General features: G+C 44.3%; 1 protein-coding gene across 2 annotated transcripts; it reads left to right on the top strand.

Annotated features, from left to right (window-relative positions):
• The first annotated feature begins 10,124 nt into the window (after positions 1 to 10,124).
• On the top strand, positions 10,125 to 66,953 carry RNF34 (ring finger protein 34). Of its 2 annotated transcripts, none has more exons than XM_068271619.1 (7): positions 10,125 to 10,294; positions 33,832 to 34,041; positions 37,843 to 38,232; positions 42,179 to 42,232; positions 45,819 to 46,020; positions 63,247 to 63,276; positions 66,413 to 66,952. In XM_068271619.1, the coding sequence occupies exons 1-7, from the start codon at positions 10,289 to 10,291 to the stop codon at positions 66,598 to 66,600; spliced, it is 1,080 nt and encodes a 359-aa protein (XP_068127720.1). In that variant the 5' UTR covers positions 10,125 to 10,288; the 3' UTR covers positions 66,601 to 66,952. The 2 variants fall into 2 exon arrangements, with proteins under 2 accessions (XP_068127720.1, XP_068127719.1); XM_068271618.1 differs by lacking the exon at positions 10,125 to 10,294 and adding an exon at positions 22,154 to 22,305 and having other exon boundaries at positions 66,413 to 66,953.
• The last annotated feature ends 1,311 nt before the right edge of the window (positions 66,954 to 68,264 follow it).

The following is a 68,264-nucleotide window of genomic DNA, read 5'->3' as shown; positions in this document are numbered from 1 at the left end:
GTACCTCATTCTGTGCAGTATATTGGGGTGATGGGGTGTCCAGCACATGGAGGGGATGAAGTGCTGTTTGCTCACGGCACTGTCTGGAATGCAACATGAGATCTGATATAAGGGCCCAATATTTGGTCAATATCATAGCTCCCAACTGTCCCTTTTTCGGAGAGACAGTCCCTTTTTGGGAGCCCTGTCCCTCTGTCCCTGTATCACCCTCATTTGTCCCTCTTTCAGGACTTTGTCCCTCTTTCTATATAAATATATACATTTCTATACTAAAAATGTGTTTAATTGACTCTAAACTTTATTCCCATCCTTTAAAGAGAATCTGTATTGTTAAAATCGCACAAAAGTAAACATACCAGTGTGTTAGGGGACATCTCCTATTACCCTCTGTCACAATTTCGCCGCTCCCCGCCGCATTAAAAGTAGTCAAAAACAGTTTTAAAAAGTTTGTTTATAAACAAACAAAATGGCCACCAAAACAGGAAGTAGATTGATGTACAATATGTCCACACATAGAAAATACATCCATACACAAGCAGGCTGTATACAGCTTTCCTTTTGAATCTCAAAAGATCATTTGTGTGTTTACCTTCTGTCCCCTTCTTCTCTCATGCACTGAACATTACAGGCTTCCTGCAGACAGCTCTGCCTGTGCCTGTGTTTGTAATTCCTCAGTATGTGTCAGCCAGCTACTTTCACAGCCTTATGCTGGGAATACACGGTTCGTTTTTGCCTTCGTTTAAACCTTCGTTTTGATTGTGCCTTTTGTCCTTTTCGATCCCGAAATAATCGGTCATACGGTTAATATCACCACCCACGGTTTCGGTTTTTTTTTCGATTCTGATGGTGTCGTTTTTCCAATGATCGAAGGCTGCAAAGAAACAAAACGAAAATCCCTTTTTACAGGGACGGACTAGCATAAACGAATATATAATCGATCTGAACAGCCATCAAGCCTACCAATGGCTCGATTAGATGGATAAAGAGAGATAATATCAAACATGTTCGATCACTAGTCGTTCGTTTTTGGGGTCTATTAATCGAAACTATAATGAGATTATGACTATTTTCACATACGTTTTCAACACTCGATTCGTTTACCGAACGAATCGAAGGTTTAAACGAAGGCAAAAACGAACCGTGTATTCCCAGCATAACAGAGGAGGATTTTTATCCAGCTCTCTTCTATCACTGATAAGATAGCAGAGAAGCTGCTGGCTTATGTAAATAAAACACACACTGGAGTGTGCATAGAGGAACAGACCAGCACGGAAGAGTTGGCAGCCTTCCAGACACAGGCCGACAAGTCTGACAGGGGAAAGATACATTGATTTATTACAGAGACCGTGATAGTACAAAGTGCTGCAGTGAGCCAGAACAGATTAGAATAGGTTTAGGAACTTGTAGGATGGTAGCAAAAACGTTGTAATTTTTGTTACAGAGTCACTTTAAATTGATATATTACTAATTTTAAAATGTTACTATGAAGGAAAATGAACCAGGATAGAAAGGACCAGTGTGGTTTGAATTATAAAACAACATATTTTCTTATGAAATTTTTATGGTATGCGTGACTGGAGGCGTGGTGGGGGTGTGGCAGGGGCGTGGCTTAAGTGTCCCTTTTTCTCATCTCAAAAAGTTGGGAGGTATGGTCAATATTGGTGTATATTTAAGTATATAGGAGCTATCCTAGTTGAGGTGACCCAGCAGGAATCCAAATACACCAGTGGCTAGTGTTGTCCGGATCATGAACGATTCGGATCTTTGATCCGAATCTATTTTGTGAGTCGAATCATCAAAATGAGTGATTCGGATCGAAAAGGGGGCGGGGCCAGGAGAGACACGCCCCCTCTCAGCGGGCAGCGGGGTCCTGGAAGCAGAGCAGAGATGGATCGCTCTGTTGAAGGGGTTGCAGCTTTGCACAGCCACAGGTAGATGAGAGAGGGGACATCGGTGCCGCTGCCAGATATGCGTAGAGCACACATACTGGCTGAAATTTGCTGCTCATTATATAGGCTGTCTGTTCCATAGTTGTGCACAGTGAACACATTGGAAACTTTTGGCACAGCTCAGTAACGTTACAGGCACTGTGATTGCTGTGCAATATGATCCTCATGCACTGCTCTAAACAGCTGCACTTCACTTCTGGGAATGCTTTGGGGAATGGGAGTTGGGAGTATACAGATGAACATATAGGTGAAATATATGTAAAGCATAATGATTGCAGCATGTGGTTATTGCGTGCAAACAAACATTTCTGCTCTCTGCTCGTCCCTTCTCTGTCCACTCCCTGCCCTCTGTCCATCTTCTCCCCTTCTCTGTGTGTCCACCCCCCTCCCCTTCTCCTGTCCTGCTAGTCATTTCACCCCTGAATGCTTCCCTTGTAAAATGATCCGAGATTCGGATCAAAGATCCGAATCTTTTCAATGATCCGATTCGAATCAACTGGATCATTGAAAAGATCCGAACTTCGCATCTCTACCAGTGGCTGCGCCCTGCAATTTAGTTGCCATAACTAATTTGTAAGAAATAGGGGACCTAGGGGGAAACACTACCCATGCCGGTGTGATGAAAGAAATAGCAACCCATTACTTTTTGTAACTTACTGTACAGACTGTGCATAACTGAGCATGCATGGCTTCTCTCAGGCATCTCGCCTGTAATTATTTGCAACCGCCCGTGTCCTGAGATTAAATCGTTATTTCTACCCTCCGGGGGGGTTATTAGTTGCCACCAAAGGGGAGGTTATTAGTTCCATCCAGAGAGGTTATTAGTTCCCCATCAAGGGGGGGGGGTTAGAGTTAGTTACCTCCGGCGGGGTTATTAGTTGCCCGCCAGAGGAGGGTTCTGCGTGAGACTAGGGTTAGGTAGGGTTGCATTTTCTGATAATAATAGCTTATATCAATGTTTAGGTTGCACTTTCTGATAGCTATACCTATAAATGAATGCAACCGGTTGCAAAAATTTTCACCACTCAACCAACTGAATAAGTTTAGTAAAGCTGCATGAGCGGAGGCGGCAGCTGAAGGGAGTACCATGCCTGAAGCCCAGCAGCCAATTTTAACATTTATTTAATAGATAGTGTTTCCCCTGGGTTCCCTTGTTCCAACATCCTAGCATACTTATCAAGGGGGGGGGGGGGGGGGGGGTTAGTTCCTTCCAGGTAAGGTTATTTGTTGCCTACCAAGGGAGGGGGGTTATTAGTTCCCTCTGCAGGGCAGTAACTAGAAATCACTGGGCCTTGCATGCCCTTCAGCCAGTGGCATACTTCCTGCTGGACAGGATGTACAATTGTACATCACTGGTAATCCCGGCTTTTCTGCCATATTTGGGTTGTTCTGTACATATACACTGCACTGCCAACAGATTGAAAATTTGTGTTGCACAATCACTTCCATGGATTCCGCCGCTGCTGTGTTGCTGTAGAAGTCGCACGTTAACCAACTGTTGACTTTGTAGCGACAAATTGGAAGCTTCAGGCACAACGCGGTTAGTGTACTAGGCCACATACATTTTCTTTGCTGTTGCCAGGGGTGTTGCTCGCCCCAAAGATCAGTGGCACGTGCCCCGGATCTATTCTGGGTTGCCCCTGATGTCCCCCAGGCAGAGTCAGACAGCAGGCAGTAGTACTCATCTCTGGCTGCTTGGTGTCCAGATTCTGCAGACATCTCTCTGGGCTTCTCTCCTTAGTGTGGAATCAGAAGCTAGAGCTCCTAGCATCTGATTCTTGGATGCTAGGGGGAGAATTGCCAGCTAGAGTGGATCTCTCCAGACTTGGAGAGAGGGAATGAGTAGTTCCTCCTGCTGTGCTACTCTGCTGGGGAGGGGGTAGTAGGGAGGACCAGTGAGGACACACACAAGGATGCATGCTCCCTATGGAGGCTTCACAGCTTTCAGCATATCACCACTACACCCAGCATGCCCCATAGAGGCACCACAGCACCTAGTATGCCCCATGGAGCCACACAATTACATTAATAGAGAGGGGAGCTTCATCCAACATTTTACTGGGCAGGCCTACTTAGACTGCTGTTAACTTCAAGTAAATTTGTCTCCACCAATGACCACACCCACATTCTGGTGTGTGGCCACACCCATTTTTGGCTGGAGTGCCCAAAAGTGCCCCGGATCTCTTAGGATCCTAGCAACACCCCTGGCTGTTGCATTACCCTGTTTGCAGAAAGGGTAAGGCAAGTATAAAAGCGGCCTAAGGCTACTTTTACATATAGTAGTGCAGTGCAATTGTCTACTTTTACATATGGTGCAGTGCAATTGTCCTGTGGCATGAGAGCCCAAGGACAATTGCACTGCACCATTTCCCTTCACATAATACCCTGCGACAGAGTAATATGCATATCATGCATAACCATCTAGCATGTGTACAAGGCGAGACATAATGTACAGACATCAAGCTGTTGGTGGCTGAAATGATTGTGATCATTTTGGCAATCAGTATGATGTCTGTATAGGCCACCCCTAGCCTCTGTGCCCAACTTTTGTGAGCAATCAGTTGGGATGGATATTTTAGCCCAATACATTGGAAGGGGTTTTCTCATAACATAGGACTGGAGATGTATGTGTGCTTGTGGTGTTTTCTTTTGTGCATGTATGTTTTTTGTGTTCACTTTTTCCTATTCATAGCTGTGAAAGTAGAGGGAGGGGTCGTGCTACATTACAATGTATCTTATAAAGTAAACTGAGCACCTAAAAATATAAAAACTATACCTAATAAACTTTCACCTAAGGGCGGTTGACACTTAAGGCACTTTTTGATCTACTTACAGGGGAACCCTATTAGGGTGGGAACTACTGCTGCCTTGCAATTTTTATAAACTTGCTATCACTCTGCATTTTTGTAACAATTTCACTTTGAAGAAATTATGCAAAATCACATTTCTTCAAAATAATTAGAAAAATTGCTAAAAGTGATTTTCAGTGTGAACCAGGCCTTGGGGTTCTTTTCCATTAAACGCGATCAAGCTGAAAATCGGATTGTACCTATTTTGACGTTCTCAATTAACATGTAAATCACGGTGCTGTTTTTCCACTACGCAAGTCCTTTCCCCCTGAATTGGCAGTCGCCAGCTTCCACAATTCATGGTGTGTTTGCATTTGCACCTGATTGATATGATTGCATGCATTTTGGTGCGCTTGCGCAGCAATCCCATTTATTATAAATAAATGTGATCGCAAGCACAGAACCACTATGCAGCGCAGAGCTGTGTGTCCAGTGGCATAGCTTAGGAGCTCTGGGCCCTGGTGCAAGTTTTACATGGGCCCCCGCCAAGCACTCTATACATAACAATTCATACGGCGCACCAAAACTTGCCAATGGCAACCACAGTGTCAGAGGTGCAAGACGGGGATGGGGAACAGCTTGTTAATGATCATTCAAAGCATCTATAGAAGTGGTTATTATCAGCACAGGACCAATAGAGAGCTATTAGGAAGGTTTGTAAGTGGCATGGGGTGGGAAGAGAAGGGCGGTAAGCATTTATACCTAGTCTCTGTGTATGCAGATGCGTGTATACAGCGTGGAATATATCGCTGTGGGTACTCCAATCTGCGGCAAGGACAGACAAGATGGAGGCTCACACAGGGGCGTAACTACAGGGGAGCAGCCCCTCCAACCGCAGGGGGACCCAGAGCTGTAAGATGGCCCCAAATACTACTTAACTCCCTCCAATAAAGAGGTCCATCCTTCAGAACAGGTGTCTTTGTGAACATATTTATATAGGTATGAAGACTATGATGTCTACACATTTTATGACCATCACAGGATGGGCCCACAGGCTGTGAGGGTCACAAGGCGTAGTCAAGGGAAACGGGAACATTGTGGGGGTCCCATCAAAGTTTTAGGGGGGGGGGCATGATTTACAGTTACGCCCCTGGACCTTACACAGGAGCTAGGCAGCAGCCCCCAAAAGGTAATTTTTATTCCACGTGGTGCTCGGTGTACTTTAACAAATCTTAGAATGCAAGCCTGCGGAGTAGAAGCAAACTTTTGAATTCAGGAGAAAAATGGAGATGCTGGCAATCACTGAATTACTAGCTTTGCACGGGGTTTTGCCAAGTTGAAAACTGCTGCAGATTATAATTTCCCCACTCCCCAGTATCGTACCTCCCAACTTTTTGAGATGAGAAAGGGCCCGTTTCCACTATTGCGTTGCGGAATCGCCGGCGAATCACCGCAGGCGAAATCGCATGCGGGTGCGATTACGCATGCGTTTTTTGCTGCGATTTCGCATTGGTTAGGGTAATGCGATTTTAACCATGTCACTGCCTGTGTGAATTAACATGGGTACCTATGCGAAATCGCGGCAAAAAACGCATGGGGAAAACGCATGCGATTTCCCTATTAAATACATTGTGTGCGATTCGCCTGCATTCCACACGCAGGCGAATTCTGAGGGCCCTACCCTGCAGATTTTTTCTGCACAGAAAAACGTGCAGGAAAACGCACAAGTGGAAACAGTCCCATCCACTTGTACTAGCTGTGCGAATCCGCATGCGGGCAACGCATGCGGATTCGCGATAGTGGAAACGGGCCCAAAGAGAGACACTTACGCCACGCCCCTGCCACACCCTGATCACGCCCCTAACACAACCCTAGTCACGCATACCATTAGAGATGCGAAGTTCGGATCTTTTCAATGATCCGGATGATTCGAATCGGATCATTGAAAAGATCCGGATCTTTGATCCGAATCTCAGATCATTTTACTACGGAAGCATTCGGGGGTGAAATGACTAGCAGGACAGGAGAAGGGGAGGGGGGTGGACACACAGAGAAGGGGAGAAGATGGACAGAGGGCAGGGAGTGGCCAGAGAAGGGAGGAGGGACGAGCAGGGAGCAGAAATATTTGCTTGCACACAATACCCACATGCTGCAATCATATGCTTTACATATATTTCACCTATATGTTCATCTGTATACTTTGGATTTCAATCGTTTTTATTGGAATTTTAAATTTTTTTTACAAACAATATGTTTCGGACATATTCATACAGTAACATTGTTATAATATTAACATAAAACAACATTGAAAATACTCTTAACAATCAGCATAGATGTACAGAAAGTAAAAATATTACAAACATATAAATACTCCACAATAAAAGTAGAAGGAGCATATCTAGTCTTGTGGTGTTAAATTTCAAAACTAAAGGATCATTAAATAAAACTAATTTAGAGTCTAAGATATTTATCTAAATGGCTTGGCCAACAATTGTATTATTCAACAACTATTTGTTCTTAAATTAATGCGTATTGGCATACTTTAAGTTATATTAACCATATGCTCAAAATACGCATGGAATACGCATAATTTACATATATGTGCATCCTTACGCGCATGGTACATGCGTCTAAACACCTATTTTCGCGTGTACACTAATCAAATGCGTCAAAAAAAACGCGTAAACGCGTCAAAAACAAACGCGCAAACGCGGCAAAAACGCGCGAAAAACGCGGCAAAAACGCGGTACAAACGCGGTAAAAACGCTAAAGTGCTAAAAATGTTATAAAAACGCCAAATTTGCTAAAAAAAAATAAATTAAAAAAAAACACAATTTTGCATAGATTACAGGATATATGCTCAAGTATCTGGGTAATTATATGAACTCCAAATTTTAATTTATTTATAAAATTTATTTGTAAGAGGAAGAAAAGGAGAAATTTTAATAAAATTTTAAGGATATCTATATACCACCTCCGGATAATTCTGTAAAGGTTATATAGATCCTATTTTAGATCCATCCCCATTATATTATTATGTATATGTATACATGACCTTAGAGTCAAAAATTTAAAGGAGCATCCTCTGGAGAATGGGGGATACTATCCTCCCTACTGAGACTCCAAAGGATGCTTCCCCATTATGCTACCGGACACATTGGTAAAATACAAATCGCCTGGGGAGGCTTCCAGTCAGAATTCTATGGATCAAGATTATAGGTCAAAGGTGGGTAAATTTACATCTCTAGTGTACAAATATATGTCTCTCTTAGCGCCTGTTCCAAATTTTATTAATTGTTGTTTAAACTATTTTATTGAACTAAAATTATATTGTCTATCCTAAACTACCTAACTATTCTACACTACTCAAGTAATAACTGGTTGCTTATTATAGGTTCTTATTTGTATGCTTAGTACTTACATGAATTGCTTGGATAAAGCAGTGGTCCTTATAGGAATAAGTAGAGTCACCATCCGGAGTCCAGGTCAGGTTTGATAACATAACTTACAGTTCTGTCTATGGTTGATCACAAATGAAACATAACAAAATTATGCTACATAATATTGGTCCATGTGAGGGTTATAATGTTACATTTATTTATTCAGCTATACTAAAAATTCTTGTAGTTTCGATTCTTTATATATGATAGGCCACAAATGCGCCTTTTTCCAAAAGGCCTTGATAGTGCAATTTTTAATTGCCCATGCTCTTTCAGCTTTTATATTAAGGTCAGTTTTCTTCAAGATGTCCTCTATGGTGGGTATATGTTGGGATTTCCAATTCTCTGCTATGGCTATTTTAGTTACTACACAGATATGATTAAAGATAAATCTCTCGCCTGGTGGAAGGTCCATAGTATTGATATGCAGTAATGCCATTTCCGGTGGTATGGAAGTCAAGAAAACGGGAAGTTGTTTTAGAAATGTTTCTATTTCCTCCCAAAGTCTAGTGACTTTAGGGCATGACCAAAACATATGTAACAGTGACCCAGTACCATTACAATTCCTCCAACACAGGGGAGAGGTATTATCATCGAACTTAGAGATCTTCTCAGGGGTCAGATACCAATGCCATAAAATTTTAAGGAAGTTTTCATAATGGAGTACGCATTTTGTTGACCTTCTCAGAGACCCATAGGCCCGCTCCCATTGTTCTTGATCAATGTCTAAGTGAAATAATTCTTGCCATCTCTCCAACTGCCATTTTGGAGTATCATCCTTGAGTTGTAAAAATGTTTTGTAGAATATTGCTATACCTTTTTGTTTATAATTTTGTGGGTCTAATAATCTCTTAATTTGAGGTAGGTAAGATATATTGATAGGTGAATGCTTATCAATAAACTTCCTAATTCTAAAATATTTTGGCTTATCTGATTTGGGAATATTAAATGTTGATACTAATTCTTCGAATGGTTTTAATTGGTCTTCTGTCATTATGTCTGCTACTCTAGTTATTCCTTTTTGTATCCAATTATCGAGATCTAAATTCTTTAATGCATCTGTATACTTTGAATGCAAACCTCGCACAGTGAAACAAAGCATTCCCCAAAGCATTCCCAGAAGTGAAGTGCAGCTGTTTAGAGCAGTGCAGGAGGATCATATTGCACAGCAATCACAGTGCCTGCAAAGTTACTGAGCTGTGCTGGGCTGAACCAAAAGCTTTCAATTTGTTCACTGTGCACAACCATGGAACAGACAGCCTATAATGAGCAGCACATTATAGCCAGTATGTGTGCTCTACACATATCTGGCAGTGGCACCCATGTCCCCTCTCTCTCATCTACCTGTCCCTGCAAGGCTGGCTCCCCTCCAACAGAGCGATCCATCTCAGCTCTGCTTCCAGGACCCCGCTGCCTGCTGAGAGGGGGCGTGTCGCTCCTGGCCCCACCCCTTTTGCGATTCGAATCACTCATTTTGATGATTCGGATGATTCGACTCACAAAAGAGATTCGGATGAAAGATACGAATCGTTCATGGTCCGGACAACACTCCATACCATAAAGATTTCATAAGAAAAATATGCTGTTTTAATAATTTAAACCACACTGGTCCTTTCTGTCCTGGCTCATTTTCCTTCATAGTAACATTTTAAAATTAGTAATATATCAATTTAAAGGATGAGAATAAAGTTTCAGAGTCAATCAAACCCATTTTAGAGAAATCTATATATTTACATAGAAAGAGGGACAAAGTCCTGAAAAAGGGACAAATGAGGAGGACAGAGGGACAGGGCTCGAAAAGAGGGACTGTCCATCCAAACGAGGGACAGTTGGGAGCTATGTAAGTCATCTCCAGCGTGGAAGAAGCGGCGTGATGAAGCTGAAGCTGCTGCGCCTCTTCAGTACGCAGCCTGCAGCGTCCCCCGATTCCATGCATCACTCACTGTTCAGATTTCCCTCTTTCTAATCACGTGGTGGTGTGACGTCATGCTGAGGTCCGGTCACATGACGGTGATGTCATTGATGGCTAGAATTTACACGTAGTGGCAGCGGCGACTGATGGTTACCTGTCAGAGCGCGGCTCGGAGGGGAGCACAGAGCGGTCGGTGTCATGAAGGTAAGAGCCGGGGGTGCATGCAGGGTCCCCAGTCTCCTCTCTGGTGCTCCGCTCGGTGTGATGGTGATCAGGGCAGGAGCTGTCATGTCACACATCGTCTGCAGATGTGATGTCATCATATTCCAGCTGCTGCACTGACCACAATGCTCTGTCACCCACCTTCCTGGGGATCATGGAGGGCTGGCCTGTCTGGGGGTCCAAGAGCCAGCCAGCTATTCATGTGTGTGTGAGATATATAGGAGGGGTTTAGTGCAGGCTAGAGTGTGTGATATATATATATATATATATATATATATATCTCACTAACTATATTTAACCCTATTCCCCCCCCCCCCTTCCCCCCAGCCAACCTCCCCCTACCACCCCCTACGGTCAACCTTAACCACCCCCACAGCTAAACCTAAACTGTTTCCCCTGCACCAACCTGCTGAAAAATTTGGAAATAAATGGCAATTTTCAGATGCTGCAAGCGCCCAAATTTCCACCTAAACCGCCTATGGTGGCACCCAAACTTGTCAGTTGCGGGCACCTAAATTTCCTGGATTGTTTGTGTGTATATATATTTGGAAATTGCTTTGCAATCATAGCTAAATGTGATTGTGTGGACCAGAGCCATGTATTGCTTTTGTGTCAGGCCTTGTAAATTAGAGTAATGTGTCACAGTGTTTTCAGCCTCAGCTTTACTAAAGGAAACGTTAAGTAAATTAATCATACAAGACCACGCCACTGATGCTGCCCTTGCTAAAGCAGCCATTGAGATAATCACTGCTAAATCTATCACTGATCCACACTATTTCTATTTGATATGTCTTCAGCTTTCAACAATGTTGATCATCAGTTACTGATCTAAACTCGTGTGTGTGTGTGTGTGTGTGTGTGTGTGTGTGTGTGTGTGTGTGTGTGTGTGTGTGTGTGTGTGTGTGTGTGTGTGTGTGTCTCAGCTTTCTGCTTGTCTCAATGGAAGCACTTTTTGGCTACGTTTGCAGTGGATGCACTGCATCAGCGGCTCAGTTGCTGGCCAGATGTGTTTTCAGTACAATGTATTGGCAATGCATCTGCTGCAATGCACTGCTGCATACGTTCTCAGCGCACAGCACATCCATTGCATTGAGAAATTCTGCATGTAAACTAGCTACCTATATAAATCTTTGGACCTGTTTACATCTCTGTGTTGTAACAGATGGCGTCATTCGAGCTTGTTGCATGCAGGCTTTGAATTAACATGTATGTTGAATGTCGCTAATCTATTATTATTATTATTATTACCCAGCAGGAATCTTCATAGGGAACAATTCTCCATTCACAGCACACTCCTACAACACAAAGCATTGTGATTGGCCAAATAGTGTGGGCATAGTTCACTACAACCTATTGAAAACCTAGCAGTTTGGGAGGGTGCCATCCACCCATTCACATTAGCTGAAGCTCTTTATGAGGTTTCCTGCTGGGTCCCCTAAAGTAGACTAGTGTCTGTTAAAATTCAATTGCAGTTCACACATTATAACGCATGCATTATGCAACGTGCACAGTGTGAATCCAGCTTTAGGGTTGGCCACGCTTAAAGTCAAATCTGAACTGAAACGTACTGGTCTTGGCAAATACTGTGTCAAGTGTTCAGTGCAAAGAGCGCAGCGGAGTGAATCATAAACTGATAATAGTGGCCAACAGATCTATGCTCACTGTTTATTGATTTCAGTGTGCTTCCTATGTGGAAAGGGCCTAATATCCTGGTGACATCACACATCCCCAGATTAATCCTTCCTTCATGCTGTGTAGTTGAGTTGTGGTTGGGCGTGTGCTAAAAATGTTTACAAAGCAGCCTTTCGTAGTGGGGTGATCATTGTCACATTGTCCTGTATCTTGTCATAGTGAGGGTTGAGAAAATCATTTTAGATTGAAACGTTTCCCTTTTGAACAGAAATATTAGAAGTCAGAATTTACAACGTGTTCATTTGCCAGTGACCAGTTTTTGGTCTTTGAGAGATGGCTGTACACAAGCTGGATAGTTGCTTGAAAGGCTCACTTCAGACAACAGAATTCTAAAGCCCCATAAACACGCTCAACAGCGGTCTTTTACTTATGCTTTCACAACTTTTTGTTTTGAAACCCCTAAAAAAAATATTTTTGCTATTGTTCAAAGAGCTGATAAGACTGATAAGAAGTCAATCCAACAGTTGGATTGACTTTTTATCAGTCTTATGAGCTCTTCGAACAATAGAAAAATACTTTTTTTTTAGGTGTTTCAACAAGTTTTTTTAACATAAAAAACCCACGGTTGAGCTTGTGTATATGAGTACAATTTTGGGAAAGAGGCGCCCTGATTTGGATTGGATTAAAAATAATTAAAAGTAGAGAAATGAGGTGGCTTACATCATTGATGAGATCTTTGAGTGACAAAGAGTTTTAATGAAGCACAGGCAACACATTTCACGGGTTCCATCAGGCCAATACAAGTGCCAATTGAGAAAAGCTGATTCAGCTAAGGGAGTTTTTAATCTAATTTTATTTGAATCAGGATGTCTTTCCCAAAATTGTGCTTAGTTTCAACCACAGTGGAACCCTGTTATTTTTTTAAGGAGAACGACCATACCTAGGTCCAGATGGGCCACCCCAAGTGGAGTCTGGTTTGGTGTCTCCACCTGCTTTCTGCAGTTGGTTGCCCCTCTGCAACCCGCCTTTGTGATTATCATGTTTTGTTATTTTATATAACCTAATACCTAGGTTCTCAACATGTTGTACGCGTACCCCAGGTGGTACTTCTGATGGTTCCAGGGGGTACTCAGACTTGATATACTGAACCAAGAATAACAAATACAGAGTTTTAGAAAATGATAAATCCTATATAAACACCAAATTAGTATTTTAGCTATTTAAAAGCAATAGTAAATGCTTGGAAATTGTTTAAAACCAATCATTATGTACTATGATTAAATATATATTTGTTAAAGGGTACTTAAAGAGAATCTGTATTGTTAAAATCGCACAAAAGTAAACATACCAGTGCGTTAGGGGACATCTCCTATTACCCTCTGTCACAATTTCGCCTCTCCTCGCCACATTAAAAGTGGTTAAAAACAGTTTTTAAAAGTTTGTTTATAAACAAACAAAATGGCCACCAAAACAGGAAGTAGGTTGATGTACAGTATGTTCACACATAGAAAATACATTCATACACAAGCAGGCTGTATACAGCCTTCCTCTTGAATCTCAAGAGATCATTTGTGTGTTTCTTTCCCCCTGCAGCTATCTTCCACTGAAGTGTCAGGCTGTTTCTTCCTGCAGAGTGCAGACAGCTGTGCCTGTATGTAATTCCTCAGTATGTGAAAGCCCAGCCAGCTCAGAGGAGGATTTATCCAGCTTGTAAAAGATAATAGAGCAGAGAGAAGCTGCACTAATCTAAATCATACACAGGCAGTGTGCAGAGAGGGGCCTGGAGAGGGAGATGCATCACAGAACCACAACACTGAAGAACTTGGCAGCCTTCCAGACACAGGCTGACAAGTCTGACAAGAGAGAGATAAGTTGATTTATTACAGAGATGGTGATAGTAGAACGTGCTACAGTAAGCCAGAACACATTAGAATCAGGGCTGTGGAGTCGGTCCAAAAATCCACCGACTCCGACTCCTCAGTTTAGGATTCCACCGACTCCACGACTCCGACTCCTCTAATTTGCATATTACAATTTTGTTGATTAAAAGTATGTAACATGAAATTCGTCTCTTAACTGCCAACGCTTAGGAATTTTACAAGACAACTGAAGTGAGAAGGATATGTAGACTACTATATTTATTCCCTTTAGACTAAAACTAGTCCTTGGTAAGAGTACTTGTAAAAGGTACAAACCGGAACAAAGAACATCTATCAGGCCCTAGGCAATGTAAGTGTGGGTACATGTAAGAATGATGTGCAGGTACTCTGCAGGGGAATGAGGAGATTGTAAACAGACAACACCTCTGTGTTCAATGTGGACAGCATTCTCAGTGGATTCCTGCAGCTCTGTGGAGAGTGCATATGTAGAGTATAGTACTACTGTGTAACAAAGTAAACCTGAGACAGATGAAATTAAAGTTTTATACATACCTGGGGCTTCCTCCAGCCGCCTTCAGGATAATCAGTCCCTGTATGTCCTCCTCCACCACCTGGATCTTCTGCTATGAGTCCAGGTACTTGAGCCAGTCGGGCGTAGTGCGCATGCACACACTCCGCCGCCAGGAGCATACTACACCTGTGCAGCACTATTGCGCAGGTGCAGAATGTTCCTGGCTGTGGGAGCGGCATGCGGCCGGACAGCGCTGACTGGCTGAATTACCAGGACTCATAGCAGAAGATCCGGGTGGTGGAGGACAGCGAGGGACTGATTAGCCTGAAGGGGGCTGGAGGAAGCCCCAGGTATGTATAAAACTTTACTTTTCATCCGTTTCAGTTACCCTTTAATTTGTAGTCACCAAACCAAATTTTAATAACATATCACATTATTTGATTTCATCAGCAAAGGGAGTGCATACATTTGCATAAATCAGCATCAATGCAGAATTATTTCCATCTCGTTGACCATCTCTATTAGTGACACAGCTACACATCAGGCTTTATTCTTACAGCATAGATGTTATTTAGTATATATAAGAGATTCCTGTGTACACATCATATATACAGTCACAATCAGATATGTATATCTGACCTTAAAAATACGGGGACTGCTTTATTGAAGCAGCACAAGTAACTAATTTTGACTGGTTTATTTCATTTTTGTGGACTAAGCACAGCTATTACTGTATATATACTGTATATATACATTATTTTTAATGACTATTATCTGAAAAATAGAACATTTTATCATATTTTCTATTTTAATTACAGTTACAAATTCATTAGGAGTCGGAGTCGGTGCATTTTTTCCCGACTCCGACTCCAGGTACCCAAAATTGCCCGACTCCGACTCCGACTCCACAGCCCTGATTAGAATAGCTTTTGGAACTTGTAGGATGATAAAAAACAGGATGCAATTTTTGTTACGGAGTCTCTTTAAAGAGACACTGAAGCGAGAATAAATCTCGCTTCTTGTCTCATAGTCAGCAGGGGTATGTGTGCCCCTGCTAAAACGCCGCTATCCCACGGCTAAACGAGGGTCCCTGACCCCCCAACCCCCCCCCCCCCTGCAAAATCTACGACCAACTTGGTCGTAGATTTTGCTGCTCTTGAGGCAGGGCTAGCGGCTGCAGCCCTGCCTCTCAGCGCCGTCTATCAGCGGCGCATCGTCGCCTCTCCCCCGCCCCTCTCAGCGAAGGAAGACTGAGAGGGGCGGGGGAGAGGCATAGATACCCGCTGACAGACGCGCAAGAGGCAGGGCTGCGGCGGTTAGCCCTGCCTCAATCCGGAAGAGGGGATGCGCTGCTCGGAGGGGATTTCGGGGGGGGGGGGGGGTGGGATGGTAAGGGACCCCCGTTTAGCCGCGGTATAGCAGCGTTTTAGCAGGGGCACACGTGCCCCTGCTGACTGAGGTCTGAAGCGAGATTTATTCTCGCTTCAGACTCTCTTTAAGATAATGTTTACTATGCTACGGGGTACTTGGTGAGTACAGGGTTTTAAAAGGGGTACATACCAATAAAATGTTGAGAAACACTGACCTAATATACTGCACCATTGGGCTTCTGTTTCCTGTGTCTCTTTCCTTAGGGTGTCAAGAGACCTCCACTACTTCATGTGTATGAGTACCTTGAGACAAATGTGAAGAGTGTATACTCATGAACTGATTTTAGGGCAGTGTACTATGCTGATCAGTTTATGGATTGGCAATCAGTAAAAAGCCAAAACAATGTTCACATATGAGTTAGGGCTTTTTGGAGCAATCCTTTTTTTAAGCAAGTTCTCTTGGTAAGTTCTTTTTATACTGCTTAGCCATTTGCACACATGCATGGCACAACATGTGGTGGACAGAATATTTACCAACACGTACAAATAAATCAATAAAATTATCATTTACCGGTTGTTTCCTATTGGTTTGCAGGTACATGAAGATGCTTTTCTTGGGTGGTAATGCTGCTAGGTATTTCTCCCCGTAACACTGCTACTGCCTTTAGAGTGTGTTCTAGTGGCTGCAGCTGTGGCGTTTTTGAGTCCGACACTTGAAAAGTGGGATATAAATGTTCTGTGTCTTGATAATCCATGCCTTGTGTTCTTCTGCAGGTAAATAGTTAATGTTGGGCTTTGGAAGGGTGAATTATAGAGATATGAATGGTTTGGGGTTGTTGTTAGGGAGTCAGAAAGTTAATTGCTTCATTATCTGCAGTTCCTTTGCAGAATATTTGTCCCAGTCTTGCAGTATAAATAACCAAATGTTGCATACTGGTTATTTCATTTACTTGTTTTGGCTCTGGTTCCAGTTGCAAATCTGTCATGGGGGCGGGGGGTGTCTTAGTTTGAACCTAAAAGTATTTCTCCACTGTTGCTACTTCTCCTGGTCTAGAATTACTGTTCTTCAATGAATATGTCTCTTGGATAGAACACCCACATCTTCAAACTGGAACAGTCCCAGCCAAATGAAAAGTCATAACCAATCCATACGGTCAATGTAGTTTTTACATCACTGTCGGCAAAGCCCAAAATAAACAAATCACTTTGTATATTGAAATTGTAAGATGAATTGTGGTATACAGTAGACAAGGAAGGTCTAGCAAACAAATGTATAAGAGAGCCATCAATTCTAGTGCCGTAGAAACCAAATACATAAGCTTGTACATGCAGTGGTGTTTAACATCTTCAGGAGATCACAATACCTAATATTTCCCAGGGCAGAATACACAGTGTTTTGGGAGCTATGCTGAGAAGGATATCTACAGACACATTTGGTGCTCTTGCGAGAGGGCCAGTATGTTCTGGTCTAGAATATATCAGATGATATACTGTATGTTATGTTAGAGCAATACAGAATAGCAGGGGGAAGGGGATCAGGTCATTAGGGCACACAGCCTGTTGACTACACTCAGAGCTGTCATACACAGCAGTGTAAGTTTGCAGCTATAGTGTGCTGAGTGCTTTAATTTGGCAGCAATGATAACGCAACGGTTCCAAGCTCCAGATAACGGCTATTGTTAGGGCTGGTTCTGTGGCGTCGCGTTTGGTGGCGTTGCGGCGGCGACACGTTCCGGCTTTCAGCAGCCTTCCATAGCTTTCGGATGCGGTCGGCGTTTTTTCTTCCCCGTAGGGGAACATTACCCGTGGAAGTTAACTGCCCCAGGACGCTACATGTAGCATCCAGGGTCGCCTTGAACGCCAGGGGAAATCAGGACCCGAACGCCGCGTTCGCATAAAAGCCTGGTACAAATGCTCCAATTCACTTGAATGGGAGCATTTAATGTCAAGTCCCAAACGCTGGCGGTAAACGTGGGGCAGATGCCTGCATGTAGCATAAAAACTTACATTCATTCAAAAATTGCTCTGAAAATCTCTTCCCAAAATCGCTATTGTAAATCGCTAAGCAGTAGCGATTGCAATAGTGATTTTAGTGTGCACGTGCCCTAAGAAATAAAGCTCCTTGTTTTGTGTTTCACTTTTTAAAATTTGATCTTTACTTTTTTAATAAAAGGGTGATTGTTTTGTTCACTGGTAATCTGTGGTTGATTGCCATATGATTCACCTGAATTAATCAAAATACAATATCAGCGCAGCCCAACAAATCTTAACATGTGGAACACTACATATATCGCAGCCAAAGTCCAACGTCTCAGCAAAACGTCTTCAACCAGTGAAACCAGTCGGACGAGGCGGACGTGTGGCTGGACAGCGTCCTATGTTTTAAGTGCTGTTTTTCCTTGTGGGTCCCTGTCATAAGGGCCCATTTGTGAGTGACATTTTAAATCTTTATGTCTTTTTAATGAGCTATTAAAAATCGCTGTAGATACGCTTAGATGTGCATTGTTTCTTTGCATGCCTCATTTCTGGTGAAATACTGCAATTGAGGATTAGATTGTTCGGCTTGTCTGGAGAGGAGGCCGGCTGCGAAGACACCTGCTGCTGACCTCATAAAGCCATATTGCAGACCCTGTAGTTAAGGTCTGTGATAATCTGGTAAGCGTATTATTTTTATGGTGTTTTCGGTGGTGGACACAAGTGAATTCGCGCTGAAGTGTAATATTTTTTTGTTGATTCACCTGAATTGACCATCTGCAGCTCCATTTAATTCTTCTGAGAAAAGGTAGTGACATACGGACAATTGACTGGCATTGCAGCCATGTAGCTCCTCCCCTTAAAATGATGAGTCACACAGTGAATAGAATAAAAGCTGGTACAAAATAAATAAGAAGTAGGACCTTCAGATTAGTTGCATAGGAACGTGATCACCACAAAAGGCTTCAGTCAACTGAACAAAAGTGTAAAGCCAGGCACTGATCCAACATAAGAAAATTTATTAATTCCAGTACAGTACAGTATACCAGGTCGCGGTACAGATTAGTCCAGCCTAACCACTGTTGTGTGGGCTACACTGCTTCATCCGAGTCCATAAGAAAGTGGCAAACTGACAAGCATGTTTGAATCTAGAAAAGGTAGAGGCCTTTTTTTGGCAACGTGGCAGGGCTGCATGATGGAAGCTGGCTGATATGGAGTTCTAGGGAATCTTAGTATACAGATGGCATGCTGGGGAATTCATGTTGGCAATGACAGTCTGGGATGGCTGACAAAGTAGAGTGTCAGCTTCCTGGTCCAGAGCTTTTTGTTCCCAAACGCAGATGCCATCTTAATCTATCTTTAAAATCCCTAAGCTTTGGCAGTGATGAAATGCCTTTTCTGTTACATACTTTCCATCAACAAGGTTGTTATGTGCAAATTAGAGGACTCAGTGGAATCATGAACTGAGGAGTTGGGGGATTTTTGTACCGACTGCACAGCCCTGCTTCATCTTTGTAACTTATGGCTCCACTTTGAATATGGAGAATGTAATTTACAATGGCTAAAATACACACAGAAGTAGGAGGTGCCCAAGTGTACCAGTACTGATTTACATTGGCTGGTAAAACAGCAAAGTAGCTGTTCTGTAAAAGTGGAAATAATTAAGGCTGATTGCTATTTTTTTTTTTTAATTTTTATATTTTAATCATTTTTTTATTTAAGTTTTCAGGAAAAATATACCATATATCCTTACATCTCTCTTGAGGGGCAGACTATTTCCAGTGTATACTACAACTATTCAATGCTTGTAGATATAATTGGGACTTGATAAAGGAAAAGTTGAGAGTAACACAAGTCCAAAAAATAAAGTCAATAAAAACAAGGTTCAGTATAATTTGAGTATCATGGATTGCCTCTGTTTGACTTTCATTCCTATCTAACAATGTGTTTGGCAGTTTTCAAGCCGTGGGAACCAGGCTTTATCAAACGTAGCATTCTGTCTGGCAATATTTTTTTTCATATACAGTATCATGACTTTGTGAATATGTTTGATATCAGCCTCGATAGCAGGGCTTTGGAGTACAAAATTCATCAGACTCCTCAGTTTATGAAACCACCGACTCCAGGTAGCAGAAATTATTGCATTGCAGGCAGGGCTGTGGAGTCGGAGTCGGAGCAATTTTGGGTACCCAGAGTCGGAGTTGGCATTGGTGATTTTATAAACTGAGGAGTCGAGAGTCTGATTTTTTTTTTTTTTTTTTTTTTTACCAAATCCACAGCCCTGGTAAGTATTCGACTAAGGAGTCGGTGGTTTCATAAACTGAGGAGTCGGAAGATTTTTGTACTGACTCCACAGCCCTGCTTGCAGGGATATAGAGTGGGTACAAAAGTCCTCTGACTCCTCAGTTTATGAAACCACCGACTCCAGGTACCCAAAAATTGCTCTGACTCCTCGACTCCAACTCCGACAGAACAGTCCTGCTCGATAGATAGCTGAGAGTTCTGCCATTAGGCTAACAAGCAGCTACGGTAAGTGTATTGCTTTCAGCTGTATATCTGAAAGAGCCCTTAGCATTGTAGGGGATAGAGGTGGTTAAAATAGGAGTATAATTCTGACATTATTCCCCTAGATAGTGGGGATTCAAAAAGACTTGTATTAATAGTGCATTTAGTGGGGGTCAGTGATTATGAGAACTAAATACAGTACCTAGTAAAATTGGAACCTAATATCCTCACGGAGGTGGGGGTGTCAAAGTGGTGATTGCATCTTGCAGCATAAGTAGTTTGTCATTTTTTAATAAATGTTGGAGAGTACTGTATAGGCTGGCTATAGGCAGTGAAAGTCTTGTGATAAACCGTGATGGAAATCTGGGATTTTGCCATTTTGATGGCGGATGACACTTATTTACTTTTAAACCATACCAGTTGCATAAAACAATTGGCACAGATCTTATTATTGTCAATCTAATAGATTATTCTCTGTTTGATTTTCAAGCTTCATACATCTTGTGCCCACCATCACCATTTAAGAGATGACTGTATTTTTGGTTATTTATTATTTTTTACTTTTAATAGCCACATAAGCTTATTGTAGCTGGGCTTAATTGTTCAAACTTATCGAACTATTGTTGCTCTACTGATATGGTCTGGCTGGGGTAAGTCCTAGACTGGCCCCTAGTTCATTTAGAAGTTTATAAATTTAGTGCCAGCTGCCCGTGCTCTTCATCAACCCCCCCCCCCCCATGACGTAAGATTGCGAAACCGGTCGGCAAGGAGACGGATGGCAACTTTTATTGCTTTTATCTATTGTTGGCCAACACACATGCGCAAACTTATACTAGGGTTCCCATGGTCTGGGCCCTGTATGTAAGTGCTCTTTTTGTTTTTACTCAGTTTTACTTATTTGGTAGAATAAAGCAGTCTGCGCTTAGAGCTGCTGTTTTTTTTTTTTTTTGCTCATATTCTTATTCTGGGATGGCCCACGAACCTTGATTGGAGGACCGAAGTACCATTCGGATTCTGGATGGTCGATCCACTCTTGTTGCTAAATCTTTTCACGCAATCTTATAACTGGTTTTGTGCAGCTGGAAAGCCTCCCTTTTTTTTCCTTAAATGGTGATGTTGGGCACTAGATGAAAAGATTGAAAATCAAACACGGAGGAGAGTATTGGACTGACGCTTAATAAGATCTGCGCTGATTGTTTTATGCATGTGATTTTGAACTTTAGACATTGTTCTTACTAGACAGCGGTCGTCACTATATGATACCTACTGGTGCCAATTGATGATTTTTCCTGAAACTATACCAGTTGCTTGGCTGTCCTGCTGATCCTCTGTCTCTAATGGCTTTAGCCATAGACCCTGAACAAGCATATGCAGATCAGGTGTTTCTGACATCGTCAGATCTGACTAGCATGCAGAACAGGCATGTCTCACAAAAATCTGACTGAATTAGCCAAATACTTGTTTCAGGTGTGCAACTCGGACACTGATGCCCAAATGTTCATAAGGACTGACAGGCAACTGGTATTGTTTAAAAGGAAATAAATATGGCAGCCTCCATATACCTCTCGCTTCAGGTGCCTTTGAAAAATGCCATTATTGTAAGTAAATAAATAATCATATTTTTCTGGGGATAAGAAAAGAGGCCCCATTGGCCTGGTTGCTGTCAACATGGCCACTAGAGGCAGCATGACCTTTGTTAGCTTGGAAATGGTGTAATATTATCACACTTATTAAGTAAGCAGCTTGTGTACATTGGCAAATGCAGGTTTCACGCTATTGTTTATAGGCACAAAGGAGTCTTTATATAGATGTTTAGTAAACTCTCAGGTGTCCAATGCTGCGCCTCTTATGCTATATGGGAGACATACATCTCCTGAGCCTGTTGACTCTCCCATGGAAATCATCTGATGCAGTTCAAAAGATGTCAAAGAGTCCTTCCTATTTATATCATAGCAATAGTGACAACAACAAACTGCAGAACAACAATGCTAGAGAAATGTCTACATGCTGCTGCTCCAGACTTATTCTTGTAAGAGGTTAGCAACTCAACCAAAAGAGTTTCCACATGTCTGTTTCAAGATCAAACTTCTCTGCATTTATGTACCAAAACACAAATATCAGGTGAGGGTTTTTTTTTGTGTGTGTGTTGTTTTTTTTTATTTTACATTTCCAAAACTGAGTTTCTAGTACTTCAGAAGAATCCTGCAAAGCTTTCTGAGCCGTATTCACATATTACATACCTACAGATAATGCCACATCATAAAAAATAAATGGGGAGAGTAGTCAGAAATAGAAGTGTGTGTGTGTGTGTGTGTGTGTGTCAGGGATACCTGTGCTGCTGGCAGAAGGGGGCACTCATGCTTAGCTTGCACTCACCACGTATATAGTAAGCCTATTTGGCAGGACCTTATTCCCCTTTGTCTCTTCCCCGCCACCATATAAACTCAATAACTTGTCTTCTATACTTATCCCTACCTTACAATCTGCACACCATTGTTTTTTTTGTTTCACTATTCTGTGTACCATTGTTTAACCCTTTAATGTCGCTGTGTTATTTTGTTTGACTTTGTATTGTCTATTGTACAGTACTGCGTAATATGTTAGCACATTGTAAATAAATGTATAAGGTTTATTATTAATAATAATTATGCTGTCAGAGGAGTTGGGAGGGCAGAGGGTTAGGGCAGTGCACTTGTCTTGCAGCAGTAGTTGAGGGGCCAAACAACCCTGCTGCTGTCAGAGGTTAGGGCACACGTCTACTGCTTGCAAACAGTGGGGGAGACTCTTTTGCTGGTGGAGAGTGGGAGGCACTAGTGCTCCTAGCAGGAGATAACAGCGTAGACACTAAGCTACTGCCAGAGAGTGGGGGGGCAGGAGGTGAAGTGAAGACCCTTGTACTGCCAGCAGAGAATGCCTGGACTCAATATGGCACCCACTTGATCTATTCTCCCTCATGGAGGAATTGCTCTGCTGAACTTAATTCAGCCCACAATTCGTGCTATCAGTGAAAATGCTGTTTTTTTGGGGTTTTTTTGCTAATTTTTTAGTTTTTTTTTTTTTTTTTTTTTTTTTTTTTTTTAGTTTTGCTTATTCAATCCTTATCTAGGTGATATCAGAACACTGTTGTTGTTTTGCTGAGTTGCCAGTAGTTGGTTGACTACAGTCAGCATCTAAAAAACCATTTCAGCTAATAATTCCATCCTGTCCAGAATTTGTTAAAGAAACAAAATGTTGCAGCATGCAGATGACTAGAGTAGCATAAACTATTCTTTCTGCAATCCTTGCTGTAGTCTGATATGACCTAAATGAAGGTTGCAAAGTTTAGCCACCTTATAGCGGGTACTTTTGAAAAAATCCAGTCCAGGTGTCCAGGTTCTCCTAAGCTAGCTAAACTTGCTGGAATAAATGTCCTTTCACAGTAGGTGACGATCTGCCATTGTCCCCTGGTGTTTGCTGCCACCCTACAGTCCTGATCCGCTCACATTATTTCCTGTTCTGAGTTTTGAAGAAATCTCTCCAGGGATAGCGGCTTTAAAGGGAACCAGAGACGACACACCCTCATGTATTTTACCATATATATCAATGAACCTCCAAGAGAAGTGACCCAGCACTGTCTTCAAGCGTATTATAAGCTCTTTTATGTATTTAAATCATCAAAAAGATGCTTTAAATAAATAAAAGAGCTTATAATACGCTTGAAGACGGTGCTGGATCTCTTCTCTTGGAGTTTCTCCTTGCTGTTCCTGGAGACAGAGGGACAACGACCAAAAGCATGTCGCATCTAGATGGTTGGGTGCTGCCTGTAACTACTCGTCCACATATATATCAATGGGAACATGACAGTAAACTGCTCTTTGTTTCATTCTTCTCTGCTAAATCTGCCTGTTATCAGCTCTGATAAGAATCCCCGACTGAGCATTCAGTCTAGCTTTCATCGGAATGATTATAGCTGAGTCAGTCTTCTGTGATTTCTTTTCAAGCCCACGTTTGCCCCCTTGTGGCTCTGCTTTCCTGCTACGTGTCCTCCTAGCAGGAACGCAGAGCCAGGAGGGGGCAGGCTTGGGCTTGAAAAGACGTCACAGAAGACTGACTCAGCTATAATCATTCGGGGCAAAGCTAGACTGAATGCTCAGTCAGGGATTCTTATCAGAGCTGATAACAGGCAAATTTAGCAGTGAAGAATGAAACAAAGAGCAGAGTAGGTGTTTACTGTCATGTTCCCATTGATCTATAGGGTAACATACATGAGGGTGCTTCCTCTGTTTTTTTTTTGTTTGTTTTTTTTTTAAGCGATGGAGATGTCAAGTAGGCTATGACATCCTGGTTTGAAGGTCCCCACTATGCTGGCATAGTGAGGGCTGATGCTGCCTAAAGTTCTGGTTTCCACTTCTCTCTAGCTTCCTGGTCGGGAGTACTGTGGTCATTTTCTGTTGTCCCATAGCAGTTACTATAAGACTATAAAAAAAAATGGTCTGTGAATGTGGACTCTTGTGGCCATTTTGTTGTAGTCCTAAAGTAATTACTATTGGACTCCGGCAGGATAGCAGTACGGAAGGGGGCACAAGGAGAGGGAGAGAAGATAGAAGATGGTTCCCGCATCCCGAAGCCTCTGCTTCAGCTCGGCCCGAGAGTTGGAAGATCGTCCGGTGATTCAGTTTACCCTTCTGGAGTCGACCAGTTAATAAAAGGAAACCTGAATTGAAAAGTATATGGCAGCTGCCATATTTATTTCCTTTTAAACAATACCAGTTGCCTGAAAGTCCTGCTGGTCTGTGTGGCTGCAGTACTGTCTGAATCACTCTAGAAACAAGCATGTAGTTAATCTTTTCAGATTTGACAGAGATGTCAGAAACTCCTTATCTGCTGCATGCTTGTTCAGGATCTATGGCTAAAAATATTAGAGACCGAGGATCAGCAGGATAGTCAGGCAACTGGTATTGCTTCAAAGGAAATAAATATGGCAGTCTCCATATTCTTCTCACTCCATATACCTGAAAAATCTGACAAGATTAGCTGCATGCTTGTTTCTGGTGTGATCCAGACTCTACTACAGCCAAAAAGTTCAGCAGGACTGCCAGACTACTGGTATTTTTTGAAAAGTAATAAATATAGCAGCCTCAATAATTTTTTCTCTCTTTAGGTTCCCTTTAAAGCACATCTGAACAGGGCTGTGGAGTCGGAGTCGGGGCAATTTTGGGCACCCGGAGTCAGTTGGAGTCGGAGTCGTTGATTTCATAAACTTCGGAGTCGGATGATTTTTGTACAAAATCCACAGCCATGTTAAGTATTAGGCTGAGGAGTCGGAGCCATTTTGGGGATTTGGAGTCGTGGTTTCATAAACTGAGGAGTCTGAGTTGGAGTCGGAAGATTTTTGTCCCGACTCCACAGCCCTGCATCTGAAGTGAGAGGGATATGGAGGCTGCCATATTTCCTTTAAAACAATACCAACTGCCGTTCTGTCCTACTGATCTCTTTGGTTGCAGTAGTGTCTGAACCACACACCTGAAACAAGCATGTGGCTCAACTAGTTAGACTTCAGTCAGAAATGCCTAATCTGCGTGCTTGTTCGGCAGAGGATCAGCAGGGCAGCCAGGTAACTTGCATTTTAACCACTTCCCGAAATTTAGGTGGTATATCTACATAACTTCACCTTTAGCTCCAGGGGCATAGATATTTGTCTCTGCCTCTCTGTACACGCTGCGCAGGCACGTGACCTGCGAGTACTCCTGAGATTGATGAATGGGAACATATGTTCCCTAAGCCAATTTGTTGTGCCCTAGTGTCTAAATCATGAATGATCAGTGCTATTTCAAACAGCACTGATTATTCAATGGGAGCAGGAAGAAGAAAACATTTTTTTTGTTCTGCTTACAATGCTTTAGCATACTAAAAAGGCAACATCTAGTGGCCAAATGTAATATTAGAGTGTAAATAAATTGTCAAAATTTAAAAGAGACTACATAAATTGTTACGTAAGGGATTTAGCTATTTGTATATGTATGCCATGAGGGTACATTGTGTTTTTTGCAAATAAGGGTCTGTAATTACTGATTAGAGTACAATGAAAAACACCTTCATATTTTATTTGGAAATTGTCATCATACTTTGTACTAGGGACACCATTTAAACGTAATTACAGGGACAATGGGCAAATAAAATGTGTGGGGTGAGTTTTTTATTTTACCTATAATGGCTGAAAAATGAGAAATAATGCATTTTTTTTTTCAATTTTCTCCTTATTACCTTTAAAATGCATATACAATTATTAGCAAAAGGTATCACCCAAAGAAAGCCCAATTTGTGTAAAGAAAAAAAAAAAGTATAAATCATTTAGGTGTGATAAGTAGTAATAAAGTTATTGGCGAATAAATGGGAGGAGAGCTGAAATGGGAAAATTGTGCTGGTCCATAAGCGGAGAAACCCCTTAGTGGTGAAGTGGTTAAAAGAAAAGGGATGCCAGCCTTCATATCCTGCACGTATGTTCTGGCCGGCTGTAATTTGGACTCGAGAAGAAGTCAAGAGACAGCTCTCCCTGCGCTAGGTAATCTAAGGAAATACTACAAATATATTCCCCTACTGATTTCCTAATTTGTCCTGTTGGCCACGTAATTCCCGGTGTGGCTATTACAGGCAGCGAAATTGCATTGATTTTGTAGCTATTCCGCCTGCGCTGCTGTAGTTGTAATTAACATTACTGTCTATGGCTGCGCTCAGAGCAGGCACTGAAAGGACCTTACTTGTCCATAACCATCTAAATTCAGGTGTTCTTTAAAGGGAACCTAAACTGAGAGGGATATGGATGTTTCCTTTTAAACAATACCAGTTGCTTGTCAGTCCTGCTGATCGCTTTGGCTGCAGTAGTGGCTGAATCACAGACCTGAAACGACCCTGCAGCTAATCCAGTCTGACTTCAGTCAGAGCACCTGATCTGCATGCTTGTTGAGGGGCTGTGGCTAAAAGTATTGGAGAGACAGGATCAGCAGGAGAGTCAGGCAACTGGTATTATTTTAAAAAGGGAAATCCATATCCTTCTCAGTTTAGGTTCCCTTTAATGCTGTGACTGATTATTGTAGTTCTACCTCAGCATATCTGTCATGCATATTGTCAGGGCACCATAAGCAAAACCCTTATTTATTACATCTGATGCACTTGAGTCAACATGGGTTGTAAAATTACTCCAAAAATGAATCCATGCATGTGTTTGAGCTGTATGAAAAAGAGGAGGGGGCTGATATAAATAAGCCTCTGCTGAAATTGAAAGCAATAAGCACTTGTCACCACAGGGAAATGGTACTTCCTGATAAATACAACATAATGACTATCATTCATAAAGGACCAGTCGGTAGTGCGGGAAAACACCGTTCTTCTCCGCAAGCGGTGCTTAAGACTTCTGGGCTGTCATTCATAAAGAAGTTGCCTCTTGCCATACAAGTGCGGAGGTTTTCTGGAGGAAGCTGGCGGTAGCGTGGCGGAAGACATGCGGAAACATAAAAGCTGCCCGATTCCCTCCGTGCGCTCCTCTGTCTGATGCTGCTTGGGAGGTCGGTCCCATTCATTTACAAGTAATCCGCCCGCCTATCGCTACTGTCGAGCAAGCGGTATTTTCCTTCCGCATACCGCTTGCTCTAATCTTTATGAATGGACGTGTTTGTTACTTTTTCTAGATTAATCTAGAAAAACTCTGCAGAAGGCGGAAATGTATCGTTCTTCACGAGAATGTCAGCTTTTCATGCGGAAAGAGCCTTTATGAATTGGGATTTTGCTGAGTGTTCGGTAAAGTCACCGGTATTAAGCATTTCCGCATGCGGAAATGCTTTATGAATGATGGCCATAATCTCAGGGCTTTTGAATCATGTTCAAAGAATTGAAGATGGTTGCTAGAAGAGCCCAGCTAAAAAGGCAGACAGTTCTAACACATTTTTATCATCCTTCTGATGGTTTCGTCGCAGGAAAGATGATTGTGAAGAAATATGTCTTTAGATTGGGTATTCAATAAAAATTATATCTTTTAATTACGTATATTTTTAAAATGTTGTCCTTCAGACGTAACCAGTTGCCAGGAGCTTTAAAGGACACATGAAATGAGAGGCATATGGAGGCTGCCATATTTATTTTATTTTAAACAGGGCCAGTTGCCTGCTAGTCCTCCTAAACTTTCATGAATCAGTAGTGTCTGAATCGCACACCTGAAACAAGCATGCTGCAACTCCAGTCACACATCTGATCTGCATGCTTGTTTGGGGTCTATGGCTTAATGTATAAGAGGCAGAGGGTCAGCAGCACAGCCAGCCAATTGGTATTGTTTAAAGAGGAGCTGTCAGCCATACTATCTCAGGAAAAAAAAACACATATATAAGTAGATAAATACTTGCTCTACTTAACCACTTGAGGACCAGGGGATTTTTCCCTGCGCTGTGCCGTGTGGGCTCTTCAGCCCCCAGCACAGATCGTTTTGCAGGCAGGGCAATCAGACTCTTCCCCCCCCCTTTTTCCCCACTATGGGGATGTCCTGCTGCGGGGTCTGATCGACACCGCCTGTTTGTGCCTTGCGAGGGGGCTCCTCAAAGCCCCCCTCCGCAGCGATATTCTGCCTCTCTCTGTTTCCTCCCTACCCTTCTCTGTACAGGCGGTACAGGACGGCGATCCATCCTGTGCCGCCCTCTGATAGGCTTCAGCCTATCAGATGCCGGTGATCCCCAGCCAATCAAAACAAACAAACAAACAAACACAGAACATTTATATTGCGCTTTTCTCCTGGCGGACTCAAAGCGCCAGAGCTGCAGCCACTAGGACGCGCTCTATAGGCAGTAGCAGTGTTAGGGAGTCTTGCCCAAGGCCTCCTACTGAATAGGTGCTGGCTTACTGAACAGGCAGAGCCCAGATTCGAACCCAGGTCTCCTGTGTCAGAGGCAGAGCCCTTAACCATTACACTATCCAGCCACCACAATCAGAGGTCAGGGATCGCCGATCTCCTCAGCGACAGCAGCGCCGTATGCTGTAAACAACGGGGATTTCATCCCCCGGGTGTTTAGAATTAGCCTGCGATCGGAGGCTCGCAGGCTGTTTATGGAGACACCCTCAGTGAACTGACATGGAATGAGCGGCCGTTTCCATGGAAACCCACTTTCAAACAGCCACCGCCTATCGCCGTTAGGGCGTTAAGTGGTTAAATAACATGTATTGCACTGTCCATGTTTTGATTTTAGTGCTTTTTCTACAGTAAAAAGAGTAAAATCCTTCTTAGCATTTCCCATTTTAATTGTGGCTATTTTGAAGCCAATTCTGATGTTGTTTCCTCCCTCAGTCTCCTCTGCCTGATTTGCCCACCCTTCACTATAGAATTGTCTCAGCGTGAGACGTATTGGCCAATAGGAGAGGAACAGCGGTGTGGGAGGGGAAAACAGGAGGAAAAGAGGCTTTAGCCAATCAGGCTGCATTAGTTAAGTCTGAGGGGGAAGTACATAAGCAAAAAAGGACAACCCAGCATGCCCTGCAACTTCATTTTTGTGTACCAAATAAGAGTCAGGTAAACTGGGAAATGATCATTTATCAACAAGAAACGTAATAGAGATTTTAACTTTTGGATTGCCTGGTTAGCATCCTTATTACTTGTTTGCCAGATAAAAATAAAGAATTGATTTTGGATTTTATGCTCGAAGTTACTCTTTTTAAAAGGAAATAAATGTGGCAGGCTCCATCCTCTGACTTCAGGTGTCCTTTAAAGGACTTACGAGGCCAATTTAAAAAAAAAAAAAAAAAAAAGTTAGATACCTGCATCAGTTTGTAAGGCACGGAGGACGCTGTCCGTGCCGTTCCGCCGGGTCCCCGCCGCTCAATAGCCCCTGAACGGCCCGGGTCGGGGCTCTCCAGCCTGCACAAAGATGGCCGCGGCTGCGCAGTCCGCATAGCCGCGAGTGCGGCTGCGCAGCTTTAAGGCCAACCCCGATCCACGCTACAGGAAACAGCCTGTTTCCACTTGTGCGGTGGGATTCGCCATGGAAAAAATTTGCATGCGGATGCGAATTTTGCATGCGGTTGTATGCAAATTTTCATGTGAATTCGCATACGATTTTGCATGGATGACTATGTATGCGAATTTAACCATGGCAGTGCCTGTGTGCTTTTCCATTGTTTCTATGCAAATTTTCTCATGAAAACTCGCATACCAACACCGCATGCAAATTTCCTATTAAATACATTGTATGCGAATAGCATAGCGGTATGTGAATTCTGACGGCTCTGCCGTGCAGATTTTTTTTTTCTGCACAGAAAAACGTTTAGAAATCCTGACCAGTGGAAACAGTCCACTTGTATTGGCTATGCGAATCTGCATGCAGGAAACGCATGCATATTCGCTCTAGTGGAAACGGGCCCTGACACTGTAGCCAGCTGGACAATTATGTGATTCTGCAGATAACAAGAGAAACCTCATAAGAATTTGCATTACAGCTTTAAACCCAGAACTCTTATTTTTAAAGGGAAGGTCCAAGCAAAATAAAAAAATGAGTTTCACTTACCTGGGGCTTCTAACAGCCCCATGCAGCTATCCTGTGCCCTCGTAGTCACTCACAGCTGCTCCAGTCCCCCGCTGGCAGCTTTCCGACCTCGGAGGTCGGCGGGCCGCATTGCGTACGTTTTTACGCATTCCCGCTAGTGCAAGAACATTAACACATGCATTTTTACGCGTTACTGGTTCAATGCGTAAATTTTTACGCATTGAACCAGTAATGCGTAAAAATGTATGTGTTAATGTTCCTGCAGTAGTGGGGAATGCGTAAAAACGTACGCAATGCGGCCCGCCGACCTCCGGGGTCGGAAAGCTGCCAGCAGGGGACTGGAGCAGCAGTGAGTGACTACGAGGGCACAAGATGGCTGCATGGGGCTGGTAGAAGCCCCAGGTAAGTGAAACTCATTTTTTTATTTTGCTTGGACCTTCCCTTTAAAAATTCCTCTAGTGGCGGCCTACAGGTATCAACAAAGCACCTCATTTAAAATCACTCTGAGAAACTCCAAAGAAGACAAATTTACTGGCATTTAGTAAATGAAATCCTTTATTACTGATTCGTTTATTAACTGAGACCTCCAGTCCTGATGACCTCATGGGGAGACTGATAACTCTCTGAAGGCCTACGTAGGTACTTGTTAGAAAATCTTGGAGCCTGCCATCGTGTCCGTCACTATGGCCTCTTTCACACAAAAGGCGGAAGGCAGTGAATTCAGCTGCTCCTGTACACTAGCTGGGTGCTTGCTAGTTTATGACCTGAGTGGGGTTACGAACAGAGCAGGGACAAGGTCCTCCAGCACCCAAGGCTGAGACACCAAAGTGCGCCCCTCCATCCCTTCCACCCCAGCCGTCGCACACTGATTCTTATTAGACTAAGAGGGCCACAGGGCCCACAACCTCCCCAACACCTTAATATCTAGTTATCTGGCTTGCAGTCACTGCTATGTATCCCCTTTTCTTATTTCTTTCTGCTTCATACACAATTAGGAATGACAGCTGAATGAATTGTGCGCCCCCTCCTACACTGCGCCCTGAGGCTGGAGCCTCTCCAGCTTATGCCTCGGCCCGGCCCTGGTTACGAATGCTGCCATTCGGGTGCATACAATTTTAGCTGGAAGGCAATCTGTACCCAGCAGATAAGTGGCTGAACTGCCCGTCAAGCGCACTCAGAGCCGGATTAAGGCTAAATGGGGCCCTAAGCAAAGTAACTGATTTGGGCCCCCCCATCATGTCGTAATAGAATCAGAAGATGCAGCTGCACAGCAATATGCCGAGCTACTGGTTGCTATGGGCAACAGCCCGCTTTCCTCTGTGGGTGCACAATGCAGGGAATAGCAGCGGCAAAATGCAGAGTGAGAGATGAATGGCTGGGACATTTGCACTCAGGGGCTGGGGCACCCCTGTGAAGAGGGCGCCAGATATCACAGCAGCAGCACTTTCCCCCTGCATCTCCAGCCTGGCAATAGCAGAAAGCTCTGGACACCGCCAAACCGGAAGCCGTTCCCCAGACAGAATTACATAACCACCCCCACCACCGAACAACTGATTTCCTCCCAAACTAGACAGCCACATCCACCATGCAGCCTCCACCCCCGTGAATATAATAGTCCAGCAGAGAAGGCAGCCGCAGCGGGGGAGAATAACCGCACCAGATGACTCACATTCACCTATTGCGATCCAAGCAACAGAGGTCCCGTCATCCAGAGCCCATCTGTCTCCTCTCCTCTAGAGTGCTGCCGCTCTGTTACTACTACTATTACTACTTCCTACTTCCTGTCTGATCTGAGAATCAGAGCTCAGTTCAGAGCGAGCGGCTGCACTGTAGAAGAGACAGATGGGTTTCAGTTGACGGGATCTCTATCGCTTGGATCATGGACAGGTGAGTGAGCGTTTGCCATCTGCTGCTATCATTCTTGCTGCAGCTGTGGTTCTCTGTGGGAAGGGAGGGAGGAGTGGGCAGTGGCAGAGTGCACAGTAGCAGGAGAGGGACCTAGGAGGAGAGCCTGGCTCTGAAGACAATCAGCAGTGCACGGCATCATTTGACAAGACAAGACAAATAACATTTATATTGCGCTTTTCTCCTGGTGGACTCAAAGCGCCAGAGCTGCAGCCACTAGGACGCGCCCTATAGGCAGTAGCAGTGTTAGAGAGACTTGCCTAAGGTCTCCCACTGAATAGGTGCTGGCTTACTGAACAGACAGAGCCGAGATTCGAACCCTGGTCTCCTGTGTCAGAGGCAGAGCCCTTAAAGGGACTCCGAGCAGTGCCTGTGGGTATGCCTTTAAGCATACCCACAACTAATTAATTACATCCTCACACCTACCAGCATGATGTTTGTAATTATATCCCCCTGGGTTCCTTATATTTCATTGCATTGTGCTGAATCGAGCTGCCGACTTTGGAGAAAAGTCGTCCTGTGTAATACAATGTAACTATGGAAAGATGCATATCATTTTGAAGCTCTCTTTCTCCTCTTTCCAATGATAGAAAAACCGCCACCCTACGCCTTTTAGTTTTCGCTATTTTCGTGAAATTGCATTGGCCACGATTTCGATCGCGAAAATAGCGAAAACTAAAAGACATAGGGCGGCGGTTTATATATCATTGGAAAGAGTAGAAAGAGAGCTTTAAAATGATATGTATCTTTCCATAGTTACTGCACTGCTCAGAGTCCCTTTAACCATTATACCATCCAGCCACCGCTGACAGGATGGCGAGGTCTGGTTTATGTGGTGATGGGGCCCCTTTGACTCTGAATGGGGCCCCAAGTGACTGCTTTTGTTGCCTGGTCGGTAATCCGGCCCTGAGCGCACTTCAGTGTCCCATGTGAAAGAGGCCTCAGTCCTGCTCTTCTGCTTGTCACACTTCTACAAAACATTGTTTAAGTGTTTTTATTAGTATTTTTGTTGATGCTTATGTGAAAGGTAATGCTGGACTCTACTTGTAAGCTTTAATTGCAGTATACCAATGAAGGCAGCCATTCCCTGATTGGGTGTGTTCCAATTTTAAAAACTAATTTTCCCAGTTGTGAAAACTTGTTACATTGTTTATTTTCAGTGCTTGTAACACTATCTAACTTTGTTTGTCCTCCCTAGTTACTTTTATATTTAGTAACCCTGTGACCTTGTGTTTGGCTGTTTCAGGCGGGAGCCAGCTCCATGTGGGCGTCTTGTTGTGGGCTGCTGAATGAAGTCATGGGCACTGGCGCTGTGCGAGGGCATCAAACGGCTTTCGGAGGTGGAACCAATCCCTTTAGATTTGCACAGAACACAGATTTTTCACCATATCCTTCCTCAAGCTCCACCATTGTGTGTAAAGCTTGTGGTTTGGCCTTTTCTGTTTTCAGGAAAAAGGTAAGCTGGCATACAGTAACATACACTGGGTAAGGATCCATGTTATTTCTGGGCATTGTTCATGAGATGCAGCAAGCCATGGTCTGACATATACAGAATGGAGTACAAGACTCCTTTCAGGTTAGAAAATAGTCTGATTTCAGGTTATATAAATGTGATGGAAGACCAAGTTAAGACCTCAACAGCATTATATAAGAATAAAATACATACAGTACAATTGTACAGTTTCAATTATTTGCACAGTAACAGTTCATTGTTTGAACTTCATATGTGGTACCTTGAAGCCCGTTTCACACTGTGGCATTGTGGTAAGCTATTTTACTGCAAGCGGCCGCTAATTCAGTGAGTCTATGGAGTCTTTCACACGTGCGCACTATGCCAGAAGTAGTTATCCGTGCGTTACCGCCTGATACGTGCCTACCACACTGATTATGCAGTAATGCATGTCTGTGGCAATGCAGTAAGTGTGGACAGCCGGAGCGTGGTGTGCATGCATAGACCATCAAGAATCCCAGTGACCTACTTCCTGTCCAACAGGGAGTAAATCACTGAGCGGGCTTATGCATATTACCTTATTGGCGCTGTCTGACGCAGGGTAATGTGAAAGGGGCTTTGGTGCTATTCGCATGCGGCTGGCTTTCCCGCTGTGGGAGAATTGCATTGCACAAGTGTAAAAGAGCCTAAAAAAATCAAAACAAGTCATAGGCGTAAATTTTTATGCGTAATTAATGTCTGCGATAGCTTCCTGCACCAGCGGGACTGCGTACCGCGTGGCGGCCTGCCGACTCAGAGTCGGCAAAAACAAAACTAGCTGGCGGCGGAGGACCGGAGGAGCCGTGAGTGACTTTGAGGGCACAGGATGGCTGCAGGGGGCTGGTAGATGCCCCAGGTAATTGAAACAGATTTGTTTTTTTTGGAGGGGGGGGGGGGGTTAATGTTCTCATACTACATGGAAGTGGTACAATTGGCCAATCAAAATGGGATGTGTTTACCAGGCTTTACATTAGGATGAGCTAACCTCCTCCAGAGTGTTTAGTATGACAGTATAAATAATATTCAGAGTTTTTGATATATGGCCACACATCTAAGCTTTGTACATGACCTTAACAGTTAAGTACTTCTGTAATATGACCTATATACAATGTATGTTAAAGAAAACCTGTAACGAAAAAACCACGCCTGGGGGATACTCTCCTCGGGTGGGGGAAGCCTCTGGATCCTATTGAGACTTCCCCCATCCTCCTCGGTCCCAGGGTGGTGGCAAAAATCCTCCGGGAGCGGCAGCTATGTAAATATTTACCTCCGTGGCTCCAGTGCAGGCGCAGTATCCGCTCTTCCCACGGAGATTGGCGGAAGTAGCCGATCTCTGTCGGGCCGCTCTGCTGCGCAGACGCGTCAGAAGAGCCGAAACAGCACCCCGCTGGAGCCTGGAAAGGTAAATATTGAACAGGCTGTCTGATTTGTCGCGCCGGCTTTGAAGGGCTGCAGCGAGACACCTGCGGGACAGAGGAGGACGGGGGGAGCCTCATTAGGATCCTGAGGCTTCCCCCTCCCGAGGGGAGTACCCCCCCTCCCCCCAGGGGACGTTTTTCTCGTTACAGTGTCTCTTTAAAGGATACCCGAACTGACATGTGACATAATGAGATAGACATGTTTATGTACAGTGCCTAGCACACAAATAACTAGGCTGTGTTCCTTTTTTTTTCTTTTCTTTTTTTTCTCTGTCTGAAAGCGTTAAATATCAGGTATGTAAGTGGCTGACTCAGTCCTGACTCAGACAGGAAGTGACTACAGTGTGATCCTCACTGATAAGACATTCCAACTATACAAAAAAAATTTCATAGCAGAAAATTGCTGCTGAGAGCAGGAAAGAGATAAAAAGGATCAATAGTTCATAGATTTTAGCTCTGGCATATATCAATGAGCAAAAACAATAAAACAGTTAAAACTTAAAAAGTAGGTTTAAACATAAAATAAAACTGTGGAATATCTTAAACAGTCATTTTCAGGAGAAGGAAGATGGATACAATTGTTTGTTTTATTAGTTTATTTTCGCTTTGGGTGTCCTTTAACCTCCTTGGCGGTAACCCCGTGTGTGACACGAGGGTAAGCCGCCGGAGAATGCCGCTCAGGCCCTGCTGGGCCGATTTACATAATTTTTTTTTTCAAACACGCAGCTAGCACTTTGCTAGCTGCGTGTTTGGTCTGATCCCCGCCGCCGATGCGCCGCTACCCGCCGCGGATACAGGCCCCCCCCGCATACCCCTTGCGCAGCCTGGCCAATCGCCGCCAGGCTGCGCTATGGGGTGGATTGGGACTCCCTGTGACGTCACGACGTCCATGACGTCACTCCGTTCGTTGCCATGGCGACGGGGGAAGCCCTCAAGGAATTCCCATTCAGAACGGGATTTCCTTATGGGCAAGCGGCGCCGGCGGCGATCGGAGGGGATGGGTGGACGCTGCGGGGAGGGGGGAAGCATGTAGCTAGCGCTAGGCCAGCTACATGCTAAAAAAAAAAAGTGAATACCGCCAGGGGGGTTAAGGGAGAGATTAGAAGAGAAGTACAGAGACTGATTAGTGGGCTCTAAAACATCTCATTAAATATGAATTAAATGAGGCTATTTGACTGTGTTTAAATCCAGGAATTGGTATTTATAATTGCCAGCCATCACCATCTTTCATATTCCACAGCTGAAATCAATGTATACTGCTGAGATCATAGAGGGTATGCCCAGTACCGAAGCCGTTTCCAAGTAGTTTGACTGAACTACTTGCAAAGGTTTTGTAGTTTTTAATTGTGGTTTTGAGGCACAGAAGAGGAATAGGACGATGGCCTCTGTGCCTCTGGATCTCTGAGCCCAGGCTGGCAGCAAGCAGTTCATTCATACAGGCACGTGGAGATTTCCCCTAGGCCTGGATTATGTGGCCTGAGTGCATACATGTTCAGAATTCTGTTCTTCATCACTCCACATCTAGTGCAGGCTTCCAAAGGCTGTCAGGTATGCAGGTGTAATCCAGCTGCCATCTGGGCTAATAACCCGTGACCTGGGTGGGAATATGCTCCTTCACCTCTGGCAGATGTACCTGTATGAAAGCACTGTAGAGTTGCCCATGGCAGCGAACGGTCCAGCACACAATAATATGTGTGAGGAGTAGAGCAAGAGACCTTGGTACTATTTAAACCTTTATTGCCATATGTATTTATTTCCAATATAGATGCAATGTATATGCAATACCTATCATGGCAGCAGCGGGGTGATGACAGTAAGCGCCCTGGGGTGCACGGCCTGACGACGGTTTCACTATAAACTATGTAGCTTCTTCTGAGTGCACTTTAGCTTGGGGCACATTGTTGAGATTGATTCAGTATGCACCGCTCTGTTGTGCCCTTGCTGCAGTTCACTCATCTATGTGCTTGCCACCCTCCTGTTTTCACACAATAATATATGTTGGCTGGCTATTACCTTGAGCAGGGTCAAATGAGAAAAGCTTCTGCCGACTTTTAAAGTGAACCTGTACCCAAACCCTGTGACTTAAAGTAACTGTTTACCTGGTCCTGGGATTAAATCAATAACCGCAAGTGTAACAACTCTTACCAAAAGATCCCATTTCATGAGCTTGGCAGAATATTAGGTTAAAATGCAGACAGCACCAGTCATATTGCTGTTATTGAATGAAACTCTGTATTCAGGCAAATTGGGAATCATACTAGCATAGAGGCCGTCTGTAAGCATATCTCAGATTTACATCTTTACACTTTCAATGTGCTTGACTGTTTGTGCTTTGGTCTTCATCCTCCAGCATGTGTGCTGTGACTGCAAGAAGGACTTCTGCTCGGTTTGCAGTACTCTTCAGGAGAACCTCAGGAGATGCAGTACCTGCCATCTACTACAAGGAACAGCATTTCAAAGGCCTCAGTTAATGAAACTGAAAGTGAAGGATCTGCGCCAGTACCTAACACTAAGAAATATCCCTACTGACAGCTGCAGAGAGAAAGAAGACTTGGTGGAGCTGGTGCTGTGCCACCATGGCTCATTTACTGCAGAGGAAATGGATGTTGATATGGACAACACTGCACGCTCACAAACATCTGCCTTTTCTTTTTTTTCTGCTTTATCTGCACCTTCGTCTTCCTTATCCACACCTCAGGGAGAACTGTCTGACAGAAGCGGAAGTGCATCCACATCACAGGTACTTGGGACTGTAAGGTTCTCAATTAGACACTTTCACATCCCCAAGTTTTGCATTCCAAACTCCTCTTTCCCACAAATGTTGCTCCCACATGGCCAAATCCCCTTCGCCTCCTCATCAATCAGCAGCAGACCAAGAGGAGAGTGGCACAAATGCCACACTCCCCCAGAAGTCATAGGAGGCTGGGCCACTGCAAAGACACGGTGGCCTGCCTCAAGCGGTTTTACATGGGATCTTTGCCCACCCTAGTGTAGATGGGCTTTACAGTATTTAGCTGGGCAATGGAGAGAACATTGACATGCACCAGTTCACTGGGCAGTGGAGAAAACATTGACCAGTTCACTGTGGTGAAACTTGGATGTCGATCTGCCATTTTGTCTGTAACCACTCTGGCACTCCATGTTTGGAGAACACTTATGCCAGGCTGCTCTATAGGCATAAGAATTGCCACCTGTGAAGAGCACAATACGTAGGTTCTGCTAGCTGTAATGTATACAGCTACATAATATGCCACAAGCACTTTCACCATGGAGAGGAAACTCCTGTCACAGTGGAATGTTCATATTCAGGCTAAGACACTACAATGTTTATAAGAATGATGTATAACTTGCCTGCAGTGATTACTTTCTTTATGGCTCCACCTCATACTGAATATTTGCATAATTGGTCAGGTCACACGACCAAGCTACCACATTGGCATTAAGAGTGCTCATACTGTACTTTGTCAATCGACCTTCTGATTCAAAAAATGTTATCAGATTGTGAGCGAATCGGTGCTGCAACATGGCTGCCTTTTCGATCTTCGGATCCCTTTCCAGGTGAAAGTCAATAGGATAGTTCGGGAATGCTTGAAAATATTATAGGGGCCTGATCACGTGTGTGGCTGTAACACGGTGTATTGTGATGACTGAACGACCTCTGGCGGGGTTCTGTGTGTGTGTGTGTGTCCAAATTCTTTCCCCGGCGAACTTGTGCACGGCTGAAGGATCACATAACTACATGCACCTGGTGTCATGTGGTACAAACTTTTGCGGCGATGCTGGCCAATGGAGGGGGCCAGGAATAGCATTGTGGGGAGGTAAGCCTTCCACCCAGCACACGGCCCAGGTCGGGGGTGGGGGGGTGGGGAGGGGAATGTGCACTTGGGGATTGGCCATGGGACAATTTTCAATAGATTTTATGTGAAAATGTTTTGGAAATCGCTGGGCAGTGTGTGTCCAGGCAATGGATCCCTCTCTGATCAGATTCGATGAGAGAGGGTTCTGTCTGATGGCCAATCTCGCTGTACTTCGAGTGATATATGGCCACCTTAAGAGTGGTTGTTTGGTTTTTAAAGAGATTCCGTAATGAAAAAAAGTTCCCCTCGGGGTACTCACCTCAGTAGGGGGAAGCCTCTGGACCCTATCGAGGCTTCCCCGTCCTAGTGTCCCACGGCAGTCTCGCTGCAGCCCACGGAACGCACAGCCGACAATTTGTCTGGCTGTGCAATATTTACCTTTTCTGGCTCCAGCGGGGGCGCTGTTGTGGCTCTTCTCACGGAGATAGGGCGAAAATAGCCGATCTCCGTCGGCTCCGCTCTACTGCGCAGCCGCAGCAGACTTGCGCCTGCGCAGTAGAGCGGCCCAACAGTGATCGGCTATTTCCAACTATCTCCGACCGGAGAGCCTATACTGCGCTGGAGCCAGGAGGGTAAATATTTACATCCCCGCTGTTCGGGGAGCTTTATCGCCGCTACCCCACGATAGGATCCGGAGGCTTCCCCCACTCGAGGTGAGTACCCCCCAGGGGAACTTTTTTTTTCCTTACAGATTTTCTTTAAGCTTCTGAGCAGACATGGCAGATGCCCAGTAGTGAAGTCCACATATTTTAACAGGATTATTAATCCTTTGCATTAAACTTCAGCTGCTTTTTCCACAATTGGCCAGTTCATGCAGGATAATTAAAAATGTATACCGTATATACTAGCATAGAAGCCGAATTTTTGACCCCCAAAAAAGTCGCCCAAAAGTGGGGGTCTTGGCTTGTATGCGAGTCACCTACTTTGAGTGGCCATTTCTGTGTGGGACAGGAGCTCTTTCACTTTCCGTGGTGATGCGGGATGCAGTCCTGGCGTCTTGTATGGCAGGAGAGTGCCTGCAGGGGAATGTGAGGCAGAGCAGGGTGTCCATAGGGGAAGGCGGGATCCGGGATCGGAGAGCAGGATCGGATGCCAGCGTGCTTTCAGCCACAAGCGTGTCCCGCTTTCTCTGCAGGGCGGTGGCCAGCCAGAACGTGTTATGGATCCGGGCATCTGATGCTGCCAGTGACTTGTCTGGAGTGACAGAGTCCGTGCTGAATTACCAGCACATTGATCGGGGATTCCCTCTTCATCCTGCACTTGCTGTGTTGCATATAGATGACGTGTTTTATATAGATGATGCCATCTAGTGGCGTCTTTAGACAGCAAGTGCAGGACGGAAGAGGGAATCCCCGATTATTGTGCTGGTGATTCAGTGCGGGCTATGTCACTCCAGACATGTCACTGCCAGTGCCAGCACTAGTGCCCGGATCCATAAACCATTCTGGCCACCACCGTGCAGGGAAAGCGGGACACGCGAGTGAAAGTGGAGGAGCACCTGTCCCACTTTGTTAGCATCTGATCCTGCCTTCCATTAATACCGGAGACTCAGCTCTGCCCCACATTCTACTGCAGGCACTCTCCTGCAATCCAGGAAGGCAGGTTTCTTCAATTGATCCAAACTTCCCCAAAGCACAGGTACCAAAAACTGATTGTAAATATATGCCTACTGGGTGCACATTTGGCTGTGAGAAGGGGGCTACCTAACACCTAGATGCACATTTGGTTATGGAGAGGGAGGCCACCTCATGCTGGGAGCACATCACAATATTTATGCTGGGGTAGGCTTATATGCGAGTCAATTACTTTTTTCTGATTTCTTTATGTAAAAGTTGGGGAGTCTGCTGATAGGCGGGTCGGCTTACATGCGAGTATATATGGTAATATCTATGCTGTTTGAAAAGTGGACCAATCATATCCTGCCAAGGTGGAATTCAGTTGGTCCAATTTCAAACTGAATAAATTTGAGTAAGGAATTTGCATAATCCTGCATCAACTCTGAATTCTTTGCATCTCCTTGACCATCTTGAATAGCCAGAGTTCATGGGAATGCCTATCAAATACACAACTTTAGTCATTGTTAGTGGAAAACAGAATACATCCGTGTGTTTGGCATAGGGTCGACAATGCCTAAAGGTACCCATCGATAATGCAATCATGATTGCACAACCTTTACCTAATCTTAAGGTGCCCATACACCTACATATTTGGCGGCTTTTGGGCTGAAATTGTTCCCATGTATTGATCTGACATGCTGCAAGATGTCGGGCTAAAATGCTTGATTGGGTGCGCGGTGGTAATGGCGTACGGAATTGTTTGCATGCGTAAGATGTGTGTGACGTCACACGCGCCCCACATGCTATAGCGCAATGTGCCAGAAACCATGTGGGGTGTGAATCTGGAAGGAGTGTGGAGACAGCGGCAGGTAAAGTATAGCTGCACGGGGGGGAGGAGGGTACATGTACATTGGGGGGGATGAGGCGGCGTCAGGAGTCTGATTCCCAAAAAAGATTTCATGCTGAAACTAATCAGGAATCAGTCTGCGGTTCATGGCAGCCAACAGATCACTCTCCGGTCAGATATGATCAGAGAGAGATCAGTCTCTTGGTCGATCTGCCCATACATCGTCTGATGTATGGCCACCTTTATTAGTAGAGGGTAGCTGAGTAAACACACAAATCGATACGGGTAGTCCCATTATATTACATAGAGGTGATAAGCTTGTACAATACGGATTGTGTCATTAATGAGCACCTTTAGTGCTGCATGTTATTGGCAGATTTGGATTAACTCTGAGAAGTTGCTCAGTTTGTATTTGTGTGTTTCTAGGAAACAAGTGAAACCATATCAGTAACATCAGACACAGAAGCCTTGGAAAATCATGTGAGTAACAACATATGTATGTGAGAATCGCCATATCTGATCTGTCAATGTTCTTTCCATGACTTCATTGGTTAGCAGAGATGGTCAATGACCTGCTAATAATTCTGGCTTAAATTCAGATTTAATGCATTGTATGCAGCTTGGAACTGCACCATTCAAATGTACTAACTTTCAGTATTGGTTAGCCCAGTTCTAAGCTGCAAACATTTTGCATGCAAGCAAGCCTGAATTATTAGCATCTCATTGACTTTTGGTAAGTGAGTCTAATACAAGCCAAGCATGCAGGCCGGGTTTCTAATATCTGGCTGCATCCTTGTTCTACTTCACTGGCCGCATCTTTGTTCCATTTCACTAGCTGCTTCCCTGTTCCTCCTCCCCGGCTGTGTCCCTGGCTGTGCCCATCCCCCTCCCCAGCTGCGCCCCTTTTCCTCCTCACCGGCTGCTCCCCTGTTCCTCCTCGCCAGCTGCGCCCTTGTTCCTCCTCGCCCCTGTTCCTCCTCGCCGTCTGCGCCCCTGTTCCTCCTAGCCGGCTGTGTACTTGTTCCTGGCTGCAACATAATTGAAAAGATCCATGGAAATATTATATGATATATATATATCTATATATCTCTATATCCTCCTGTTGACGGTTTTAATTGATTTTAATCTGGGATAAGTCCCTACTAAACTGTTAGGCCTGGTGCACACCAGAGGAGTTTTTCTGAGCGTTTTGCGGTTTTTAAATCTGCTGCTAATGTTATCCTATGTGTCTGTGCACACTGGAGCAATGAGGTTTTGTAAAAAAAAAAAACCCATAGCATTACATTGGGAAGAGCTTTTGAAACCTCTAAAAGCTCTTCCCAATGTAATGATATGGGGTTTTTTACAAAACCTCATTGCTCCAGTGTGCACAGACACATAGGATAACATTAGCAGCAGATTTAAAAACTCAAAACGCTCAGAAAAACTCCTCTGGTGTGCACCAGGCCTTATAGTGGACTATTCAGTTTGTATTGACTTATTTTCAATTCTGTTGTGTTCATACTTTGCACCCATGGCATGATTTCTGTTTTGGCTCTATGCGTTTGTTTTGACCTGTTCCTGGCTGGATCCTTGTTCTAGCTTACTGGCTGCATCCCTGTCCCATCTCACTGGCTGCTTCCTTGTTCCTGATTGCTGGCTGCATCCTTGTTCCTGTGCAGTTACTCACAAAGTACTGAAGACCTGACATAGTAAGGTCAGCTAGGGAATTTGCATCTTCTACAAAGAAAGTCTGCACGTGCAGTACCTGGGTATGAATCTTATTGAAATGGTTAATTTTTGTTAGATTCCTGAGAATCCCCAGTGTCCTAGCTGATCCAGCATACATTTCATGAACCCTGGCTATGATCTGATATATGACCCATGAGAGAGCTGCAAATCCTATATATTCTATAGCATATAATGTTTTAACCAATCCAGATTTTCTAGACTGAAATAGAAATAAACAGAAATAGATCTTTACCCTTGTGTAATGTCTAATTCCTGGTGCAAGAGAAAGCCATGCTGATTTAGATCAGGGTAGCCCTTGCCATGTAGCAATATCCAGACAATTACACTTACTGGATCTCAGAGTGGACCATTTGTTGGCTCAAATATACCTCCAGGTTATGCAAGCAATTCTCTGAGGAAATTATTTAAAATGTTTTGCTTCCTCTCAAATGGGCTGACCTCCCACCTTACATGTATTGACAAGTCAGACATATAGGCTGCCGGCCAAATATTAATTTACCTCAGAAGGCCTTCTATTTTTACTATGACTCTAATACACTTCACTCTTTCTCTATACACCTCAGCTGGTCTTCTCATTTCTTTAATTAGTGGGAGCTGCTGGCTAGGTGTTATTCAAATGTCATTACAGCACTCTTCAAAGTAAATGATATGAAATGCAAATGTATACACTTTACCTACGACAGTATTTTGTACACAGCAGACATAATGTGTACAAGATGGATTCCATATACGATCTACTAGATAAGATGCCTACCATGTCCTGTATATGTCGGTGTCTGAATCACACTCCTGAAACAAGCATGTGGCTAATTCAGTCAGATTTAAATCCGAAATATCAGCAGGGCATCACATTTGTAGTATTGTCTCGCACACACTAAAGTATCAAACCCATAGTCTTTAAGGGGATGCAACAGCTGAAAAAGAGGGCTGACGCCCTCTATGCAGTATTCAACAAAGAAAATAGCTGGCACATCCAAAGTTAATCTTTATTGGTTCCATGTAAAAGAATATGGCCAAAGTTTAGGAGCCAAGTAGGACCCCTTTATCAAGGCAATGTTTGCTTGGAGGCAAAGATCTGTCTGCTGCTGTACAAAAGTTCCTGCAGAGGAAGTGGGATTCTGGCTCCTCTGGACAAAATTGCATTTTGCTGCTGCTGATCCCAGATAAATACACATTGCTCTCTGCGAATGTCTAGAGAAGCCAAACTCCCACTTCCTCTACAGCATACATGTCAAACTCCGTCCCGCAGGCCAAATTTGGTCCTTAGAGCCATTAAATTTGGCCCTCAAGTGGTTTCCCCACTTTGAATTATGTTTGGCCCACTCTAGACCAATAGGGAAGCTATATTGGAGGTGAAACCCTAGAACACCAGGGAAGCTATATGTTGGAGGTAGGGGGAAAGCACTAAACTCTAGGGAACTGTATAGGGGAGAGAGGACCACTAGACACCAGAGAATTTTATAAGGGAGGAAGGTGGCCAGTAGACATTGAGGTTGGCCCATGACTAGGTCCCAGTGTACAACATTTCAGTCCACTTTGTATTTGAGTTTGACACCCCTGCTCTACAGGAACTTTTGTACAGCAGCAGACAGATCTTTTCCTCTGAGCAAACATTGCCTTGATAAAGGGGTCCTATGTGGCTCCAAAATGTTGGCCATATTCTTTTACATGAAATCAATAAAGATTAACTTTAAAAGGAAATAAAAATGGCAGCCTTCATATCCCTCTCATTTCAAGTGTCCTTTAAAGTGCACCTAAGACAATAGAAGTAAATGTATACTACCAGGGGCTTCCTCCAGCCCCTGTGGTCCATTAGCTCCCTTGCTGTCCTTCCGATCCTCTAGCCGCTGTCAGCACTGTAAGTTCTGTGACTTGGCTAAGCTGCGGGCCACTACGCATGCGTGGTCCTGGTCACACGCACCACCGAACATGTAGCCTGGAGCATTCTGCACAAAGACTGTAACTGCGCATGTGCAGCACGCTCCCAGCCACAGGAACACCATCAGGATGAACAACTCAGCTGGTATGTACGGTAGATAAGTCATTCAGAGCACCTGAGTTGCCTTCTTGTTCAATGTAAGCTGTTTAGAAAGTGTTATAGACAGATCTGCATTGCAATCAATAAACCAGCAAATTTAATAAGGTCGGCAACAGTGCCTCCATAGTTCTCTGATGTGTGTCCTTATTATTTGCTCCAAAACATTTTTCCTAACCAAAAGTGAGTTCTGTGCATAACCACCTAAAGTCTGCAGCATTTTATTTATATCTCAAACAATGGAAAGGGAACAGAGTTCATAATACAGTCTTTTGAATAATATCTTCTAAATCTCTCCAGGCCAATGACCCATCACAGAAGCAGACGAGGGCGTCGCTGTCTGACTTATCCACGCTGGCTGATATAGAAGCACTTACCATTCGACAGCTGAAGGAAATCCTCGCTCGCAATTTTGTCAACTACTCGGGCTGTTGTGAGAAGTGGGAGCTGGTGGAGAAAGTGAATCGGCTGTACAGAGAAACTGAGGACAACAGGAAGTCCTGTACGTCATTTACCTGACACCGCACTATTCTATCAGGTGGCCTCTACATTGTAGGGAACGGGAAGGGAACCTAAGCAATATACTGGATATCATCAGGGGTCACTTTCATTGAAAATACTGTTATCAAAAACGGGAGGTATTCTGGTTTTTCAAGAATGCATATTTATCTGTTCAAACATACCAGCCCAAATTTTCCCTACTACTACAGTAGATTTGCCACAGCATTATAACTTCCAAGAACAAACTTCTGTTTTAGAGTACCTGAAATGGTTAGCTTTTACTGTGGTGCGAGTATGTAGTGTGAGCATCTCTGCTGGCAGTGAGGAGGTTTTCCATGGATGCATAGAGAGATAATAAGCTTCTGTTTTGATAAAGTTCATTTTTTTCTGTAATGTAGTGATAAACATTAGACTTTCATATATTTTAGATTCAAATACACACAACTGAAGTAGTTCAAGCCTTTCATTGTTTTAATATTGATGATTTTGGCATAGAGCTCATGAAAACCCAAATTTCCTATCTCAAAAAATTAGCATATTTCATCCGACCAATAAAAGAAAAGTGTTTTTAAAACAAAAAAAAGTAAACCTTCAAATAATTATGGTCAGTTATGCACTCAATACTTGGTCGGGAATCCTTTTGCAGAAATGACTGCTTCAATGTGGCATGGAGGCAATCAGCCTGTGGCACTGCTCAGGTGTTATGGAGGCCCAGGATGCTTCGATAGCGGCCTTAAGCTCATCCAGAGTGTTGGGTCTTGCGTCTCTCAACTTTCTCTTCACAATATCCCACAGATTCTCTATGGGGTTCAGGTCAGGAGAGTTGGCAGGCCAATTGAGCACAGTAATACCATGGTCAGTAAACCATTTACCAGTGGTTTTGGCACTGTGAGCAGGTGCCAGGTAGTGCTGACAAATGAAACCTTCTTCTCCATAAAGCTTTTCAGCAGATTGCCTCCATGCCACGCCGCATTGAAGCAAACGTTAACCACGATCCGCACCATCAGTATAAATCTTTATTCAATTATAAAATTAAAACATGATAAAAAGTGTGGGTCGTGCACAGATGATGCACAGGCGTTTCGGACTCGCTCAGTCCTTTCTCAAATCTTCTCAGACCCATCTGAGAAGATTTGAGAAAGGACTGAGCGAGTCCGAAACACCTGTGCGTCATCTGTGCACGACCCACACTTTTTATCATGTTTTAATTTTATAATTGAATAAAGATTTATACTGATGGTGCAGATCGTGGTTAACGTTTGCTGACTACTCCTGACTCCGGAGTGGATCTCTGCACATCGATAATTTACCATTGGTGAAAGAACCTTTCTGCAAAAATACGACGCATTGAAGCAGTCATTTCTGCAAAAGGATTCCCGACCAAGTATTGAGTGAATAACTGAACATGATTATTTGAAGGTTGACTTTTTTTTTTGTTTTAAAAACACTTTTCTTTTATTGGTCGGATGAAATATGCTAACTTTTTTATAGGAAATTTGGGTTTTCATGAGCTGTATGCCAATATCATCAATATTAAAACAAAAAAAGGCTTGAACTACTTCAGTTGTGTGTATTTGAATCTCTAAAATATATGAAAGTCTAATGTTCATCAGTACATTACAGAAAATAATGAACTTTTGTGAGAAAACGCGGAAAAGCCGCCGCGTGTACTGATAGCAAGGCGGCTGGCTCCGCGTCCAGCGCGGTGGTTTGTACGCAGCAGCATGCGTCTGATAATATGATAGATCGCGGAAAAACCGCCACATGTACTGGCAGCAAGGCGGCTGTTTCCGCGTCCAACGCGGCGGTTTGCACGCAGCAGCGTGCGTCTGGTGTGGCTGGGTCTGTTAGTGCACCTGGATGGAGAACTAAGCGCGCGAGCCAGAAGTCAGGACCTTTACGCCAGCAGGAGATGGATCAGCTGATCAGGACAATCAGCTGATTCCTGCTGGACTCCTGATTGGCTGAGCGGCTCGGGCGGGGCGGCAGAGTCCTGCAACTATATATATATAGCTTGCCAGTTGCTGGTTGTCTGCCATTGCGAACACTTACGTGGAAGCATTCAGACCATAGTCAGATCCTACAGTGTGTTTGAACCAGGAGGACCTGGGAATTCACACTGAGCCAGATTACTTTTGTTCATCATTGTATTGTTATTTAGACTAGTTCCAGGGTGTAGTGACCAAGGACCTCACACCCAGACTAGGGAACTGTATTATCATTTGTGTTATACTCCAGACTAGTTCCAGGGTGCTGAGACCACGGACCTCGGACCCAAGACTAGGGAACTGTATTATCATTTGTGTTATACTCCAGACTAGTTCCAGGGTGCTGAGACCACGGACCTCGCACCCAAGACTAGGGAACTGTATTATCATTTGTGTTAGTCTACAGACCTGCCTGTGACGCCCATCTTCCAGGGGTCACTGGCCATCGGGTCTTCTTGCTAGTCAGCCTGGGACTCCGCCTCTTGGATGTCTCAGGCTGCTGCAAGATCTCCGCACTTCCAAAGGGAGGTATTTCTCATACTGCCAAGGACCACCTGTTTCTCGTGTGGTCCTCACTCAAAGTTATTACTGTTGCACCAAACACTCACACTATATAGGTGTCCAGAGGTTTGCAATATATCTGTATTATCGGTGATTCTGCAGATCATCAATAATCAGGTATATATCTGTATTCTTGGTGATACTGCAGATCACCAATAATCAGATTCTCTCTGCGTGCTGACACCGATCGTTACAGAATAGCAGACCCAAACCAAATGGACGCACTGTAGAGGCATGTTGAAGTCCTGACTACCGCGGTAAACAATCTTTCCGGGGTAGTTTTGAACCAACAGATCCAGATCAGCCAGATATTTGGGGTTATTCAGGAGCTTCAATCAGCTATTAACTCAGTGCGATCTCCTCCTACCACAGACATAGGTATGCCTGTACCCGAAAGGTTTTCTGGTCACAGATCTGACTTTCAGAACTTTAGAAATAGTGTTATCATACTTTGAGTTGAGGCCTAATTCATCTGGAACCGTGGCACAGAGAATTACGTTTATTAAGACTCTCTTGTCAGGGGATTCCCAGACCTGGGCATATAATCTCCAGCCAGGAGATGGGGCTTTGGCCTCGGTTGAGGCATTTTTTGAAGCCTTGGCTATAATTTATGATGATCCGGACACTGCCTCTATCGCTGAGCGGAAGCTCAAGACGTTGCGGCAAGGCAACGATCCGGTTGAGAATTACGCAGCTGAGTTCAGGAAATGGGCAGTATCTGCGAGATGGGGCTCATTTGCACTGTTAGACTGTTTTTTGGCAGGGTTGTCGGATGCAGTTTATGATGTGATGATTGGACATCCTGAGCCCAAGTCTGTAGACGAGGCAATTTCGTTGGCTGTGCAGATAGATCGCCGTTTGTGCTACCAGAGACAGGTTCGTGGTAGGAATGCTAGAAGGTCTGTCTTACTCGACTCTTCTCGATCTCCATCACCCGCAGACGAGCCGATGCAAATCGGGTATTCAGGGTTGAGTCAGGAGAAAGAGAGTCGCAGAGGGCCAAGAAAACGCAATCTAGATGGTGGTAAGGGGCCAGGAGAATGCTGCCGTCTGGGGTTGGTCAACACCATAGGCGAGCAGTCGTTCCCTTTAACCACTTCCCGACCGCCCACTACACAGGGGCGGCGGGGAAGTGGAGCCCTTCAGGACGGCCTCACCCACAGAGGCGGCGGTCCATTTAAGGGCATGGGCGGAGCGATCGCGTCATCCGTGACGCGATCCTCCGCCGGCGCCTGTCACCGCTCGCTCGCCGCAACATCCCGCCGGCTATACGGAAGCGCCGGCGGGATGTTAACCCCGCGATCGCCGCATACAAAGTGTATAATACACTTTGTAATGTTTACAAAGTGTATTATACAGGCTGCCTCCTGCCCTGGTGGTCCCAGTGTCCGAGGGACCACCAGGGCAGGCTGCAGCCACCCTAGTCTGCACCCAAGCACACTGATTTCTCCCCCCCCTGCCCCAGATCGCCCACAGCACCCATCAGACCCCCCCCCTGCCCACCCCCCAGACCCCTGTTTGCACCCAATCACCCCCCTAATCACCCATCAATCACTCCCTGTCACTATCTGTCAACGCTATTTTTTTTTTATTCCCCCCCCCCCCTGCTCCCTGCCCCCTCCTGATCACCCCCCACCCCTCAGATTCTCCCCAGACCCCCCCCCCCCAGACCACCCCCCCCTGTTTACTGTATGCATCTATCCCCCTGATCACCTGTCAATCACCCGTCAATCACCCGTCAATCACCCCCTGTCACTGCCACCCATCAATCAGCCCCTAACCTGCCCCTTGCGGGCAATCTGATCACCCCCCCCACACCAATAGATCGCCCACAGATCCGACATCAGATCACCTCCCAAATCCATTGTTTACATCTATTCTCTCCTCTAAACACCCACTAATTACCCATCAATCACCCATCAATCACCCCCTATCACCACCTGTCACTTTTACCTATCAGATCAGACCCTAATCTGCCCCTTGCGGGCACCCGCCCACACGCTCAGATTGCCCTCTGACCCCCCCTTATCAATTCACCAGTGCATTAATTACATCTGTTCTTCCCTGTAATAACCCACTGATCACCTGTCAATCACCTGCCAATCACCTATCACCCATCAATCACCCCCTGTCACTGCCACCCATCAATCAGCCCCTAACCTGCCCCTTGCGGGCAATCTGATCACCCACCCACACCATTAGATCGCCCGCAAACCCGCCGTCAGATTACCTCCCAAATGTATCGTTTACATCTGTTATCTTCTCTAAACACCCACTAATTACCCATCAATCACCCATCAATCACCCCCTATCACCACCTGTCACTGTTACCTATCAGATCAGACCCTAATCTGCCCCTTGCGGGCACCCAATCACCCGCCCACACGCTCAGATTGCCCTCAGACCCCCCCCCCCTTATCAATTCGCCAGTGCATTAATTACATCTGTCCTTCCCTGTAATAACCCACTGATCACCTGTCAATCACCTGCCAATCACCTATCACTCATCAATCACCCCCTGTCACCCCCTGTCACTGCCACCCATCAATCAGCCCCTAACCTGCCCCTTGCGGGCAATCTGATCACCCACCCACACCAATAGATCGCCCGCAGATCCGATATCAGATCACCACCCAAGCGCAGTGTTTCCATCTATTCTCTCCTCTAAACACCCACTAATTACCCATCAATCACCCATCAATCACTCCCTATCACCACCTGTCACTGTTACCTATCAGATCAGACCCTAATCTGCCCCTTGCGGGCACCCAATCGCCCGCCTACACGCTCAGATTGCCCTCAGACCCCCCCTTATCAATTCGCCAGTGCAATATTTACATCTGTTCTCCCCTGTAATAACCCACTGATTACCTGTCAATCACCTATCAACACCCATCAATCACCCCCTTTACTGCCACCCATCAATCACCCCCTGTCACTGCCACCCATCAATCACCCGCTGTCACTGCCACCCATCAATCAGCCCCTAACCTGCCCCTTGCGGGCAAACTGATCACCCACCCACACCAATAGATCGCCCGCAGATCCGACATCAGATCACCACCCAAGCGCAGTGTTTCCATCTATTCTCTACCCTAAACACCCACTAATTACCCATCAATCACCCCCTGTCACTGCTACCTATCAGATTAGACCCCTATCTGCCCCTAGGGCACTCAATCACCCGCCCACACCCTCAGAATGCCCTCAGACCCCAGCCCTGATCACCTCGCCAGTGCATTGCTTGCATCTATTCCCCCCTCTAATTACACCTTGAGACACCCATCAATCACCTCCTGTCACCCCCTAGCACACCTACCCATCAGATCAGGCCCCAATTTGCCCCGTGTGGGCTCCTGATCACTCGGCCAAACCCTCAGACCCCCTTCCGATCACCTCCCCAGTGCATGGATTGCATCTATTTTCCCCTCTAACCACCCCCTGAGACACCCATCAATCACCTCCTGTCACCCCCCTAGCACTCCTATCCATCAGATCAGGCCCAATACAACCTGTCATCTAAAAGGCCACCCTGCTTATGACCGGTTCCACAAAATTCGCCCCCTCATAGACCACCTGTCATCAAAATTTGCAGATGCTTATACCCCTGAACAGTCATTTTGAGACATTTGGTTTCCAGACTACTCACGGTTTTGGGCCTGTAAAATGCCAGGGCGGTATAGGAACCCCACAAGTGACCCCATTTTAGAAAAAAAAGACACCCCAAGGTATTATGTTAGGTGTATGACGAGTTCATAGAAGATTTTATTTTTTGTCAAAAGTTAGCGGAAATTGATTTTTATTGTTTTTTTTTTTCACAAAGTGTCATTTTTCACTAACTTGTGACAAAAAAGAAAATCTTCTATGAACTCGCCATACACCTAACGGAATACCTTGGGGTGTCTTCTTTCTAAAATGGGGTCACTTGTGGGGTTCCTATACTGCCCTGGCATTTTAGGGGCCCTAAACCGCGAGGAGTAGTCTAGAAAACAAATGCTTCAAAATGACCTGTGAATAGGACGTTGGGCCCCTTAGCGCACCTAGGCTGCAAAAAAGTGTCACACATGTGGTACCGCCGTACTCAGGAAAAGTAGTATAATGTGTTTTGGGGTGTATTTTTACACATACCCATGCTGGGTGGGAGAAATTTCTATGTAAATGGACAATTGTGTGTAAAAAAATCAAACAATTGTCATTTACAGAAATATTTCTCCCACTTAGCATGGGTATGTGTAAAAATACACCCCAAAACGCATTATACTACTTCTCCTGAGTACAGCGGTACCACATGTGTGGCACTTTTTTACACCCTAAGTACGCTAAGGGGCCCAAAGTCCAATGAGTACCTTTAGGATTTCACAGGTCATTTTGCGACATTTGGTTTCAAGACTACTCCTCACGGTTTAGGGCCCCTAAAATGCCAGGGCAGTATAGGAACCCCACAAATGACCCCATTCTAGAAAGAAGACACCCAAAGGTATTCCGTACGGAGTATGGTGAGTTCATAGAAGATTTTATTTTTTGTCACAAGTTAGCGGAAAATGACACTTTGTGAAAAAAAACTATTAAAATCAATTTCCGCTAACTTGTGACAAAAAAATAAAAACTTCTATGAACTCACCATACTCCTAACGGAATACCTTGGGGTGTCTTCTTTCTAAAATGGGGTCATTAGTGGGGTTCCTATACTGCCCTGGCATTTTAGGGGCCCTAAACCGTGAGGAGTAGTCTTGAAACAAAAATGACCTGTGAAATCCTAAAGGTACTCATTGGACTTTGGGCCCCTTAGTGCAGTTAGGGTGCAAAAAAGTGCCACACATGTGGTATCGCCGTACTCGGGAGAAGTAGTACAATGTGTTTTGGGGTGTATTTTTACACATACCCATGCTGGGTGGGAGAAATACCTCTGTAAATGACAATCTTTTGATTTTTTTACACACAATTGTCCATTTACAGAGGTATTTCTCCCACCCAGCATGGGTATGTGTAAAAATACACCCCAAAACACATTGTACTACTTCTCCCGAGTATGGCGATACCACATGTGTGGCACTTTTTTGCACCCTAACTGCGCTAAAGGGCCCAAAGTCCAATGAGTACCTTTAGGATTTCACAGGTCATTTTGAGAAATTTCGTTTCAAGACTACTCCTCACGGTTTAGGGCCCCTAAAATGCCAGGGCAGTATAGGAACCCCACAAATGACCCCATTTTAGAAAGAAGACACCCCAAGGTATTCCGTTAGGAGTATGGTGAGTTCATAGAAGATTTTATTTTTTGTCAAAAGTTAGCGGAAATTGATTTTAATTGTGTTTTTTCACAAAGTGTCATTTTCCGCTAACTTGTGACAAAAAATAAAATCTTCTATGAACTCGCCATACTCCTAACGGAATACCTTGGGGTGTCTTCTTTCTAAAATGGGGTCATTTGTGGGGTTCCTATACTGCCCTGGCATTTTAGGGGCCCTAAACCGTGAGGAGTAGTCTTGAAACGAAATTTCTCAAAATGACCTGTGAAATCCTAAAGGTACTCATTGGACTTTGGGCCCTTTAGCGCAGTTAGGGTGCAAAAAAGTGCCACACATGTGGTATCGCCGTACTCAGGAGAAGTAGTATAATGTGTTTTGTGGTGTATTTTTACACATACCCATGCTGAGTGGGAGAAATATCTCTGTAAATGGACAATTGTGTGTAAAAAAAATTAACAAATTGTCATTTACAGAGATATTTCTCCCACCCAGCATGGGTATGTGTAAAAATACACCCCAAAACACATTATACTACTTCTCCTGAGTACGGCGATACCACATGTGTGGCACTTTTTTGCAGCCTAACTGCGCTAAGGGGTCCAAAGTCCAATGAGCACCTTTAGGCTTTACAGGGGTGCTTACAATTTAGCACCCCCCAAAATGTCAGGACAGTAAACACACCCCACAAATGATCCCATTTTGGAAAGTAGACCCTTCAAGGTATTCAGAGAGGGGCATGGTGAGTCCGTGGCAGATTTCATTTTTTTTTGTCGCAAGTTAGAAGAAATGGAAACTTTTTTTTTTTTTTTTTTTTTCTCACAAAGTGTCATTTTCCGCTTACTTGTGACAAAAAATAATATCTTCTATGAACTCACTATGCCTCTCAGTGAATACTTTGGGATGTCTTCTTTCCAAAATGGGGTCATTTGAGGGGTATTTATACAATCCTGGAATTCTAGCCCCTCATGAAACATGACAGGGGGTCAGAAAAGTCAGAGATGCTTGAAAATGGGAAAATTCACTTTTTGCACCATAGTTTGTAAACGCTATAACTTTTACCCAAACCAATAAATATACACTGAATGGGTTTTTTTTTTTATCAAAAACATGTTTGTCCACATTTTTCGCGCTGCATGTATACAGAAATTTTACTTTATTTGAAAACTGTCAGCACAGAAAGTTAAAAAAAATCATTTTTTTGCCAAAATTCATGTCTTTTTTGCTGAATATAATAAAAAGTAAAAATCGCAGGAGCAATCAAATAGCACCAAAAGAAAGCTTTATTAGTGACAAGAAAAGGAGCCAAAATTCATTTAGGTGGTAGGTTGTATGAGCGAGCAATAAACCGTGAAAGCTGCAGTGGTCTGAATGGAAAAAAAGTGGCCGGTCCTTAAGGGGTAGAAAGCCCTAGGTCCTCAAGTGGTTAAACAATGATCGTCTGCTCCTTCCCTGCTCTATTATATGGGAGGGTCAGACTAGTTCCGCAGAGGCCATTGTGGACTCCGGTTCTGCAGTAAACCTCATTGATTACGATTTTGTTAAAAAATTGGGGATACCTTTGTCCCCACTTAACCAGCAGATTCTGGTCACTGCAGTGGATGACTCGCTGCTGCAGAGTAGTCAATCTCTTTTTCAAACCCCCTTGTTGTCATGTTGTTTAGGGGCGTCACATGAAGAGAGATTACAGTTCCTGGTTATGCCCATGGCAACCTCCACCATTATTCTTGGTATGCCCTGCAACTCCACTCCCCACAGATTGACTGGGCTTCAGGTCAGCTGCTGGAATGGTCAGCCTATTGCCATCAGCATTGTTTGGGCAGAGTGGCAGTTCGTGCTACCAAGATACAGGTTGGAGGAGTGGCAGTGCAGGTTAAAGCAGAAGCTGTAGTTAAAGATGCCAAGCCTGAGACCGGCCTACCTCGAAGGGTGGTCAGGGCACCTGCGGAGACGGTGGAGGACTGGATGCCTAGTCTGGGGCCTTACAAGCGAGACATTCTAGGGGGTAAAACATTTCGTCAGACTTCACCGGTTACATTACAATATTTACCAGTGTCAAGAAAACCCAGGACTCTGAAAAATCAGACTAGTAAGAGAAAGTCTGTAGAGTGGGAGTTTTTCCCAGGGGACATGGTGTACGTATCCTCTCGGCATAGGGCCCCGAAGCGATTATCAACCAAACTGGGTCCTACATTCATAGGACCATTCCCAGTGATCAGGAGAGTCAATTTTGTCACCTATGCTGTCGATCTTTCAGCCAGTATGGGAGGTGTTAGATCAGTCCACGTGTCTCTATTGAAGCCGGCAGTGCACGTGGATTCCCCTCCCTCCCTCCCTGTGATGGTAAAAAACCAATCGGAATGTGAGACCGAAAAGATTCTAGACCCACATTCTAAAAAACCTGGTGGAGAGTGTCCGGAGTCCACTCCTCGGGGGGGGGGGGGGGGGGGGGGGTACTGTGAGAAAACGTGGAAAAGCCGCCGCGTGTAGTGATAGCAAGGCGGCTGGCTCCGCATCCAGCGCGGTGGTTTGTATGCAGCAGCATGCGTCTGATAATATGATAGATCGCGGAAAAACCGCCGCATGTACTGGCAGCAAGGCGGATGTTTCCGCGGCCAACGCGGCGGTTTGCACCCAGCAGCGTGCGTCTGGTGTGGCTGGGTCTGTTAGTGCACCTGGATGGAGAACTACGCGCGTGAGCCAGAAGGCCGGACCTTTATGCCAGCAGGAGATGGATCAGCTGATCAGGACGATCAGCTGATTCCTGCTGGACTCCTGATTGGCTGAGTGTCTCGGGCGGGGCGGCAGAGTCCTGCAACTATATATATATATATATATATATATATATATATATATATATATATATATATATATATATATATATATATATAGCTTGCTTGCCAGTTGCTGGTTGTCTGCCATTGCGAACACTTACATGGAAGCATTCAGACCATAGTCAGATCCTACAGTGTGTTTGAACCAGGAGGACCTGGAAATTCACACTGAGCCAGATTACTTTTGTTCATCATTGTATTGTTATTCAGACTAGTTCCAGGGTGTAGAGACCAAGGACCTCACACCCAGACTAGGGAATTTGTATTATCATTTGTGTTATACTCCAGACTAGTTCCAGGGTGCTGAGACCACGGACCTCGCACCCAAGACTAGGAAACTGTATTATCATTTGTGTTAGTCTCCAGACCTGCCTGTGACGCCCATCTTCCAGGGGTCACTGGCCATCGGGTCTTCTTGCTATTCAGCCTGGGACTCCACCTCTTGGATGTCTCAGGCTGCTGCAAGATCTCTGCACTTCCAAAGGGAGGTATTTCTCATACTGCCAAGGACCACCTGTTCCTCGGGTGGTCCTCACTCAAAGTTATTACTGTTGCACCAAACACTCACACTATATAGGTGTCCAGAGGTTAGCAATATATCTGTATTATTGGTGATTCTGCAGATCAATAATCAGGTATATATCTGCATTCTTGGTGATACTGCAGATCACCAATAATCAGATTCTCTCTGCGTGCTGACACCGATCGTTACAACTTTATCACAATATGCTAATTTTTTGAGAAGATCCTGTATATGTGGGTAATTCTTTTCCCTTTATTTACACAGATGGAATTATTTTGGGACTAAAGCTGGTAGAATATCCAAATGTATAATAAGTAGCTGGAAGGCAGGGTTTCATGGTATTTTATGCCATATTGTAATACTGCCTTGTTGGTTAGCGTTTCATCAGCTGAGTTTACTTTACTCTCTCTTGATCTTTTGCTTATTACTTATTCTACATTCTCTTCTGTAAATGTAGACATTAGGTTTTCATGATAGGTATACTGATTATAGTTTTTCATCTTTCTTATGCTCATTTTCTGTTACCTGGGTTTGCTTCTGGGCTGCTTTTAAAGCTGAACTGTGGTCTGGCTTAATGATGCTGTGTATGAACCTGTTTATGCACAAACTATGTTGAAAGCTGAATAACTCACTTCCACTTTCGCATTCACTTTGTGAATGTGGTAACTAATCATCCTGTGGCCATGATGTCATGCCTTGGAAAGTCAGTGGCTTCCCATAACATTGGTTATGGTGACTGCCTCATACTCAGCTCAGAAGCATATGGGATGGCCTTGGATTTAATTCAGAACTATTACTGGCCCTGCAAAAAAACCTTTACCTTGGGGTGCGGTAGTTTTGCGATTTCTTCAATTCTGTGAATATCCACATTTGAAAGGAAGAATAAATGGAGCCCTGTGGTAAATTTGACATGTCCAGTGTTCTCCCCAGAATTTTTTTCCAGCTGGGTGGCATGAGAAAGTAGCCGGGTGGGGCATGATGGGGGAGAATGCAGGGTCGGCACAACTCTGCTTTCAGCATAGGAGGAGGGTAAGGAGGCAAGCCAAAATTAGCTGGGTAGAGCATTGGCTAAAAGAGCCCGGGGAGAGAACACTGCATGATATACCTGCCATGCACAAACATTTTTTTGTAGTGTGGAGCTACAAAACAGAGTGGGTGCAAAAGTAGAGCAACCAAGTTAATACTTCTTTCTTTTCACAGGTGAAACTTGATTAGCTACTCTAGGCAACTACTTGCACTAGATGTTCTGCATCTGCCATAAATAACCTTTCTGTTTTAGTAAGTGTAACGATCGGTGTCAGCACGCAGAGAGAATCTGATTATTGGCGATCTGCAGTATCACCAAGAATGCAGATATATATACCCGATTATTGATGATCTGCAGTATCACCGATAATCAGATATATTGCTAACCTCTGGACACCCAGCAAGAAAACACAAAAAGACAGTAATATATCACAGTAATGTGGAAATATCCACCTCACAGCAATTCCTCAGAGGTGTGGTTACCTCTGAATGGGAACCCCGTGCATGAGATCCTCTAACCAGGCAGAGTGAGGAATCTCGACCCCCTAGCAGTAATTGTCTGCTTGGGGCAGGCGTCTCGGAGAAGCAAGCCTAAAGATAACCCTCCAGTGGGAGACGTTCCACTGAAGGGAGAAAGGTCAGACAGGCAAGGGTTCAGCAACAGAGATGTCGGCAGAGGTACAGGAGCGGAAGGCAGAAGAGTAATCGATAATCAGGCAGAGGTTGGCAACAAGAATCAGATAGGCAAAAGTACAATAACGTAGAGAGAGAGAGTAGTCAAGGATAGCCGAAGTCAAACACAGATACAATATCAAAATACAATCCTAACTAAGGTGAGAAATCCTTAGTATCAACACCAGGGCACTGAGCTAAGGTCTGAGCGCTAACACAGAAGTGTTTTCACGACAGCAGACAACTTGCTACTGACAAGCAAGTCCCATATGTAGCCAGAGGGCTCCCCAGCGCCGCCCCAGAGCCCCAGCCAATCCACAGCCTCGCTGGAGTCAGCTGACCGGCCTGGTCAACTGACTCCCCTCCTCAAAGAATAAAGTCCCTGTGTCCTCGTGCGCACGCGTCAAGCAGAGACTAATGGCCGGCGAGGGGGACCCCACATGGAGTGAGCGTACGGCGGAGTCCGTCAGGCGTGCGGACCCCGCCGGGCATGCGGACTCCGCCGTCCGCATTGCCCCGCTCGGAGGTGCGCCACATGTACGAGGCTGAGAAGCGGAGCCCGCTGCCACGTGCGTGCTGGCAGCCGGTCCGCCAGCCCTTACAGTAAGCTGTTCAGTAAGCCAGCAGCTATTCAGTAAGGAGTTCTTGGGTGAGACTCCCTAATGCTGGGCATACACTGTCCAATCCGGCAGCTCGATTAGCTGCCGGATCGACTCCCCGCTCGTTGCCGCCGTCGGGGATCAATTCCTGCTCGTCCCCGCAGGCGCTTCCTTATCTTCTGCTCGACTCCCCGCTATTGTCCGCCTGTGGGGATCGAGCGGGGGAATCGATTCGGCGGGTCATCGGACCTGTCGCAAATGATCGATCGAGCCATCAGCGGCTCGATTGATAAGGGGGGAAACGAACCGTGTATCCCCAGCATTACACTGCTACTGCCTACTGAGCGCACCCTAGTGGCTACAGCTCTGGTTGTTTGAGACTTCCAGAAGAAACACACGATATAAATGTTCTGTGTTTTAGTGGCTGGATAGTGTACTGGTTGAAGTGAGACTGAAGTGTCAATAATAAAAAAAACAAAAACTGATACCTAAAACGAGGCAATGCTTTGGGTCCTATAGAGCCTTACCGTTCCTCCTATGGTCCCTGCGTTCCAGTGCTGGATCCCGTTAGCAGTCTCCCACCGATGGGTCAGAGACTGCTCACTTCTGCCGCTGCGGGAGGCTTCATCAATGTTCAAGAGCTTTAGTGCTCCTGAAGACTGCCGCTCTGTAGTGCTCATGCATTATAATGTGTGCTCGCGCATACGCACGCATACATACGCAGTATGGCTTTGGGAGTAATTGGGCTCCCGAAGATTGTCGAAGCCTCCCCTATCGGTCTGATACTGCTAACAGGCGATCTACCGCTGGAATGCGGGGACCCTAGGGGGAACGGGAAGGCTTGCATTGTTCCCCAACCCTGTCCTCAAGGCCCACCAACTGTATAAATCCACACAGCTCTACTGAGACACTAATTGGCTCACCTGTGATTGTGTGTGGTTTCCTGCAAAACATGTACTGTTGGTGGGTGTTGAGGACAGGGTGGGGGAACGCTGCTCAATAGGACCCAGAGCATTCCGTCTCCTTAGGTGAGTATCTGTTGTTGTGTTTTTTTTTGTTTTGTTTTTTTATTATTATTGACACTTCAGACTCCCTTTAAAGAGAACCCGAGGTGGGTTTTAAGAATCCTATTAGCACACAGAGGCTGGTTCGGCATATAACCGCCAGCCTCTGTTACTATACTGCTCCCCCCAGGCCCCCCTGCGTTCTGCTGTCCCCCATAAATCAAACCGTCGTGCTAGCGACACGCGGCGTGTTGATAGCAGGCTGTTTACATGCAGACTGTCACTCACCGCCGATCCCCGCCTATGTTCCTTCCCTCCCCGCCTCTGTAAGCGGATTGGAGGGAAGGGACACAGGCGGGGAGCGGCGCTATAGAGGAGGCGGGGGAGCGGCAGAGAGTGACAGTCTACATGTAAACAGCCTGCTAGAGATACGCTGTGTGTCGCTAGCAAGGCGGTTTGATTTATGGGGGACAGCAGAGTGCAGGGGGTCCTGGGGGGGGGGGAGCAGTATAGTAACAGAAGGTGGTGATTATATGCAGAAGCAGACTCTGTGTGCTAATAGGATTGTTAAAACCCACCTCAGGTTTTCTTTAAGGGCACAGCCACTGGCACAGGTTAAAATCTTGGCTCTTCCTGTTCAGTAAGGAGACCTTAGGCAAGGCTCCCTAACACTGCTACTGAGCACGCCCTAGTCACTTTGAGTTTGCCCGGAGAAAAGCGCAATATAAATGTTCTGTGTCTTCTCTTTAATCAGGAAATCGTGAGGAGAGATATCTTTATCTCTTACATTCTGGTCTGCTGGTTACATTTAGTCTAAGCATATCAAGAATCTACAATATAGGGAGTATATACAACCCAGTTTCAAAGGAAAATTAGATTCTGTGTAATATGTTAATAGAGAATGCAATGATTTTTCAGTCATGCAAACACTGCTGTATTGAAAATAGTACAATGACAACATTGCAAATGTTTGAAACTGGAAAATCTCATTGTTGAATCTGATGCCATCATGCACTTTTTCAAAACTTGGGCCATGGTCATTTTACCCCCTGTAATGCATTACCTCTCCACCCTTCACAACACTTTTTTTTAAAGAATACCCGAAGTGACATGTGACATGATGAGATAGACATGTGTATGTACAGTGCCTAGCACACAAAGAACTATGCTGTGTTCCTTTTTTTTCTTTCTCTGCCTGAAAGAGTTAAATATCAGGTATGTAAGTGGCTGACTCAGTCCTGACAGACAGGAAGTGACTACAGTGTGACCCTCACTGATAAGAAATTTCCCTTTTTATCTCTTTCTTGCTCTTAGAAGCCATTCTTCTCAAGGAAAGTTTTATAGTTGGAATTTCTTATCAGTGATATTTAACTCTTTCAGACAGAGAAAGAAAAAAAGGAACACAACATAGTTATTTGTGTGCTAGGCACTGTACATACACGTCTATCTCATCATATCACATGTCACTTCGGGTATCCTTTTAGCATTTCGGAACTGAAGAGACCAATTGCAGCAGTTCTGGAATTCAAATGTCCTATTCTTTGCAATATTTTTGTTTTACCGGTATGCCAAATGTTTTTTCCATGGGCAACAGATCTGGATTACAGGCAGGACAGTTTAGCACCCTGATTCTTTACTATGGAGCCATGCTGGATGGCAGTACATGTGGCAACATAACCTGTATGTATTGTTCAGGATTTCTGGTGCCTACCCTGATGTACATGCTACCCATGCCATATGCACTACACTAATGTATTCTCATGCCATCACTGATGCCAGCTGATAACTAAGGCCAGTTGCTCCAAGTTGATGCAGGGTTATGCAAATTCTGTACATAGATTTATTCAGCTTGAAAGTGGACCAAGCAGACTCTACCTTGGGGGGGGTTCAAATGGTTCATTTCCAACCTGCATAAATTTGCATACAGAATTTTCCTAATCCTTTAGAAGCTTTCTTTATCTCACACAACATGTACATAACTAGCCAGAGGTCCTTCTGCTTATCAGCCTGAAGCACATCCAGAAGAATTTCATATTTTAATTTATCAGATCACTGTACAGTTTCATGTTTTTGTTTTGTATAGTTTAAACTTTGTTTATGCGGCACCAACAACAAACTGCATTCAGACAGTGAGGCCTGGAACGCTTTTTGAGTGTTTAGGGAGCGCTTTAAATTGCTATTTATTTCCCTAAACGCTCTGCCAATGTAAATAAATGTAACAAATTCCACAGTGGTGATTGTGATTAGCAAAAAAAGCAATTGCAGGACATCCAGCATTTTGGGAGTGTTTGTGTTTCAATAATAAGTATATAAGCCCTGGCACATCACTCATGAATCGCTACACACAGTGATTTTAAATTATTGCAAACTGTAAAAAAAAAAAAAAATTTGAAAGGACCAATCAGAATTAAAATCCTATCACAATCGCTGGCAAAAAGCTTACACTTTTTAAGATTTCTACCAGAATCGCCGAAAAAAAACGCTCATGGAAGCGCTTACAAAGCGCTAATCAAAAACTCTAGCGATAGCACTTTGGGATTCGTAACGGGTTTCAGGCCTGATTTTGTTTTTTGGGGGGCCTGTTCCTGAGCCAATGGATTGATTTCTTCCAAGGTTGCTTGCTATTGTATTCTCAGGAACATGGATGTCAGATCATAGTTTGCATGTTATAGCCAATCTGTATGAGCCTTTAACAAGAGACCTGAAAAGTATTCCTCATGAATGTCATGTATTTTAAACATGCAATATTTCTAATGCTACTGTTTTTTGTTTTTCAGTGGAAAGTCTGGAAACCAAACCTGAGCAAGGTTAGTCCAAGTCTACAGTATACTGAACAAGTCCCAAACTGCCTTGATTATTAATGAATGATTTTTGAATATATAATGTTCCCCAACCCTGTCCTGAAGGCCCACCAACAGTGCATGTTTTGTAGAAATCCAGAGAGGTACCGTACTTTTCGCCTTATAAGACGCACTTGCTCCCCAAAAAATGGGGAGAAAAAGTCCCTGCGTCTTATACAGCAAAGGCAGGGAATCCCCGACTTACGAACACCCACCGATACAAACCGCGACCCGCCGTCGGGGATTCCCTGCCTGTGCGTCCTGCTGTTGCACTCTAGTGCCGGCTTGTAATGACTCGTCATTGATGACGCGTCATTACAAGCTGGCACTAGAGGAAGCCACCCACAGAAGCCGGATGTCTTCAATCGCTGCGGGCAAGATGGAGGAGGTAAGCTGCTGCCGCTTCTCAATCAGAGGGAGACCCGAGGACACACAGGGGGACCAGAGGACACCTGAACGTGGGGGTAGAGGCAACCCGGGGGGGGGGGGGGGAAAGACAGCAGAAACAAGGGGGCAGACAGCTGGGTGCAGACAGTAGACACATGGAGGACAGAAACCTGGGGGCAGACAGCAGGACACAGGACGACACCATTTGGGGGAGGTCATGTACAAGACGCTCCTGAAATATGGACGCACCAGGTTTAGTTTATATTTTTTTTTTTCCCTGGTTGTTGCCCTCCAAACCTAGGTGCGTCTTATATTCCGGAGCTTCTTATACGGCGCGAAATTACGGTAGTTAATCAGCTTTCCTGAGACACTAATTACCTCGCCTGTGAATGTTTGTGGTTTTCTGCAAAACACGTACTGTTGGTGGGCCTTGAGGATAGGGTTGAGGAACTCTGCTTTAGGCAAATGAGGTAACGCTGGAGAGAGGTTAGGGAGGGTACCATTAAAGAAGCCTGCATGAGGTGTACCTGCTAACACGTATTGCTTTTATGTGGAACTGATGTCTGTATTGCTTGCAGCTCTCAGCACCTGTGTATATGGGCTGAGGAGTGCATAAGCCTGGTCTGTTCATTTGCAGGAGGCGGGAGTCTTTTGTTCACCCATATACAGGACAGGTGCTGCTTGGTCCAGAGCACTTGCTCTCTCTCTCTACCCATGTGAATAAACCGCAATTATCGACCATCAGCCGATCCCTGTACATCCCAGATAACTGAGACTGTACATCTCTTGGCCAACAAAAACATATTAAAGTGACACTGAAGCGAAAAAAATTGTGATACAATGTATTGGTTGTATAGTATGGATAATTACTAGAACATTAGTAGCAAATAAGTCTTCATTTTTATTTTCAGTTATATAGTTTTTTTTTTTGTTTTTTTTTTTTTATAACATTGTATCATTCTCTAATATTTGCAGTTTACACGCTACACTCAGCATTCTAAATTTCACAGAGCAGGCTAATGACCTTTTGAACCTTCCTCTGCAGAAAAAAACAAAATACAGTGACACAGTTGCGATAATAAGCTTCAAAAGACAGAGCTCTCTGCGACTTTGAAAGTCAGAGAGTTCAGTGAAGCTTTTTTTGCATAGATAATTGGAAACAATATTAGACTCATATCTCTGCTGCTAATGTTTTATATCTTAAGGTGGCCATACACTTACAGATTTGCAGTAGATTTGACTATCAGATTTCTGTCAGATGCTTGTCAAGTCGAATCTGACAGGAATCTGATGTGTGCCACACACTAGGAACAGATTTCCAATAGATTTCAGAATGAGCAAGAAATAACGTATAAACATGTACAGTGTTTGTTCTCTGCACAACAAATGGATCTATATTATAGTGTCCTGCACTGCAGTGCTGTCAAGTGTAGGTCTCCCTCCCATTGTAATCTCATCCGTTATAGGAGTATAATCACACAACCAAATATCTTCTAAATGTACATACAGACGCATGATCAAAGTCAGCTGAGGCGGGCAAAAACAACCACCTTAGCCAACAAACAGGTGTGTGTACATTAGCTTCCGACTGCAGCCCAACAAGCAATTTCCACCAGGCGGGTCAACGTGACAGAGTGGCAGCTGATTTTATTGTGCATGCTGCTCCCTTGCCCACCATGTGACGTCACTCACGCTATGCCCCCCTGCCCCTCCACTAATTCTGCATAGCAACAGAACAGCCCAGCGATGTCCCCCAAGGGGATAACCAACGGGCGACATTAGTCACAGGTCTGTACGCACCTTAAAGGGAACCTAAACTGAGAAGGATATGGATTTTTCCTTTTAACATAACGTTTGCCTGACGCTCCTGCTGATCCTGTGTCTCTTATACTTTCAGCCACAGCCCCTGAACAAGCATACAGATCAGGTGCTCTGACTGAAGTCAGACTGGATTAGCTGCATGCTTGTTTCAGGTGTGTTTCAGCCACCATTGCAGTCAGAGATCAGCTCTGGTATTGTTTAAAAGGGAACCTACATATCCCTCTCAGTTTAGGTTCCCTTTAAAGCAGTAGAATTAGCCATACTATACCAGAATACACGCACGTATTGTACTGTCCACTGTTTCGGTGAATTTTATATAGTAAATGAAGAGAATTCTGTTCCTGGTGGGAACCATGTCTTTTGCCCACAGTTTGAGGCTAAATACTGTTGTCATTTCTTCCCTTAGCGATTGGAGGAGAAAAGAAAAAAAAAGTTGAGTCACCTCAGCCTTGCTTGTAAACACAAATGAGCAGAGGATCATGTTTCAGCTAGGCAGAGAAATAAAGGGAAGAGGAGGAATATATTATAGATAAAAAGAACCCCCAGCATGCAACTGTTTGGCAATGGCTATTAAAGGGCCAGTGCTCCTAAGGTATGTGATAACTCCAAACCATTACAGCAGAAAGTTTTGAATGCAGGATTAGCACCTTTATCACTTAATACACTCAGACCAGTTGCTGTTGAAATTTGATTTTTATGGTGACAATCCTGCTTTAAAACAGAAGAGCATCTATATCTCTACTTGTATGTGATGTACAATGGTTTACTGTATTAATTTTTTTTTTTTTATTGGAATACGAAGGTTACTTTTTACTGTGCCGTTAGCCAATGAAATATACAATTATTTTTATTTTTTTTTAATCGAGGTTCTCTATAAAAATGTCCTATCTTTCAGATCGAGATCGACTGCAGCTGATCGGCCATGATGACAACCTGTGCCGGATCTGCATGGACGCTGTAATAGACTGTGTTCTCCTGGAGTGCGGACACATGGTCACATGCACCAAATGTGGCAAAAGGATGAGCGAGTGCCCAATCTGCCGGCAGTATGTGGTGCGGGCTGTTCACGTCTTCAAATCCTAAATAACCAGACCAAATATCTCATACCTGACTTGATGGAAATGTAAAAAGGAAACTGGTTTTCTGTTTAGCTCCTGAGTGTTCTGTTAGAGATTATGTTTTGTAATAATAAGTGAGGAGGTTTTTCAGACAACTGCATGCTGGTGTGTTTGTGAATCTGGAATGAATGATACGCAAAAAAAAAAAATGAAATATTTACCTGTGGAATGAACGCTGTCCATGAAAGTGGATTTTCACGTTACTTATTTTTAAGCATCTTGTTTTTACTATATTTGTCATTCTTACCTGGAAACACTTAAAGAGAACCTGAACTGAAAATAAAGTCAAAATAACCATACACGGGTCATACTTGCCTCCTGTGTAGTCTACTCCTCAATCTTTCTCCTCTCCTGCGTCCCATTTGTCCCTCTCCTGCGTCCCATTAGTCCACTGTGATTAATGGATTTCTCCGTCCTCCATTTTAAAAATGTCCATTACCCCATAACAGCTTCCTGGTCAGCACTGTTAAACTGTAATATCACCACTTGAGCCATAGGGAAACATGGACATTACCTTGCACATTCAGTTGTAACTGACAGCTGCTGATATATAACTGACAACAACTGGTATATTTCACTTGTGACAAAATATTGTCATAACTGGATCGGATCACTGTAAGAAGAAAATGGTAAGCTTCTGAGAGGAACTGACAATGATGTAAGTATGTAATATTCATTTGCAGCTACGTCCTGTTTATTTTAAAAAATTTTACTTGGTTCAGGTTCCCTTTAAAGTAAACCTGTAGGGTTAAAAGGAACCCGATGTGAGAGATATATGGAGGCTGACATATTTGTTTGCTTTTTTAACCCCTTCCATACCAGCAGTCTCTGGCCCCTTAAAGGACCTCTGTCACGAAGATCTTAAAATGTAAAATACATGTAAACCTATACAAATAAGAAGTTTCTTCCAGAGTAAAATGAGCCATAAATTACTTTTCTACTAAGTTGCTGTCGCTAACAGTAAGTAGTAGAAAACTGACATTACCTACAGGTTTTGGACTCCCATCTTCTCATGGGGGGGGGGGGTTCTCAGGGTTTGCTTTATTTTTAAAAGCACTTAGTGAATGGCAGTTGCTCCCTCCAATTGCCAAAGTGTACGGTTAACAGGGAGGCTGGCCAGCATGTGTATGAATCTTTTTCAGGGAAGGTCTTTATAAAGAATAAAAGCCTTGCTAAGAATCCCCTATGGAGAGATGGACTAACCCAAAGCCTGTCGGTAATGTGAGATTTCTATTACTTACTGTAAGTGACAGAAACTTAGGAGGAAAGTAATTTATGGCTCATTTTACTCTGGAAGAAATGTACTTCTTATTTGTATGTGTTTTAATTTGTAGCCTCCCTGGAGGCTGACTCATTAAAAAACTTGCTACAAGTGGTATTGACTAGCTAGGTTTGTCTAAGCTGAAAACAGGCCTAGAAAGAGTTATAATGGTGTTTGTGCACCACCTACTGGCAGTAGGTACATATTACAGGCAGCATTACAAAAAAAAGTTATGTTTTCTAATACCATACTGTATATTGCACAGAGAATGACTCTTATTGCCACACTGGCCTGAACTCGGCCGTGACGGACTATAACGACCACCATGGCTAAGAGTTGTGCAGCAGACCAGAGTGTGTACAATGGCC

The sequence above is a fragment of the Hyperolius riggenbachi genome, chromosome 1, assembly GCF_040937935.1.
Source record: "Hyperolius riggenbachi isolate aHypRig1 chromosome 1, aHypRig1.pri, whole genome shotgun sequence".
In the NCBI taxonomy this organism is placed as follows: Eukaryota; Metazoa; Chordata; class Amphibia; order Anura; family Hyperoliidae; genus Hyperolius; species Hyperolius riggenbachi.
The sequence above is the reverse complement of the archived record's forward strand: the minus strand, read 5'-3'. Positions and strand labels throughout refer to the sequence as shown.

Coding starts and splice junctions, on each gene's coding strand:
- RNF34 (XM_068271618.1), top strand. CDS start 22,189: ATGCTGCTGCTCCAGACTTATTCTTGTAAGAGGTTAGCAACTCAACCA. Junction 38,233..42,178: donor GAAGTGCATCCACATCACAG/GTACTTGGGACT, acceptor GTGTGTTTCTAG/GAAACAAGTGAAACCATATC. Junction 42,233..45,818: donor CAGAAGCCTTGGAAAATCAT/GTGAGTAACAAC, acceptor AAATCTCTCCAG/GCCAATGACCCATCACAGAA.